We start from the raw sequence: 72,089 nt of genomic DNA on the forward strand, positions 1-72,089 counted from the left end.
TTAGTGCTAGTGATGAGGACATGGAAACAAATATGGAGGAATTAGACACTGTTGGGAAGACGCGCTCCACAAAAATATCGAGGAAAAGAGGCAAGCCCAAGAAACCCTTGAAGAAAAAAAGGAGAGAGTCCTCCTCTAAGGATGAGGAAGAAGAAGAGATGGATATGGAAGTGGAGGAGGAGATTGTTGTTAAAAAAGACCCATAAACAAAAGGAGAAGTGACCCATTCAAGAGGAGGCAATTGGAATAGTGAAGGGTAGGGAGCAAAGCACAATCAATGAAATGGGTCTGGAAGACCAATAGGAGAATGAAAGCCCTATCAATCCCATGGATGATCTGATGAAAGACCAAACATAATCTATCACTACCTCTGCTCAAGGGAGGGTGACTACCTGGAAAAATATGAACACAAAGAGTATCCAGCTTGGAATAGCAAGAGAAAAAAATTAACATGCAAATTCATGAGGATTTAAAAGGGAAGGTTGATCTTCAGAATCTCATTGACCATGGAATGGTGATTATGAGTGACTTTAGTAAAGAAGACAACATTAATGTTCTCAACAATGCTAAGAACATCATGATGGACAATTTCAGGTCCATAAAATGGCTATTCCACCATATTGTTGGATTAAACAAAAGAATGAGCCTGCTAGAAGGAAATAAGGTAACATGAGAGGGGGAGAGTGTTGATTCCAACCAATATCTGAACCTGAATGTCTTCTATGGACTAGAAGCTAAGGTGCTAGACCTTACCAATAAAGTTGAAGCTACACAATCTACTCTAAGGAACATAGCTAATTAGAGCTACCAAATCCTAAAGGCATCCAACAAAAACCTCAAGGCTCTTATCAATAAACTAGAAGGTACCAGAATGGAAAAGGTGATGATCATTACAGAGGAAGGTGGTGTTGGGGTAGAGACTGAAGCCCCGAGGAAAAGGACAAGAGCCAACAAGATGAAGGAATTCGTAGAGTACAACAACAAGCTCACAAAGATCAAAGAGGTTGTTGGGAAGATGGACATGTTGGAGAAGGAGGTTGTGAATCTCCTTATGAATATGGATTAATGTTCTCTTTGCTCCATTAGTTTTTGTTTTGTTGTTTCTAGATGTCCTTCTGTTGATGACCTTTTTTGTTATACTTTTTGTTCCCTATCTTTTTGTTGAGTTGAAGTTTTATTGAATATCATTTCTGCTATGTATAGGGCTTTTCGGGCCCTTCAAAACCTTTTTTCCTTATAAAAACTATTTTTTTAGGCATCTAAAACATCCCTTGATGATTTTGAAACAACAATTCAATCTTCTCCTTATTCCCTCCATTCCTCTTATCAACTAAAACCCTAAAATTATTTCTAAGGGGAGGATTCCAGGAAGGATGTGTAATGCCCCACCAGGGAACCCAAAAGACGAGGCATAATAACAAGTCAGCTCTAAGATTACCCTGGTAGTCTTTTAATACTCTGGTTTCACCCATTAGAATTGCCTATTATTCTATTATTGCCTCAAGCTCCTTTCTTTCTAGAATCTATAATTGCCCTGGGCAGGCCCCTTTTCAATAATAGGGCCCGCTCTATTGGCCCATGAGAATAGTCAGGCCAATATAACCTCCCACCCCAAGTTGTTGAGTAGTTCTCTACTGGTTCAGCCTACTGACTTTCTGTGGTACCAATATCTTATTGATTCATTTTAAACCCATTTAATGAAATATTATCACTTATTAAAATAACCTACAATGGGTTACTTGCCAGCCTCTTTAGGGCCCTGACCTCCATTGCAAGCCACTTCCCAACATGACATATAGCTAACCTACCCTAAGCTCAACAAAACCAAAATATCTCAAATGACCATAAACCACACACCAGTTCTTAAACAAGCAACTGGAAAGATATTGAAAACATCACTGATCCAAATCATAGATTTCGCCAATACGATCATCCTAAAAGGACTGATCCAAAATCAAGTAAACATAAACCAAACCATGTCATAACATGAAATCACAAAGATAAATAATTTAATCACCTCAGTCCTATACAAGCAACTAGGAAGCAATCAAGGATAACTGATCAAAGATTCAAAGGTTATATCAGGAAAGACACATCATCCACCTCAGTTCTGCAGAAGAACTAGAAAGCATATCAAAACATCTCATCAAACTCATCATAGCACACACACGACACATCACCATGGTTGGGTATAAAATATTGTATAAAAAACATCATCATGACATCACAGGACAAAACCCTCAAGACTCTAGTAAACATCCTGACTCGTCAAAGCTAAGTCAACCTCGAAACCCCAACACTAGTAAATCACACATCACATACAGAGTACAAAAATCATTTTCATGATTTATTAGGTTTTGAAAACACAAAGGTTTAATTTTCACTAAAGGTTTCCAAGTTTCCATTTTCGTTTTCAATTTCCAAGTATTATTGTTTATAGAGTTTTCAATTCCAAATACGGTTTAAATTTTCGTTTTCATTTCCAAATATTATAGTTGATAATGTTTTCAATTTCAATTAGGGTTTTAGTTCCCATTTCTATAGTTGCCAGATTCACTAAGGTTTCTGAGTTCACTAGAATATCAGACGATTCAATAATTCATATAAAGTTGTTTAAACATAGTTTCATAGTTCAATTCATTATCAAAACATAAGTGTTCAATAAACATACATATTACAATTTTTGTCTTTTTAAAGTATGTTAATTACTAAGGTTTCAAGTTTTCATTTTCTAAAGAAAACACAAGATTCGATATACAATTAGGTTTTCAATTCTCATCTTTTCAAAGTATTATACTTGTTAAGGTTTTTTGAATAATCAAAAGATATAATCAATCTCCCAAGGTAATAGAAATCATTTCCATAAAGACATCATCAAGTAAAAATCCTAGTTTACTTTAAAATAACTATTTCCTAAATTTCAATTATCAATTTACTTTTCAAAATTGTTTTAATACTCATAAATCATTTTCATATCTAAATTAAACCGTCAAATAAAATCTGAGTTCATTAAAGATAACCATTTTTCCCAATTTACATTTCGCAATAAACTTGCACACATACATTTTAATAATAAATTAATTTAAACCTTTAATTAAATATTATTAAAAATTAAATCAATAATCATAACATTATTAATAGATAATAATTATTTATTTATCAATAAAATAACTTATATTAATTTATTAATAAAATAATTATTAATCTAATAATAAAATAATTAATATTATTATTATTCTTATTAAATAACATTTAATATTTAATAATTAATATTATTATTATTCTTATTAAATAACATTTAATATTTAATAATTAATGAAATTTAATAACATAAATTAAAATTAATAATAAAATAAAAATGAAAAAATACAACATAAACTAAATCACAATATGCTAAATACGAAATGAAAATCCCATACAGGGGAAAGTCGCTTGCAACTTAGCTGTCAATGGTAGTCACTGCCTTGGCAGCTGCTGCTATGGCTTTCACCTTTTTAATATTTAAAAAAAAAATACAACACCAATAAAACAACGACCCCCCTATACACAGAATGGATTCCCATTTTTAATTCATAAATTGTTACTGTTAAATAAATATAAAATTATCACAGTATTTATTGTAGCAGTTTTATATGTTATATAAATATTTATTATTATTATTTTTAAAACAAAATTCTATCATAGATCTAATAGAGCAATGAAGTAGAAATAATTAAATTTAATAATTATATTTCTGGTATTCATTCTCAACCCCATCCTGAATCCCAAGAAATCAATTGCAAATCTATTAAACCTACCAAACAAGGGTTTCAATTCCTCCATTCACATACAGAGGTTTTTGAAAATGAAGAACAACCAAATTCATACGCAAGGGTTTCAAATCATCAAATTGCTTATAGAGGTTTCCAAAAATGAAGAACAACCAAATTCATACACAAGGGTTTCAAATCATCAAATAGCATTCTAAAACTAGAATACGCAACAGACACGGAGAAGACGGGAGTTCAAAGATCAAAAAACTATTGTACAAATAAACCACGAGATCCTACCTGGATCTTATGCTAAAATGACAATCATATGGAGCATGCAAATAATCCCCTTTTTCTAAAAACCTTCCTCTTCCAAAATTGCTCCTCCAAAACCCCGGATATTGCAAAATGAGCTCTAGATCTTTGATAAATAGTTCTCCCCAAAATTTAAGGCTTTGATTGTGTAATCACGCGAGAAGACTCATTGATCTTTATCTTTTATTATTTTAGTATATTTTAGGCATCTAAAACATCCCTTGATGGTTTTGAGACAACAATTCAATCTTCTCCTTATTCGCTCCATTCCTCTTATCAACTAAAGCCCTAAAATTATTTCTAAGGGGAGGATTCCAAGAAGGATACCCTGATACCCTTGCATTAGTGTTAAAATTTGACATCCACTGTTTATTGAAAGACCATTGCTCATTTCATGTTGGAACCCTAACATATCTACCTCTATTGCCCTTATCCTTCTAGAAGAAACATTAATTTCTAGGATTTGGCATAGAATAAACACCACTAGACCTTAAACTCCTTTGCATATTTGTACCCTGATTGTTGAAAATTATCTTTGCAGTAGTGGATGCCATTGGCACTGCCAAGTACCATAGTCATTACCGATGTCACTCGCTAGTTCATTATTAGGATATTAAAACTATTTAAAGTAACATACATCTCAAATTTTAAATAAATGAGCTAAGGCAAAAGTAATTTATGCATTCTCATCCATGTGAAAATAAGTTAATTTTAAGATTGATGTGACTGTATGTTAATTCCACACCTTTGATAGTTAAAAGAAAAATTGTAGTTTTGTTTAATTGGTGCAATTCAAACTTTTTGTTATGATCTTAAACTTGTGATTCTCACAACTTTTTTGTATGTAATAAATATTCCTTTGTGATCTACTAGATGAATTTTAATAGTGTTAATGATCATTATTTAAATTTGATATGCTATTATGCATTCAATAATTTCAATAAAAACTTAGAAGATGACAAACAATTAACATAATAAACAAAAATACTATTATAATTATCTAAATATCTAAAATTTTCTACTTAAAATAAAATATGTGAAATAGCTTAATACATTTTTCTTTTGCTCGATAATAATAATATTTTTATTGATAATCTAAAAGTCTATAATTGCCTTACAATGAGCATTAAAGTTCTTTTCAAAACATCACGAAAAAGAACTAAGTTCATGTCCTAGACCCCTAACCCACAGTGCCACCATTAGAGTTTACATTACATTAAAATGATAATCATCTCAAAAACTACCACATGACACCATTTAATATTACATTTAAAAAAGGTAAAAAATCATCAAGATTCTAGACACAACAAATACTATATAAACAAGAGATGCAATGTGTCCAAGTTCTTGCCCTAGTGTTTGGACTTGTTGTAGATGGACGAAACATTTGGTTTAAGAACTATTAAAATGATTGATATTATACTTAGCAAATTGTTAAAGAAATGTAGGTATCCTAAAGATGTGGGACTGCTAGTAGGACATGTAAGTTCCAAAAGTCACTACATAACAATTAGTTTACCCAAGCTTAAAAAAATTCAATGCTAGATAAATGTGAAAGAATCTTGGCCCATAGTTAGTCAATAATATCCCATCAAAAGGAACTTATTAAGTAAGGATTTTCCATCTAAATACCCCCTAGAATAGCATGCATGAGTTTGTGCAAGGGACACAGGGATCTCAATTTTGTTAAGATATCAAAGGAGAAGACCATTATATCCTATTGTATAAAGAACATTAAAAATAATGATATATTTAGTGGAGACTTTTTGTATTCAAGCTCTAGTATTTCTTGTAGTGAATAGTTTGAAAAATATATTAACAATCAATAATGTCATTTCTTTGTTTTAAAATCAATGTCAAGAGGTTCCTATTCATTTGCATATTCAACTCTCTTAAAATTTAAAGACTTTTCTTCAACCAAGTTATAGACAAGAAATTGAATTGTGAGGAATATAGAGAAATAAGATATAACATTTGGATCCTAAAGTGACCTCATCGAGTGTGGAGATGACCGGAGCGGAGCGTGGAAGCAAATTTTTGAATAAGGGTTTGAGCAAGAATCCTCCAGAGAAGGGTCAAGATGGGCAAAATGCAAGGCTGGATTAGGGAAAAGAAGAAGAAAAGGAGAATGTGACAAAAGATGGGGATGCACGGGCTTTGCAGCCAAATCCAGGAGAAAAAGAGGGTAATGCTCCAAAATCAAGAGCATCTAGAGGAGCCCAAGGACCTCAAGGATGATGGACTAATTTGTTTGGAGTCAAACCATCAAGTAAGTCCTATTTTCCCCAAGATTGTAGATATTGAAAACAAAGAGAAGGGGACTTTTGCCTTAGAAGTGCCTACAGAGCTTATTGACTATAATATTCTAACTATGGATGCAACTCTTGTTGGCAAGTTCATAGGCCCTAGACCAAACCTAGATCTAGTTCATATCTTCGCTAGAAACAAGTGGGATTTGAAAGGACAAGTTGATGTTAGGGATATGTCCAAAGGTTTTATGTCCTTTGAGTTTTCCTACCCTAAGGATTACTCAAGGATTCTTTATGTGAGAAACTGGTCGATGGGGAAATCCACTCTCATTCTTTAGAAATGGACTTCCAACCTTGACCTCAATAATGATTTCTTGACCTAGGCCCCGGTATGGATAAGGTTGTCAGAACTTCCCCTAGTATTCTAGCATGAAGATGTGTTTGATGTCATTAACTCTTTTGGGGAGTTGATATCTATTGATCCAGTCACTGCTGCCAAGAAAAGATTCACCTATGCTAGAATATGTGTAGGGGTGACTAAAGGTCAGGATATGCCTCAAGTGATTGATTTTCAATCAATATTGGGGAGGTGAGTGCAATAGATAGATTATGAAAATATGCCTTTCACCTACTTTCGCTACAAAAAGGTAGGACACAAGGCCAAATTGTGTCCCATTTTCCTAGAGAAGGAAAAAGCCCACAAGGCTCATAGCAAACAAGGAAAAGAAAAGAAACCCAAAATTAGCCAAAAGTCTTGAATCATGATCTAGGGCTTCTAAGAAGGTGTGGAAGGATAAAGCTCCCATTGGAAAGAATTTTGAGGGGGAATCTCTAGGGGAGAAAGATAAAATGGTAAACCTTCCTGATCACCAAAGCTCAGAGGGTGAGAAAGTAAATGTGGAATTGGAGCAACAAAAGGCCCAAATGGATAAAGGCAATAGTAATAAGTGAGACTCTAAGACCAATCCTAATATTAGTGCTCCTAAAGTTGGGGAGGGAGACAAAGGAGGTAGGATTTTTGTTGAGGATGGAGAGATCATAGTGGAGGAAATCATTGAGGACTCCTTCGTTCTAGACTCCTAGGATTTTGGGGGAACTTTGGAGGGGAAGGTTTATTCTTAATCACAAGAAATTGAACCCAAGCGAATGACCTTGGGTGTCTCCTATGAAAATAAACAAGATTATAGAAATAGTTTATGCCTCTACTCCTAGTCAACTTTCAAGAATAGAGGCACTCTTTGATAGTTGTAAAGAAAAAAATATGGGTCCTTGGATAATAATTAAGAATAAGAAAAAGAAAAATAGTAGGGACCCATCACCTACCTCGCCTGCTACTACGAGGAGCAGAGTTAAAGATAACATAGGAAGTCAATCCAACACTTTGTTAGGATAAACCACGAAGAGAAATAAAAACTACATGCAAATATAACCAATAACAGAAAATAATAGAACACACAGAAATGAACACAAGGCACCAAGATTTAACGTGGTTCACCCAATCCCTGGGCTACGTCCACCAAACAGCAAGTCCGATCTTATTACAATCCAGTGATTACAACCTGATTACAATCCGTAATCCCTTACAGCTCAATACCGCCGCAAGAACTAATTTTGTATCACAACGTTATGAAAAATACCCAACCCTAAGCCCTTTTATACAAGTATTAAACCACTTTAGGGTTATAACATGTCGGCCATATGTCGGCCATAATATGTCGGCTACCATGTCGGCTACTACCCAAAAAAAAAAATCATATTTATGAAGTATGTACAGTACTTTCCTGATCAGTCACCACAATCTAACAATCTCCCACTTGGGGACTGATCAGGCTCCACACTAAACAACAATCTCCCACTTGGAGACTGATCCTGTAGCAATACCACAACCACATGGGGCTCCCACTGGATCAAACCATCCTGGACTCTACTATTCTTTTATTCATGTTCAGTCTAAAAGACCAACCGAAGCTGAAAAGGAGTTCAGCTTCTCCCTTGTTACAACCTTTGTCAACATATCTGCTGGATTATCATTGGTATGTATCTTCTCCAGCTTTAACTGTCCATCCTCCAAAACTGACCGAATGAAATGGTACCGCAACTGTATGTGTTTGGTCTTAGAATGTAGAGCTGAATTCTTAGCAAGATGAATGGCACTCTAACTATCTATGAACAAATAATTATCCTTCTGAGGATGTCCCAATTCTGCCAAGAAGAACTGAAGCCATATCATCTCTTTGGCTACCTCTGTAGCAGCAACATACTCTACCTCTGTAGTGGAGAGAGCATTAATCTTCTGTAACCTAGAAACCCAGCTCACGACTGCCCCACCAACAGTAAAGACATAACCTGTAGTACTCCGCCTGGTATCAATATCCTCAGCCAAATATGAGTCAACATAGCCCTGTAAATCAGTAGTAGAGCCCCCAAAGTGTAAACACTTATTGGATGTTCCTCTCAAATATCTGAGAATCCACTTGACAGCATTCCAATGCTCAAATCCTAGATGACTCATGTACCTACTAACGACTCCCACTGCATGTGCAATATCTGGCCTAGTGCATACCATAGCATACATCAAACTTCCTACAGCTGAAGCATAGGGTACCTTGGACATCTTATCCTCCTCTTCCTGTGTCTTGGGACACATCTCCTTAGTCAATTTCAAATGACCAGGTAAAGGTGTGATGACAGCTTTAGCATTCTTCATAGAGAAATGTTGCAACACCTTCTCAACATAATCAGCTTGAGATAGCATCAATGTTCTGTTCTTCCTATCTCTGTAAATCTTCATACCAAGGATTTGTTTTGCTGCCCCCAAATCCTTCATAGCAAATTCATGTGCTAATTGGCATTTCAGCCCCTTAATATGATCCATGTTAGACCCAGCTACAAGCATATCATCAACATATAAACATAAAATAATGTAGCTATCATCATCCAACCTCTTAAAATAAACACAGTAATCTGAATGACACCTATTATATCCATGCTCATGCATAAAACTGTCAAATTTCATATACCATTGCCGAGGTGCTTGCTTCAAGCCATATAAACTTTTCTTCAATTTGCACACTAAGTTCTCCTTACCTTTGACCTCAAAACCCTGTGGTTGAGCCATATATATTTCTTCATCCAAATCACCATGAAGAAAGGTTGTTTTAACATCCATCTGCTCTAAATGCAAATCTTCAGTAGCCACATGACTTAAAATAGTATGAATAGAAGTCATTTTAACAACAGGAGAAAATATCTCATCAAAATCAATTCCCTTTTTTAGTGCAAATCCTTTTACAACTAACCTGGCCTTAAATCTTTTCTTACCTCCTTCCTCTTCTTTCAACCTATAAACCCATTTATTCTGTAAAGCCTTTTTACCCTCAGGCAACTTGCACAAATCCCATGTCTTATTTTTCAGCAAAGAGTCCATTTCATCTTTCATTGCAGACTCCCACTGAATCTTAGTATCCACCTGCACATCTTCATCATAACTTTCAGGTTCACCAGCATCAGTAAGTAAAATAGAATACAAAGAGGGAGAAAACCTTTGTGGAGGTCTAATTTGCCTTGTTGACCGTCTAACATTCACTGTTGTGTGTGGTATTTTTTTTTGCAGTTGTTGCACATCATGAGGAATGGCTGGAACATCAGCTTTTGGAGTATCATCCAGCACTACATAATCATCTTCTTTCTTCTCATGTTGCTACAACAGATCTTTGTACAACACTTTCTCATTGAATATGACATCTCGACTTCTAATAATTTTAAGATTTTCAAAATCCCAAAGCCTATAACCAAATTCATTAATACCATATCCAACAAAGACACATTTCTTTGATTTAGCTTCTAGCTTGGTTCTATTTTCAGAGTCTATATGAGCAAAAGCTTCACAACAGAAGGTCTTGAGAAAAGAATAACTCACCTTCTTACTAGTCCATGCTTCCTCTGGAATACCACAGCCCAAAGGAGTAGAGGGACCTCTATTAATCAAATATACTGCAGTATTGACAACCTCTGCCCACATGTGTAAGGGCAACCCAGCATGCAACCTCATGCTCCTTGCACGCTCCATTATAGTCCTGTTCATGCGTTCAGCCACTCCATTTTCCTGTGGAGTCCTTGGAACAGTTTTTTGTCTACGAATACCATTAGTGGAGCAATAATCTTCAAATTTATGACTGCAATACTCACCACCACTATCAGATCTAAGACATTTTAATTTCTTACCAGTCTCATTTTCAACCAAGCATTTCCATTTCTTAAAAGTTTGAAATACATCAGATTTCTGTCTAAGGAAATAAACCCATACTTTTCTAGTTGTGTCATCAATAAATGTAACATAATAATAAGAGCCACCAAGGGAAGATACCTGGGCTGGTCCCCATACATCTGTATGCACAAGCTCTAATTTCTCCTTTTTGTTTTCCTTCCCTGTCTTTACAAAACTCACTCTCTTTTGTTTTCCATACACACAACTTTCACAGAAATCCATATTCACACATTTTAGACCTGGTAAAACTTTCCTTGAATGAAGTACTTTCATACCTTTCTCACTCATGTGCCCAAGTCTATTGTGCCACAGCGATGTATCATAATCTACAGCAGCTAGTTGTTCTCCCTACTCAACTGCAGTAATTGTTCCTGAATATTCATTTTTCTCTGAAACAATCAAAGTAGAAGGAACAATATGACCTGTACAAAGATATAAGGTGCCTACTTTCACACCTTTTGCTACTACAAGGGAACCTTTTGAAACCTTCCAATTTTTATCATTAAAAGTAACTACACAACCCTCATCACCGAGTTGCCCTGCTGAAATTAAATTTCTACTTAGTTTTGGAACATGTCTTACCTCATGTAGTAGCCAATGATTCCCATTCTGCAACTTAATCTTAATTTTTCCCTTTCCAACAATCTGATAGGGTTCATTATCCCCCAAATAAACAAGCCCAAAATCCCCTTGGACATAATCAATGAAATAACCTCTATGAGGTGTAGCATGAAATGAAGCACCAGAATCTAAAACCCATGAATCATCAACACTCTCTAAAGACAGAAGCAAAGCATCCTCTTCGGATTTGTTACTTACCACATTTGCCTCCTTGTCTCCATCTGATTTATCTCCTTCATTTTTCTTTCGATTCCAACAATCTTTCTTTTTGTGCCTTGGTTTCCCACAGTACCAGCAATCATTTGGTCCTCTCGATTGAGACCTCCTCCCCTTTGACTTTCCTCTTGATTTCCCACGATTTCCAGAGTTACTTCCTCTTTCAATCGTTTTGCCCCTACTTTGTGCATTTAAAGCACTTCCTGATGTAGATCCACCTGAGGATTTTCTACGAGTTTCCTCACTTAAAATAACATTGATCACATCATCATATTTTAGGGTACTAGATCCAGGAACAGAATTACTCACCGCCATTACCAAGCCATTCCAGCTTTCAAGCAAAGAACACAAAATCAAGAGAGCCCTAATTTCTTCATCAAAATTGATACCCATAGAAGATAATTGACTAGTAATAGTATTAAACTCATTTAAATGACCTGCAATAGATCCACCTTCTGCCATTTTCATATTAAATAAACGCTTAATGAGAAATACCTTATTTGAAGCGGAGGACTTTTCATACAGTGTCGCTAGGGTTTTCATCAAATCTTCTGTCATCTTTGCTTTTGTAATATTAAATGCCACCGATGGTGCCAAGCATAACCAAATGCTTCTGAGTGCCTTTCTGTCCAAAAGATCCCATTCAGCCTCTGACATAGTTCCCTGATTCTTGGCTTTTCCTTCCAACGGCTTCCATAAATCCTTCTGATATAAATAGTCTTCCATTTGCATCTTACATAACTGTAAGTTCTGCCCATTAAACCTGTCAACCCTCAACTTACCCTCATCTGCCATCGCTCCCACTCAACTGTGAGACTCCCACTTAACCGTGAGACTTTCCTGCAGAGAATAACTAAAAGACAACCTTGCTCTGATACCACTTGTTAGGATAAACCATGGACAGAAATAAAAACTACATGCAAATATAACCAATAACAGAAAATAATAGAACACACAGAAATGAACACAAGGCACCAAGATTTAACGTGGTTCACCCAATCCCTGGGCTACGTCCACCAAACAGCAAGTCCGGTCTTATTACAATCTAGTGATTACAACCTGATTACAATCTGTAATCCCTTACAGCTCAATATCGCCGCAAGAACCAATTTCGTATCACAACATTATGAAAAATACCCAACCCTAAGCCCTTTTTTACAAGTATTAAACCACTTTAGGGTTATAACATGTCGGCCATAATATGTCGGCTACCATGTCGACTACTGCCCAAAAAAAATTTCGGCGAACCCCACTATTTATGAAGTATGTACAGTACTTTCCTGATCAGTCACCACAATCTAACACACTTGAGGAAAGAAGAACAAGAATAAAAATAGAAAGGAAGAAACAAGGAGAAATATAGCGAATGGAACCCAGAGAACCATCTAGGAAACATGTTCCCAAAATAAATTATGAAGACCATATCTTGGAACATTTGTGAACTCAATGGAATCCACAAACATGAAATTGTTGGGAATATGACAAGGGATCATAGGCCTGAAATTTTTTTGAATCAGGAAACAAAAATGAAGGAGGAAGTTGAATGCATTATATTCAATAAAGGAATGAAGACTACAACTACTAATTCTGAGGGGGCTTTAGGAGGTCTATTAGTGATATGGAAGGACAACTTAAAAGTGGACATCATTTTTTATGAAGGTAACATTTTTCTTATTCGGTTCCAAAATCTCAAGGATTAGGAAAGCTGGTATATTATGAATATCTATGCCCCTAACTCTAAAAATGGTAGAAGGATTTATTGGAACAAAATTTATAATTTGATGAACAAGTTAGGTGACCCAAAGGACATTATCATCAGAGATTTCAATACCCCCCTTTTGGTTATGGATAAATTAGGTGAGCTCCCACCGGACTTGGAAAATAGACAACATTTGGCTGATTGATTAGTGATCTGGCTCTTCTAGATGCCGAGTTAGGAGGTGGCAATTTTACGTGGTCTAATAGGGGAGTTGATATGGATTGCATTTAGGTTAGGCTGGATAGAGACCTAATTACTTTGGATTGGATGAACTATTTTCAATGAAAACTCTCTTCTTTGGCGAGACTAGGCTCGGATCACACCCCTATTGCTCTCACCTTATAAACTATCACTAGGAGAAAGGCTTTCCCTTTTAGATTTGAGAAGATGTATTTTTCTCACCCTAGTCTTTATGAAAAAATCAAGGTTTGGTGGAGTATTAGTGTGGATGGCACAACTATGTATAAGGTAGCTTAAAAACTCAGAAACATTAAAATGGAGATCAAAAAGTGGAACAAAATGGACTTTGGGAACATTTATCAATCAAAGGAAAGGATTTTGGAGGATCTAGCAGAGGTGCGGGAAGAGATACAAACTATGGGTTATGATGAAAGTAGGTTGAATGCAAAAAAGACTATTTTGGATAACCCTCACAACATTATGGGAAAAGAGGAAATGTTTTGGAGGTAGAGGTCAAGATTGGCATGGTTAAAGGAAGGGGATAAAAAATCTAGATTCTTTCACCTTCTACTATGAAACACAAAGTTGCCAATAGAATTAGTGGTATCAAAAAATGTTGTTGATACATTAGGAGAAGATAAAGAGATTGCAGAGGAAGCAATTACATATTTCTCTTCTATCTTATCCAAAGAGTTAAACTTGGGGGAGGACGACCAAAAGGAAATTCTTAACACCATCCCTATTGTGATAACTACTACATAGAATAAGGAACTGGTAGCTATTCCAGCTTTGGAGTAAATTAAGGAGGCAGTTTTCTCTCTGCCTACTGAAAAATCTCCTAGCCCAGATGGGTTCCCTACTTTTTAAGTCATCAAAGATGACCTTGTTAAAGCGGTCCAAGAATTTTTTGGAGCTAGGAATCTGCTTAAAGAGATTAATGCTACCTTTCTACTTTTAATTCCTAAAGTCTTAGGTGTGAATTATTTTGATAATTTTAGGCCTATCAATGTCTGTAATTCTTTTTATAAGAGCTTTTCAAAGGTTTTCACTAATAGAATTATCAAATTACTACCAAAGATTATTGCACCTTGGCAATTAGGATTTGTCCCTAGTTGACAAATCCTTGATTCCATCATTGTTGTGCATGAGGTGATCCATTCCTTAGACAAAGGCAAAAAGGAAGGCTTTCCACTTAAACTTGATCTTTCAAAGGCTTATGATAGGGTGGACTGGATGTTACTAGATAAAGTGTTGGAAGCTTTTGGCTTTAATATTAAAACTAGAAAGATTATCTCTTAACTGATCTCCACCCCCTCTTTTGCAGTGATGCTTAATGGGACCCCCTCTGATTTCTTTAAACCTTCTAGGGCTCTTAGGCAAGGTGACCCTCTTTCACCAATCCTTTTAATCATTCTAGCAGAATGCATGGGAAGACTAATTCATGACAAAGGAGCAAAGGGGAAATTGTGGGTTTAAAACCATCTTTAGGTCCACTGATTTTCTCCCGTCAACAATTCGTGGATGACACCATTTTAGGGGGAGAGGCTTCAATGAAAGAAGATAGAAATGTGAAGATAATTCCCAATACTTATTCTAAAGCCATTGGCCAACTCATAAACTGGAGCAAGAGCTTGATCTTCTTTATTAACACTCATATGTACAAACAAAGAAAAATTGTTGGCATTTTGGGTTGTGACATTGGTTCTCTTCCTTCTACTTACTTGGGGCTTCCGTTGGGGACTAAACCTCCTAACCTCTTTTGGAATAACCTCATTGATAAGTTTAATAGAAAGCTAGTGGGATGGAAAGGCATCACTCTAAGTCAGGTGGGGAAAGTGCTTCTAATCAAATCTACCCTGTAGAATTTGCCAACATATGCTTTAAGTCTTTTCTCTATTCCCACAAAAGTGGTTGATTCTTTGGAATCCATTCAGAGGAATTTCTTGTGGGCTAGTGCTAAATGTAATAAGAAGTACTCGTTAGTGGCTTGGGAGAATATTTGTAGACCCAAAAAGCAAGGAAGGTTTGGGATTAGGAATCTGAAATAGTTCAATAGGGTGCTTCAAGCTAAACAGATTTGGAGGATTTTCAACTCCATAGAGGAATGGAGGGATATTTTGAAGGACAAGTATGCAACTAATATTAATTTCAAATAGTTCATTAGTAGGGACCTTGACCCAAGGGGATCTAACATCTGGAATGGCATTCTAAGGACAAAGGGCTTAGCCATTGAGAAAATTAAATGGAATTTGGGCAATGATGAAGATATAAACTTCTGGCATGATGACTAGCTAAGACAAGGGTCATTATGGAACATTGAGTCATTTAACAAATGGGAAAATTTATGTATGGAAAGATATGGCTATAAAGTGAGTGATTACAAGGATAACAATAATGGGTGAATCTGACTGAGTTGTCCCAGGAGCTAAAGCCACTGATGAACATGATAAGGCATATTCCTCTATCACCCAACAAGGCTGCCATTATTTGGGGGGTGACAAAGGATGACAACTACACTTTTGTGTCAGGATATGAAACTATGCAAAACAAGGATATTACCCATGTTTGGGCTAAAGCCTAGTATCTTGGCCTTATTCCCAAAATTAACATTTTTTTTAGATAATGCTACAAAACCATATCTTGATAGTGCAAAACCTCACCAAGAGGGAGAATATGATGCCTAATAGATGCATTCTTTATAAAAACCATAGTGAAAGTATGGATCATATCATTATACACTGTCACTTCACCAGAGATATATGGTCCTATTTCTTGTCTTTCTTCAAGATGACCTAGTGTTTTCCTAATAACACTTCAGATCTCTTTAAACAATGGCACCTTGGGGCTTTTGGGGATGTGAATAAGGGCTTGTGGGAATGGACTCTACCTCATGTCTATTGGGGAGTGTGGAAGGAGTAGAACAACATAATCTTTAGGGAGAAAGAAACTAATGCTAAATTTGCCTTCCACAAAACATTTAACGCTTTGTTAGAAAACTAAACCATCAATAAAGGTCATAACCCTCTTCTAAGTATAAAGGAAATTGACAAAAATAAGAGGGAGGATTGTAGATGGACTCTCCCGCTTGAGGGTTGGTGTAAAGCTAACTTTGATGGGGTTTCCAAAGGCAACCTTGGCAAGACTGGGTGGGTGGAATCATCAGAAACACCCATGGAAAAGGTATTGTTCCTATCTCAGCTCCTTTGGGTATGCAAACTAACCATTGTGTGGAGGTGTCTACAGCTCATCAAACTCTCAAATTGGAGTAAAAAAACTGTGGCTTGAAGGAGACTCCAAGAATATTATAGATTGTCTTATTGAGAAGAATGAGCCTATGTGGATGATTGTGAATATTATTAAAGAGTGCATTCATATCCTTAAGTCTTTTGATAATACTTACATGGCTCATGAGTATAGGGAAGCCAATCAAGTGGCTAGTAGGTGGGCCAACTGGGCAATCAAGAATGATGAATTGAAAATGTGGAAGAACAAGCACAATATACTGCCGAAAATCTATGAGTTGATAGAAAGGGAGAGGATCTTGGGCAGATCAAGAATCATTAAAGGTTATTTATGAAAGGTTACATGCTATGGCAATTGTGCCAAAATTTTACGTGTAAGTACAATAGCCAAAGCAGTAAACACATTTTTTTTCCATCATTGCACTTTGAGGCTCATTTTTGGGTATCAAGTACACAAAGCGAAAAGGTGTTTATGAAAACAAATAATATTAATAGGAAACATCCTTCAAAACACATCACTACCAAAACCAAAGCTTGCAGAGATAATGAAATCATGGTGGGGGAAATACGTGGAAGGGAACCTGAGGATGAAGTAGAGAAGTGGCACCGACGTTCTAAGGTGTAGAGCATTTTGAAAAAAAGTGGCATTGCCACTTTCATTGAGTGACTTCATGAGTGGAAACCCTCTGTTACATGCAGTATGGTCAAAAGCTAGAATGAGGAGAGTGTTAAGATTGATGGATTGGATTTCATGGTGACGAAGGAGGTTATATCGACAGTGACTAGAATACCCATTATTGGGAAGAAATTCTATAGAGATACACAATTTTTTTTGCAAGCGGTGATTGAATTTACAAAGAATGTGAAGGAAAAGAAGGCTTTAGTGAAGAGAAGAACCTACTATCTGTCGAGCTCTATCAAGCTGCTATGGAGGTTTGTGATGAGGGTCATCATCAAGTACATTTCCCTTGACACAAGATTTGACCACCTCTACACTCACCATTTTGTGCTTCTTAACCACTTTAGGTATTGGATGAAGATTTCTATTCATTTTTTCCTATATTCCTCTATTAATGAGAATATTAACGACTATAGAGAGAATCACATAGGTGATCCTGCCTTCCATGAGGTGATTTTGTTGTTAATTTATGAAATTTTTAAGGCTAGGACTATAGGGAAAGAAATTAAGAATAGGTAGATGGGGAAGGAGGGTAAAGTTGACTCAGATGATTTGGGAGAGGATTATACCCCATCTAATATCGAGGACAACCAAGAAATGCATTTGGATATAGAGGAGGATGCCACCCCACAGCACAAAAAGGGGAAAAAGAGAATCAAAGCGGAGAAAGAAGGGAAAAAGGATAATGATGAAAGTAAATAGGGCTTTAAGATTTTGTCTAATACATACTACAATGAGAGGGCAGAGGGCATGGACATGGAGGGAGACAACGCTGATGGGGAGGAAGATAATCTCAAAGGGAGGAATCTAAGAAGATGATGGGTGGAAAAAGAAACATCACAATTAAGATACCTACCAACAAAGATGAGGATTTTGAGGGCAAGCCTAACAGGAGTTCGAAAAGAGGGAGAGATATTGACTCTAAGGAGGACAAGTAGGATGAGGGGAAGGATAGCAATGAGGTAGATGAGAAACAAGGGAGTGGGAAAAAGAATGAGCAGAAATTTGAGGAATTTGGGTCCAGCTAGTACACTTGTATGATTTTGGGCAAAGATAAGAAAGTGGTTTGGAGAAATTTTGATAATTTTTCTACGAGGATGGGGCTCAAGAGAGAGATGATCAAAACTCAAGTTAAGGAGAATAAGGAGGGCAAAATTCAAATGGAGGAGCTGATTGACCCTATCGTTGTTATTTTGAGTGACATCACTAAGGAAAACCCTCAGATAGATGTGCTTAATAATGCTAAAAATAATGCTATTGATAGTTATCGAACAACTAATGGACTTTCCATGAAATCTAGGAGCTCAAATATAGAGTGGGTAGACTGGAAAGGGATAATTGCAACATGCAGAATAGGAAAATAGAGGAGGAAAAGGAAATAGATAACAGAGTGGAGGAAGTGAAGAGTAGAGTTCATACTATGGAGGGCACTCTGCAAAGAATTGTTGAGCAAAGCTATAACATTCTAAAAGAATCAAATGACAACATAAATGTGTTCATAAAAAACTTGAAGAACACATGGAAATTAAGGAGGATGACCAATCTCCCAAGAGTGGGAAGGATAATACTCTGGAGGATGGTTTGAGAAAGAGAACCAGATCCAACATAAAGAAAAAGGACATCCAGGAACTTGAGAAAGATTTTTTAGACTTGAAAGAGGCAGCTAGAAGAATGACTGAGCTGGAGATTCAGGCTGCAGATTTCCTCAGAGAAATTGCTTAAGTCTTTCTCCTGGCTTTTTGGGCATGTCTTGGATTTTTTGCTTTGCTTCCCTATTTATTTATGTTTTTTTTTTCTTGTTCTGCTAGGGGAGGTTGTTGTTTCTGTCTATGGCTTTTATGTTGATGATACTTTAAGTGCTTTATCTATGTTTATCTTTTATTATTGTAGGGTTTCAGGGCCCCATTAAAACCTATTTTCCTTAATAAAAAACATTTGGATCCTAAAGTTAGATGGTGCATAGCCACCAATCAAACTACCAGATAACATATGTTGTTGTGCTTAAAGACAATCTATCTTAGTTTACAATCAATGTAGAACAAGGAGCATACTATTTAAATAAAACATTGATGTTGGCCTTTCTTGCCTCACAACTTTTGCTACCATTGCATATAAGTGTAATACTTTTAGAATTAAGATCAAGTGAAACAATAAAAATACTTGCAAGAATTAATTTAAAGGTTAAAAGTTTTTAGATTATAATTAAAAAATAATAATGAATTGAAAAAATAAATAATGAATTGATTTTTTTTGCACTAGTCACCTTAAATTTTTGCATTAGTAGTATTAAGAATTTATGTCAAAATAATTTAGAGATTTTGAAAATTTAGAAAAAATAGTTGAAAGATTTGTAAATAATTTGAGGATAAAAATTAAAGTAAATAAAGATTTGATAATTATTATTTGAAATTATAAAAATAATATGACGAATATTTCAATTTTAATTTTTAAAAAATGATATAAAATACAACATAAAATGGATCAAGATTGATAGAAAATAGAACATAAAATAGGTAAAGATGGATAGTAAAATAAACTTTTAATTTATTTAGACATTATTATTTGGGCAAGGAGTTCAAAGAAGATTTAATAACATTTTGTAGTTTTATTATGACACTTGGATTGATGCCTATAATATTTTCAAGTTTGATCCCAAATTTATTTGTTAGCAAAACACCAAATTCAAATGCAACACTTGTTAATTTTACTATTATATTTATCTTCTTTACATGTTACTTGTAGATAATTGCCACATCTCATCCCTAATTGTTGCAAACTCATCAAATGATTTACCCTCATTAGAGGACACATTATAAAGAAAATAAGCATATAATTTGGAACAATTTGCAAGCAAATGCAATTGGCAGGTGTAAGGCCAGATACTTGGCATAGATTCTTCCCGGTGTCTATATACAACTTAACATGTGAAGGTTGTCGAGAAACGTGAAGGTCGTAAGGATGAACAACATGCAGGCTCTGTACCATCATTCATTGGCATGTTGGCTTTGTAGTCTTTTGAGTGTTCTAGAATTAGTGTGTTGAAGCAGATGGTGAAAACAAAGTGGCCCAAGAATAGTTATTGGTAGAACTGATTTGGGGATTTATCCACAACATGCATGCCTCCCTTTGGACATATGGAAAATGTGTAGCTTTTAGAGATTTTTCTCTTCTCATGACAATCTATTTGTCCCAAATCTATCTCATAATAGATTTTGGGGACATAAATACGAAATTTTGTTTTCCATGGACTTGTAAATTGACATTATAATTATTTTATTTTTATGTTAAGTTCATTCTATATAAACATATTATATATTTTTTTGCCAATCCAATATTTGACATATTATTTTGTTTATACATTTGTCACTTAGATCTTTAATTATTGTAATGGTTTCTTTCTTTATTGTTACCGTATTGCATGATTCTGGTAATTTTTGCTCCTGAACTATTAGACTAAATGCCTCAAAGAAATTTAGTCCCATGAATTTCATTATTGAAGGATGAGCACATAATAGAATCTATTTAAAACACTTTCTAAACTTTCCTGAGGCAAAATGTGGAAGCATACAAAAGGCACATGAACACACTTCTTTGAAATGTGTTCTCGTGAAAAGTCCTTATTGGAGAAAATTTACAAATTGAAATTGTGAAAAGGATTTATAAAGTTTGAAGAAAAGAAAATTTGACTTTCACATATGATTTGGATAATATCAAAGAGTGAAATTCATTTGCAATGGTTAAAACGAGTATATTGGTATCATAAGGCTCAAATTGTGAACTTGAATTTGTTAGGTTAGAGGAGAATATGTGTCCATATTGATTGTTGTGGTTAGCAAGAGATTGAATTACAACCTTAGTGCTTCCTATAACACACAAAATAATACAAAAGTTGATTCCATGTATCAAAAACCCCTAGAAAACAGCAATGGCTACATTCTCCATTGCCATTTGCATTAGGTGCATCATACTTTGAAGGAAAAATATAAATGATATCTAGAAAACCAACTAGAAAATTTGTGCTAGTCAAGACTCATTTTAAGGATCCTACCTGAGGTAGCAATACAGGGTTGTTGGTAGATGTGTTCAACACAGGTTCTATCTCTTTCATTTAATTATACAATCATCACATTCTCATTGTAATTTGTATTCATCTTAGTAGAAGTTAGAGTAGAAAATTAGATCAGCCTTGACCAATGATTCCTTATTGGCATCGAATTATTTGTTTGTGTGTATTTGCAGAGGACTCTACACACCTAAGGTTTATGTGAATTGAGGGAGTTCAAGAGTGATGCAGAGGATGAGTCTACTAACTGATAATAATAATGGTTTGAATAGAATGGTGTTTATATTGAATGGGAGTTTTTGATTTTGTAGAAAAACCCAACAAGCCTCCTCTACTAGTGTTGCGTGGGCATTAGTTGAAATTTTCTTTTTTGGTAATAGTGATTTTTTCTCAACTCTATAAATATATGAAAGTTATGAGGGGAGATCTTTCTGGAAGTGATGAAAGAAGTACATAGCATGTTGGAACTGAACTATTTGTTGGTGACTACCATAAGCTTCTCAAAATGAAAAGATTTTATAGATTTCATGGTGTAAATGTTTAAAGGTTACAAAAATTATTAATTCTTATAGAATAAAAGTAAATAATTCTAATTTTTCTACCTACCTTTATCCCTCTTAACCAATGAAAAGATAAATAATTTTTTTTAGTTAAATCAAATAAATATATATAAATTTGAGAACCATACAAAGTATTGATAGTTGAATAAAAAACTCCATTTTAATTGGACCGATAGTTGAAAAAAAAATTCTCCATTTTAATTGGAGAGTTGAAAAAGATTAATGACATCGAACTGATGCATAAGTATCCTTCCCATGGGAATTAACTAATTAAACCATTTCTAACTATGCCTAAAAACAACAACTATTATTCACATTACAAAACATCATAGAAAGAAGCAATGAGACAATGTCATCCAAATCCTAGAGGGTGCTTGAAGTTGTTTCAATGTTGGTCAATCTTCCACTACCCATTCTTAGGATTTAGGTCCCCATAGTCTACCAATCCTATGATACATCCTTAGTGACCCTCAACACCTACACTTCTGCTACCCTTCCCCTGACTTTTATCTCCTCCAATTTTGCTTCCACTTGCATCGAGTTCAAGAATATTTTTAATGTCTCCCATACTCGCTTGGCTTCATTAACTCATTGTGATATAATTTTTTCATTTAGCCTCAATTAAAAGGAATACATCTATCATCCCCCAAATCATCCTCATTTTCTTTTTCCTCACTATAATCCATTCCCTTTCTTGGCACTGCCCACTTGAGAATGGACTCAATTTGTGTACCAAAAACTCTTCATGGAAAATTTCTTCCATAATTCTCCTCACATTTGTTGTTGATTCTTCAAACTACAACCCCCGTGTGATAACCATGGAGTACACATACATGTGTTATTTTAATGTTTGTTCCTCAATTAATTGAAAATTGATCCCAGGATCCATTACATAGATTTAGTCATCCTTTCATCCTCGTCTAAAAATATTCCTTCAAATGATTCTTTGTCCCAAGGTTAAATAAGAGGTTTTGTTGTTTGGAAGCTCTAATTGGAAATGCAATATTTATTACTTCCCTATCAGATTGCAAAGATAGTGTGACAAATTTATTGCTGCGAGTTAGCTAATAAGAGAGGTCATTGATATCCATTTTAGATGGATAACAAGATACTAATATTTTAGTGCATATTTGTGTGAAATGATGTATTGACGTGTTTTCCATTGATTGGTGAAGGTGAGAAACAATTCAATATTAAGTCATTCAGTGGTTGGTAATATTTTTTTTCTTAAAAAATAGTTGTTTGCAAGGTGGGGATTTATGAAATGCAAACAATATATCTATGGTGATATTTGTAGCTAATTTTATGCATGGGAAATAGAGCCTCCCTTTGTGTTAAAATCTTATATTTTATTGTATGATTAAGAAGTGAGTGCTTCTATAAGTTGTTATGTGAGATAAAACTTTTGCTAGCGAAGCAATTTGGCTATGTGAGGTTGTGTATGCAATGTGAGGCATTAGCTCGAGTAATGAGGTCCTAATCTATGCTATGTGAGACATAATAAAAAGGGCTCTTAAAGTGGTTTTTAACCCTTAGGGGGTTTCCACTAAAAAACATTGTGTCAAGTGCTTAAATGTGTGCATATGCTTTGTTGTTTACGTTATCTTATATACAATGCACTTCAATATAATGTTGATGATATTATCATATGATTTGCTACATATGGTAATTGTTTAACATTAAAGTTTAAAATGGTAAATGATCTTCTAATTTTATAGACCATTGATTCACCCCCTAGTGATCCCAGTATTATGAATGGTATCATTGCTACAAAATATTAAATATCAAATGTCAAATAATCAATAAAAAAATCATGGTAATGCTTTCCTTTTTTGTGAACAAGATAAATAAGAGCGAAACTAATAACCTAAGCTTTATTTTTTTATAACTAGAGCCCTCTAATTACTTTCCAGATGGCATATTAGGTACAAGATAACCATTGGACCTCTCTCTCTCTCTCTCTCTCTCTCTCTCTCTCTCTCTCTCTCTCTCTCTCTCTCTCTCTCTCTCTCTCTCTCTCTCTCTCTCTCTCTCTCTCTCTCTCTCTCTCACACACACACACACACACACACACACACACACACACACACACACACACACACACACACACACACACACACACACACACTCACTCACTCACTCACTCACTCACGCATGCATGCACACAAACCAACTACATCAACTTTTTTAACAAAGATAATCTTCTCTTATACATGTTATAATAAATAAATCATTTATTTTTTATCATATCTTCACTCTCACTCTCCATCCAACATATTATATTAACTATTAAAGTAATCATTATAATATTTTTTTCTTTAAAAGTTAATCCAACAAATTATAGTTTAATAAAAATCATGTAATTTTTGGATATCAATGAATGTTATGGCAGAGAGGCGGTGGAAACTAGGGTTCCAAGATTTTGACAGAAGTCACTGATTGCAATAGGGTAGAGATTAGAGAAATGGGTTTAGGTTTCCATGGAGAACACCCAGGTTTCAATCCAAAAATGTGAAGGGTGTAGGGAGATCTAGAGAGATGATCAATGGCACACAAATGAGGGTCCCATCCATCAAAGGGAAGGTTTTCCCCCAAGGCCAAGATGGCAAGAGACATAGGGAGATGGATTAGAAGGGATGTCAACAAGTAGCCGAAAGTAGTTTATTTAACAAAGGACACCCCAGAGATAATAAATTATAAGGTGATCAACATTTGAATTGATTTTGAGGAAAGGAAAACCATAGTATCTCTTTTGAAAGAAAGGGCTTTCTTTGTGAAGTGGAGGCAGGATGGCCACCCCTCGCTAAGATGAAACAATGGATCGCAGATCTGTTAGGAATAAAACACAGACATAAATAAAAATTAGATGCAAATATAACCAATATCAAAAAATAATAGATCACATAGAAAAGAACACAAGACACCAAGATTTAATGTGTTTCACCCTATTAGGAATAAGGTGTCTCAACCTTGTATAATTCCCATTCTTATTATTATTTGTTTTGTAAAATGTATTTTTGCAAATAATATGTAAATGTGAGTGTACATGTCTAGTTGGCATGTTGATCACTTACATGTGTCGGCATCTTGAAGTGTGTGAAGGAGATCATGGCTGAAATGGTTATGACGAATTCCTATGATGCGTAAGAGCTATTTAAGGAATAAGCTATGACAGGTGTAAGAGCATCTTATGACATGAGGCCTATTTGGGCACCCAAGAATGAGTGGTTGGTGTGTGTAAGAGAATATGCCAAAAATAGGTTGGTATGACGGATTCCCTTACACTTCTCTTGTGACCGCTATTTTTGGCAAATTCTGTGACAAGCTGTCATTGCCTATTCAAGGGATGGACGCCCGTTTCTTGGTATTGGATGTACATGTGGCATTGTGCATGTTTCTTGGTGGTTGAGCCATGAAAAACACCCAACTCCTTTGTGGGCATTTTGTTGGGTCTTAAGATGTTCATAAAATGAGTATTGCATGTTGTAATGCAATGGTGTGATAGATGAAAGTTTGCAGGTACTGAGGTGCTGCTGGAGTCTTCTATTGTTGATGTTGAACTTGCATTGCAAGTGTATTGTAATCTTGTGTTGAAGGTAATACATTGTGCAGGTTCTGGAGGGGTGGGGTTGTTTTATCGAAAGGTTTTTCCCCACCGGCAAATCTTTGTGTTATGTGTTTCTTTCTCTGTCTATTTGTTGTATGCATGGTTGGCTGCTATATTGGTGTTTACATGATATTGAATCTGTAAGTGTAGAATATTTTAAAAGGATTTGCACCATACTTTCCTTCTAAGATTAGTGTAGGAAGCTGTTTCCGCACCTGAGTTTCCTTACAAGTGGTATCAGAGCTTGATCAACTTTTGATCCTAGTTGTTGGGTAGGGTTTTTTGAGCTAATCTCAAGTTGAGTGGGAGTCTTGTGCAGAGCATCTTGAATCTTATTTGCAAATTGAGATGGCGAGTTCATCATATGGAAGAATGGAGGTGGAGAAATTTAATGGCACTAGTTTTGAGTTGTGGAAACTCAAGATGGAAGACATGTTGGAAGATCGTGACCTATGGGAAGCAACTACAAGCGCTACAAGACCAACAACTATAACTCAAGCAGATTGGGATATCAAAGTTCGTAAAGCTAAGGGTCTCATAAGACTCTGTTTAACCGATGCAGTCCTTCTGAATGTTCTAGATGAGAAAACTGCATATAGTTTGTGGGAAAGACTTGGGGCTGTGTATCAGGCCAAATATCTGGTGAACAAGTTGTTCCTGAGGAAGAAGTTGTATTCTCTGCGAATGGAGGAAGGTGGATCCTTAACGGATCATTTAAATGCATTTAATCTGCTGGCTGCACAGTTGACATCAGCTGGTGTCAAGTTAGAGGAGGAGGATCGTTGCTACACACTTTTGTGTTCTTTACTGGATTCATGGGACCATCTTGTGATGGCTCTCGAAAGCACATTAGTCACCTTCAAAATGGATGATGTGGTGTCTTCGCTGCTATCAGAGGAGATGCAGAGAAAGGCTTCCGTTTCGGAAAAAGAAGCCCTTGTTGTTCGTGGGAGATCCACGGAAAGAGGAAAGAAAAATGACAATAAGTCTGACAATAAGGGTAGATCCAAATCCCATGGGAAGTCAAAGACTTCCAATAAGTCCAAGGCAAAATGTTGGAACTGTGATAAGCCTGGGCATTTCCGTAAAGACTGTAAAGAGCCTAAGAAGAAGAAGAAAGCCTCAGATTCTGGTTCTGAAAAATCTCAAGAAGATGGCGATGCATTCATCGTAGCTTTGGCAGCCCATGCATCTGATGATGTGTGGTTGGTTGACTCGGGTGCATCTTTTCACATGACCTCTCATCGAAACTGGTTCTCAAGATATGAAGAGTTCGATGGTGGAAAGGTGTACTTGGGTGATGATTCTCACCTAAAGATAGTTGGACGCAGAAGGGTCACTATCAAATTTCCTGATGGACGAGTAAAGGGAATCAATGGAGTTATGTACATTCCAGGTCTAGCACGAAACCTATTATCTGTAAGTATGCTAAACGATGTAGGTGTGCAAGTTGTTTTTTCGAAAGAAGGATGTAAGATGATTAGAGGATCGATGGTGCTTGCTAAGGGTACTAGGAGAGGTACTCTGTTTCAGCTAGATGCATGTATTCCTCTATGTAATAGTTCTTCATCCTCACCATCTGAACGAGCAGTGAAGAATTCTGTGGTTATTAGTTCTGATGGCAATGCAAACACTTTGGAAGGAAAGCTTCCTACAGAAAAGACAATGTTGTGGCATATGAGATTTGGCCACATTGGTGAGAAGGGTTTCAGAACCCTGAAAAACAAAAATCTCGTCGAGGGGTTAAATGATTGTAATCTCGAGTTCGACTTCTGTGAACATTGTGTATATGGTAAACAAAATCGTGTTAAGTTTTACTCTAGTTCTCACAAATCTTCTGATGTTTTGGATCTTATTCATTCTGATGTATTTGGTCCTGTAAAAGTTCCTTCGATCTCCAAGTCTGTATTTTTTGTATCTTTCATAGATGATTACAGTAGAAGGACATGGATTTATTTCCTTAAAAGTAAGACACAAGTCTTTAGTCGATTCAAGGAATTTAAAGCCCTTGTAGAGAATTAGACTAGTAAGAAGATTAAGTGTGTGAGAACTGACAATGGTGGTGAGTTTTGCTCAGTAGAGTTTGAACAGTTCTGTAAAGAACAAGGTATCGAGAGGCATAAGACGACTCCTTATACCCCAGAGCAAAATGGAGTTGTAGAGAGAATGAACAGGACACTGATGGAGAAGGTTAAGAGTGTGCTTAGTGGAGCTGGTTTAGAACAAAGGTTTTGGGCCGAAGCTGTGGCCACTGCTTGCTATCTGGTTAACAGATCTCCTACATTAGTCCTTGTTGGTAAGACACCCATGGAGGTGTGGTCTGGTACCTGAAGCCTTCAATTAGACATCTTCATGTTTTTGGTTGTGAAGCTTATGCATATGTTCCAAAGGATAAAAGATCTAAGTTGGAAAACAAAGTTGTTAAATGTATTTTTATTGGGTACAGTGCTGGTGTAAAAGGATACAAGCTTTGGAATCCTGTGACTAGTAAGGTGTTGTATAGCATAAATGTTATTTTTAGAGAGCTAACATCTTCTCCTATTACGCTACAACTAGATGAAAAAGAAAAGGAAAAAGATGTTGTTCAGTTGCCTCCTACCCCTGAGAAGACTGAACAAAGAGACCATGTTGGGTCTAATGATGAGGAGAGCTCTAGCAACTCTGATAGTTCAGAAGAAGAGGAAGAACAACCTCAACCTTAGCTCTTGAGGAGATCCATGAGAGAAAGAAAGCAACCAGAAAGGTTTGGTTATTCTATTAGATTCCAGTTGTGCTTTTGCTTTGATTACTAACACTTATGAGCCTAGATTTGTGAAAGAGGCTTTGGGCATGGAAGATACAGGTTCTTGGATTGAGGCTATGGATGATGAGATGGCTTCATTAGAGAAAAAAAAACTTGGGACCTTGTACCTTTTCCTAAAGGGAGAAAATCTATTGGCTGTAAATGGGCGTTCAAGAAGAAATTCTGTGCAGATGGCAGTGTTGAAAGGTACAAAGCTAGATTGGTTGCAAAGGGGTATTCATAGGTAGAGGGAATAGATTATGGTGAAATATTCTCTCCTATTGCAAATTTGACATCCATTAGATTTTTGTTATCTCTTGCTGCATCATATGATTTAGAGATAGAACAGATGGATGTGAAGACAACTTTCCTTCATGGTGATTTGAAGGAAGAGATTTATATGTCATAGCCTGAGCACTACATTGTTAAAGGTAAAGAATCCTTTGTTTGCAAATTGAAGAAATCTCTATATGGTTTGAAGCAATCTCCTAGGATGTGGTACCTTAAGTTTGATGCCTTTGTGTTGTCAATTGGATTTGTAAGATCGAAATTAGATCATTGTGTTTATTTCAGAGTTGAAAATGATCGCCTTGTTATTGTTGCATTATATGTTGATGATATGTTGCTGTTTGGGAAGGATATGGGTATGATTTTTATTTTAAATCTCAGTTGTCAGCACAGTTTGAGATGAAAGATCTTGGGGCAGCTAGGTACATCTTGGGTATGGAAATCAGTAGAGATAGGTCTAATAGAAAACTTTGGTTGAGTCAGAGTAAGTATGTGAAGTCTGTGTTGGAGGTTCAGCATGGCAGATTGTAGACCACTATGTGTTCCTATTTCTGTGGGAACAAAGTTATCTATAGATGATTGTCCAAAATCCCCTAGTGAGGTGGAGGACATGAGTATAGTACCTTATGCTAGTGCAGTTGGAAGTCTTATGTATGCTATGGTCTGTACTAGACCAGACATTGCCCAAGTAGTGGGAGTCCTGAGTCGATTTATGGCTAATCCTGGATGGATACATTGGGATGCAGTTAAGCGAGTATTCAGATATTTGAGAGGTACATCAGATTACTCCATATGTTATCATGGTAACTCTTCTGGATCTCCGCATTTAGTTTGTATTCATGGGTTTGTGGATTCAGATTGGGCAGGTGATATTGATCGCAAGAGATCCACCAGTGGTTATGTGTTCACTATGTTTGGTGGTGCCATTAGTTGGATGAGTAAGCGACAACCTGTGGTTGCTTTGTCCACTACAGAAGCTGAGTACATGGCTGCTACTCATGCTTGTAAGGAAGCCATTTGGCTTAAGAGATTGTGTTCTGATGTTGGTGTTGATGCAAAACAGATTACTATTTGGTGTGACAGTCAGAGTGCTATTTGCGTTGCGAAGAATCCAACTTTCCATGCCAGAACGAAGCACATTGATGTGCAGTTTCACTTTGTGAGAGATATGGTAGAAGATGGAAAGGTAAATTTGGAGAAGGTAGATAATGTGAAGAATGTTGCAGATGCATTAGTGAAACCAGTGGGCACTGAGAAGTTCAGATGGTGTTCGGAGTCTATGGGCCTTTCGGCCTATAGCGGTTAGTTCCTATTATGTTCATGTTGCTCTTACAAGGTGTTCGACAAGTGGGAGAATGTTAGGAATAAGGTGTCTCAACCTTGTATAATTCCTATTCTTATTATTATTTGTTTTGTAAAATGTATTTTTGCAAATAATATGTAAATGTGAGTGTACATGTTTAGTTGGCATGTTGATCACTTACATGTGTCGGCATCTTGAAGTGTGTGAAGGAGATCATGGCTGAAATGGTTATGATGGATTCCTATGACGCGTAAGAGCTATTTAAGGAATAAGCTATGATAGGTGTAAGAGCATCTTATGACATGAGGCCTATTTGGGCGCCCAAGAATGAGTGGTTGGTGTGTGTAAGAGAATATGCCAAAAATAGGTTGGTATGACAGATTCCCTTACACTTCTCTTGTGACCACTATTTTTGGTGGATTCTATGACAAGATGTCATTGCGTATTCAAGGGATGGACGCCCTTTTCTTGGTATTGGATGTACATGTGGCATTGTGCATGTTTCTTGGTGGTTGAGCCATGAAAAACACCCAACTCCTTTGTGGGCATTTTGTTGGGTCTTAAGATGTTCATAAAATGAGTATTGCATGTTGTAATGCAATGGTGTGATAGATGAAAGTTTGCAGGTACTGAGGTGCTGCTGGAGTCTTCTATTGTTGATGTTGAACTTGCATTGCAAGTGTATTGTAATCTTGTGTTGAAGATAATACATTGTGCAGGTTCTGGAGGGGCGGGGTTGTTTTACCGAAAGGTTTTTCCCCACCGGAAAATCTTTGTGTTATGTGTTTCTTTCTCTGTCTATTTTCTGTATGCATGGTTGGCTGCTATATTGGTGTTTACATGATATTGAATCTGTAAGTGTAGAAGATTTTAAAAGGATTTGCACCATACTTTCCTTATGAGATTAGTGTAGGAAGCTATTTCCGCACCTGAGTTTCCTTACACACCCAATCCTTGGGTTACGTCCACCAAACATCAAGTCTAATATTATTACGATCCAGTAATTACAACCTTATTATATTCTATAATCCCTTACAACTTAATACTGCCGCAAGAACCAATTTTCGCATCACAACTATGAAACAATCCCTAACCCTAAGCCTTTTTATACAAGTATTTTTACTACTTTAGGGTTATAATTAATAATTACATGTCAGCCCAAAATCCAGATAAAATAGGGCCCAATTTTTTTTTCCCAAAGAATATATGAAGTATGTACAATACTTCCTTGATCAGTCACCACAAACTAAGAAGATCTACTTGGGGACCACAAACGATGATCAAGACCTTGACTAACAAATTCTTTTTAATCATTATGGAATCCAAGCTGGAGAAAACTAGGGTTATGTTTAACAGACCCTTTTTGATGGAAGAAGTGGGTTTCTTCATTAAAGATAAGGTTCTTAACTTCAATCCTAAACAAGCTAAGGTGGAGGAAGTGTCGATCTGGATCAAGTTATACAATCTCCCTCGTGAATGTTGGAATAAGGATATTTTCAAATTGATAGGGGATGGATTGGTATCTTTCAGTAAAGCGGATGAAGCCATTGAACATAAAGACTTTAGCTAGTATGTTGGGATTTGTATCATGTGGAAACCTCATCCTCTACTCCCTCATGCTATTGAGATCAGAATGACCGAGGGTTACTGGTGGCAAGAGATAGAGATCGAGGAAGCCATTAGCCGATGTAAATACTACAAGATTTGGAGACACTCAGAGGAAGAATGTAAAACCAATAAGAGAGGCAAGGCATGGGTGGAGAGAGGGCCTATGGAGCTAAACATGGACCCTGGCCCTTCAGGAACAACAAGAGAGGAACCTATCTAGGCTAGAGTGTCAACAGAGACTTGCTCGACCCCTGACATGGATCTCAAATTGGTTTGCCCAATGGTAGAGGAAGGTGTTGTCATCGAGGACATGGTGGAACCTAATTGTCCATGAATAGACAACACCATTTTGGAATGGTAGGGTGTCAATAGGGAGTCCATTTTAAAGGCTTCTCAAGAGGATTTTACAAAGGTAATGGAGAAGAGGATGGAAGAACAGGTGGATTTGGGTGATCAGGAAGGGGGGGAGGGGCTTGCCCTTACTTCTTTGCATAATATCTTTGAGCAGCTAAAGGTTAACAAGGTCGATGATGGGAATAAGACTCTCTCCTCACCCACTAAAATGGCGATTTCCTATCTTGGGGGAATCCCTGAGATTGAGGAATGGCTGGGAAATGGTGATTCGATGGAAGAGGAAGGCTTGGGGAATTTAGAGTTGCACACCATCTCGTAGACTAAATCAATTAAGGATTAAAAATTGTTAGGAGGATCGCAAAAGAAAAAGGTAGGAAAAAAAATTGGAATTATTAACAGATGTAGGAAATATCCAAGGTCAAACTCGCTTGAGATCTGGAAGGGACATTGTCTTTCCAAGGTGACCATGAAATTCCTTACTTGGAATGTCAAGGGATGTAATGCTCTTGACAAAAGATGCTTGATCAAGCAATCCCTTGATCAAGCAAAAGAAGATATTGTATGCATATAGGAAACAAAGATGGAAGTAGAGGAGGCAATGAAGGTTTTTAGGGTTAGATAGAGACGGTCAACTTTCTTTGTTGAGGTGACTAATACTTCTGGTGGATTGGGTATACTCTAGAATCTAAGACTCCTTAAGGAAGATCTCGTGGTGAAGGAAATATATTAGCAACCTTTTAGGTATTCTTCACTAGCTATTAACTTCTTAGGGGTTTTGATCAATATGTATGGGCCCACCAAATTGGATGAGAAAAAGACTGTTTGGGGGGAGATTTATGCTTTCTGTGCTTCTCTGGGCAATGAGCCTAGGGTGATAGAAAGTGATTTCAATGCCACTTTGACTTTGGTGGATAAAATGGGAAGAGTTCGATCCCTGGATTTTTTACAGGAAGACTTTCATCTTTTCATATAAAACAATATGCTCTGGGAAGTACCTAAAAAAGATTGTCATTTTACATGGACAAACAAAAGGAAGGGATTCTCTCATATTGTAAAAAGATTAGACATAATCTTCCTATCAGGAGAATGGCAGACGTTGCCTGTTGTCTTTGAAGGAAGAATTCTGGAATTGTCAGGCTCTGACCATTATCCAGTCTCAATGGTGGTACAGAATGATGGCATACCAATCAGGTGTCCATTCAAATTCAAATTGATGTGGTTTAGAGAGGAAGGTTTCTTTGATAAAGTGCTTAATTGGTTGGCTAGTGCCTCGCTTGTTGAAGGTAATGCGACCTTTTAGTTTTTCTCCAAGCTTAGACATCTTAAGGCCATGCTTAAGGAATGGAATAAGACACATTTCAGAAATATTTTTCAGGTGAGGGCAGGTATTGAGGTTGACCTTGTAGCTTTAAATAGAAAAGTTTTGAGTGCAAGGATGGATGATGTTGACTTCAAAATAGAGCAAGATTTATTGGTTAATTACTAGGAAGTGTTAAAAAGGGAGGAAATCTTCTTCAAGCAGAAGTTAAGGGAGAATTGGCTTAAAGCTGGGGATAGAAACACTAATTATTTTCATAGTATGTTGTGTCAACCATATCATGTCCATAGAAAATCAACAGGGAGTTCTTATGGAGGATATAGACAACATCAACAAGGAGGTTGTTGTCTGTTTTGAGGATCTATGGAAGGAGGATCAGGTGGATAGGAGTAGGGCACATGAGAGGATTTTGGGTGTAATCCCACACATTATTTCAGAAGAAGACAATAAGATTCTTTTGGAACCAATCAAGATGAATGAATTGAAAGTTGCAGTGTTTAGGCTTGGTGGCGAGAAGGCTCCTAGACTGGATGGTTTCTAGGCCTTCTTCTACCAAAAATTTTGGGAGCTTCTGAAGGAAAAATTGCTGGAAGTTGTGGAAGAGTCAAGAAGTGCAAGTTTTGATTTGAAAGATTTTTAACAATACGTTGATCGCTCTCATCCCAAAGAAAGCTCATCCATCTAGGTATGAGGAATTCTGACCCATTTCTCTTTGTAACATAGTTTATACATTTTTTACAAAAATTGTTGCAAATAGGTTGAAGTTGTTAGATTTTGTCTTTCCTCGGAGCAAAGTGGCTTCACCCTGAATAAAAGTATTGTGGACGATATCATTGTTGCCCATGAGGCAATTCATTATGCTAGGAAGAGTAAGGAAAGGAAAATGATGCTCAAACTGGATGTTCAGAAAACTTATGATAGGGTTGATAGGGGCTTTTGTATTGAAGTCTTAAGGAGGTTCAATTTTAATGAAGGTTGGTTGAAATGGATCAAGGGCATGATCTCAAATTTTAGAGCTTCAGTGTTAGTGAATGGTAGCCCTAAGGGCTTCTTTAGTACCAGCAGAGGAATTTTTTAGGGAGATCTGCTATCTCCATTCTTGTTTATTATCTTGGCAGAAGCCCTGGTTAGATCTATTTCTAGAAAGAGGGCCCAAGGATCATAGAAAGGCATTTTGATTACTCAGGGAATTAAGGCCTCCGCCCACTCTCAGTTTGTGAATGGCACTTTTTTTTGGGGATGCCTCGATGGCGGAGGCAAAATGTATGCAATATGTCTTGACCAAATATAGTAAGGCCTTAGGGCAATTTGTCAACTGGGAGAAATCATAAATTTATTTTTTCAATATTGAAGTTGGGTCCCAGAGAGCAATAGCAGAGTTTTTTGGAGTAAGAATTGGCACACTTCTAGGAGATTTTTAGGCACACCTCTCTTTGGTGGGGTAGGTAAAGGGCACATATGAGACAAGTTGATTGAATATTGCAAGAAAAGAATGGAGAGCTAGAAGGGACAATGGTTAACTTTGGCAGGAAGAATTATGATGCTAAGAGTAGTCATATCGACCTTGCCAATTTATTCTATGGCTTGCTTTAAAATCCCAAAGAAAATCATTCATTCAATTGCATAAAGTATGAGAAAATTCCTATAATATGGGGCTAAGTAAGGTGAGAAGGTCCATCTCATGGCTTGGTCAAAAGTTTGTAGACCAAGAGGGGGGGTGTGCAGAGATTAGGGACTGGTCTTTCCTCAACATTGCTCTTGGAGCCAAATTAGTCTGATAGATCTTTAGTGTAGGTAACCAAAGATGGGTAAAGATTCTTCGAGCAAAATATCTTGACAACATGGAGGATGATCACATTTTGACAGTGGCAGATCCACCCTGGGGCTCGGTTGTGTGGATCTTCCTTCTAGAGTGCAGATATATAATCACAGACCACCTGACATGGAAAATTGGGGACGGGAAGCAAGCAGATTTTTGGAGTGACCCCATAGGATGGGGGCCTCCAATTAGACAAGTCAGGAGTCTCAGAGTAGCTGGTTGAAACTACTAGGCAGCATTAGGGGCACAAAGTTAAAGACTTCATTGAGATTTTGATTAATGACAAAGTAGCACGGGGACAATGGAAAGAGTCACCTAAGTTAAACCTGAATCTAGTAGAAAAACTAAGTTTGCAACAGATTTTTAAGGAAAGAATATTAATTTATTCTGAAAGTAGAGACCAACTGATTTGGAGCAGCTCCAAGAATGGTAATTATACAGTCAAATTAGGATATCAGATCCTCGAAGGCATTCATAACCAAATTCAATGGGAACAAAATTTGTGTTGGGATAGCACATGCCTTCCCAAGGCAGGAGTCCTCACATAGTTGGCAAGCAATGGAAAAATTCTCTCTAGAGAGAGATTGCAAAAACTGGGTTTCCAAGGTCCTTTTAGATGACCCCTGTGTAAAAATGAGGAAGAAAGTGTAGATCATCTTCTACTCCATTGTAGTTTTGTGCAAAAGGCATGGGATATGACAAAATCTAAACTTGGATGGGCAAGTCCATTAACCTCCACTTTACAAGGTTGGCTGGAAGCTTGGCCAACAAAGAAGAATAAGGAAATGTTTAGATCAACATGGAGGATCATTCTGTCTACAATCCTATGGGAGCTTTGGAAAAGAGGAATAGAAGGATTTTCTAGGATAAGGAAGAATATTGGCCGAGGTTTGGACAGAGGCTTGAGAGGGCGATTGCAAAATTAATATCCTCAACATCATCAGCACACAGTGCCTAACACTCAATTTATACTAGGCATGATGCTTATATACAATATGGTTTCCCATCTATTAAGTACCAGCCCATTCATGGGCTTGTTGGGGTTAATCCAACTTTGAAGAGGGCAAAGGCATTATGGACACCTCCAGAGGATGGTTGGATTATAAATTAACTTTGACAGGTGGCCAGGGGAAACTTAGTTGTTTTAGGGCGTGGGTGTGTGGCAAGAGACCACGAGGGAAACATTCTCGCATTTGCAACCAAATGCTTGCAGGATGGAACAAATAATATTGCAAAATGTTCTACAACCAGGGAGGCTTTGGGCTTAGGAGCAAAAATTGGCTATAAATGAATCCATCTAGAAGGTGACTCAGAGATCATCATAAATGACATCAAGAGAGGAAAGATGGAGGCATGACACCTAGATCAAAGTATACAACAAATCAAAGAATTATTTTTGGATTTCGATGATTTTAAAGTTTCACATTCATTTTGGAAAGCGAACAGAGTGGTGGATTTGCTAGCCAATTTAGGTTCCAATTCAACATTGGGTCCACAATATGAAATCTTTGAGGACTTTCGTCACCTTGGATTTGAATAAAGAGAGCACTATTGTTCGGCCACTTGACACAATAATTCACTCATGATAATTAAAACTAGAGGTTTTAAGGGAAAGGCATCATGAGTCTGACTTCCGATGACATTAAATCATTCCACGGTAAGCAAAGATTTCCAATCTATCGATGTATCCCTTGCGTGTGTCAAATAGAGTATTGGTTTGCTTTGGTACTTCGTTTTAGAGAGTTCCAAGGCATATATATATATATGTGTATGTATGTATGTATGTATATATATATAGATATGTATATACATATAGATATGTATATACATATAGATATGTATATACATATAGATATATAGATATATATATATATATATATACATATAGATATATATGTGTATATACATATAGATATATATACATATGTATGTATATATATATATATGTATATACATATAGATATATCTGTATATACATATATATATATACATACATATGTATATATATCTATATGTATATACACATATATATCTATATGTATATATATATCTATATATGTATATACATATATATATCTATATGTATATACATATATATATCTATATGTATATATATATCTATATGTATATACATATATATATATATATGTATATACATATAGATATATATGTGTATATACATATATATATATGTATATATATCCACACACACATATATATATGTATATATATATCTATACATATATATCCACACACACATATATATCTGTATATATATATCTATACATATATATATATATGTATATGTATATATATCTATATATATGTATAGATATATATATATATACATATATATATATATGTATATATATATATATCTATACATATATATAGATATATATACATATACATATATATATATATTAGATATATATACATATACATATATATATATATATATATATATGTATAGATATATATATATATATATATGTATTTATATATATGTATATATATGTATATATATACATATATATATCTATACACATATACATATAGATATGTGTATAGATATACATATACATATATACATACACATACACACACACACACATATATATACATATATGTATGTGTATAGATATATATATATGTATATATATACATATATATATACACATACATGTATATATATTATATATATGTATATATGTATATATATTTACACACACATATATATGTATATATATATCTATACATATATATGTATAGATATATATACATATATATACATATATATGTATATATATATCTATACATATATATATATGTATAGATATATATACATATATATATGTATATATATATACATATATATATGTATATATATATACATATATATATACATATATATATGTATATATATATACATATATATATATACATATATATATATGTATATTTATATATATATATATCTATATATATACATATATATACATATATATACATACATACATATATATGTATATGTACATATATATACATATATACATATATATGTACATATACATATATATGTATATATGTATATATATATATGTACATATACATATATACATATATATACATATATATGTATGTATGTATATGTATATATGTATATGTACATATATATATACATATACATATATATACATACATACATATATATATATATATATATATAGTTTGAAGGTAGGTCAAGTTCATTTATTTTTCACTATGACAAAAATGGAGGCAAACTTTGCTCTTGGCTCGGATTCTCAAATACAAACCTACGAAGGCCAGATTTCTATGTAGTGTTTTAAACATATTTTTGTTTTTAACGACCTGGCATTCTGGAGGGCGTACAATAGATGCTAGGGCTAGAATATCTGAACTCATTCTGGAAGAGGAGATCAAATATGGATGTGGCATCATTGTTTGTTGCGCTCATGTTGATGGTGGGGGAATCAAAAGAAGAGGTCTGCCAGGTTGTTGCTGCATGTGTGGATAGGTAGTGGTTTCTAGGGTTGGAGGACATAATTGAGAGAGTTGTTCTGGGTGTTGGAATTAAGATGGGTACTAAGCCTTGGAGGCTAATTGGTGGAGGGGACTCTTCTATTCAACCACTGGTGGTGTGGCTATCCTCAAATCCACAAGGCATTCATATCCCCATAGCAGAATAGGGGTGGAAAATGATAGTGGAGTTCCTAATTGAGCACATTTGGGTGCCAAAGGAGCATGAACGAGGCTTTATGAAGGCCACACCAAGGAAGGACATGCTCGCTCCTGGACAAAAAATTCACCACCAAAATGCGAAGAAATGCCACCTTAAGGAGGGTGTGTCCACCTCATAAGGAGTTTGGATTGATGCCTTGTTGCTAGTTATAGAGGGGGAGGGCAGTGGAAAGCGCCGCTGGGGGAGACAAGGGAATTCAGTGCTGGATGACCACTCAACTCCAACTTTCACTCATGAGGAAGTGACACAATGGTTCAAGGAGTAGCAGACAACGAAGATGGCGGTGGCTCTGTTTTGTTTGTTTTGATCAGTTTAGTGTTTGGGATGGGTCGATTTGTCTTCGTCAAAGTGTTCATACTCTTGAAATTTTGTTGTCTAATGGCATATGTATGGTCAAGGAAGGGGTAATATAGGCTGGAAGGCTTGTAGCGATACCATAACAATATATCTTATTTTATCAATATAATACAAATATTACCTATTAAAAAAAAAAAAAATCATGTATTTTTCTTAGCCCATTATGTTAGTATCGATTGTTTCTTGGATTAAACTATATGTAATTTTTTACCATCAACGTTTCATATCATACTACATGATCCATTGTAATGCCTCGCTTCAAAACCCAAAAGAAATAAACCTAATATGTTACAAAGTTTACTAAAGCAATATACACATACACATCATTTACACATAAGCAATATAAATACAGATCCCATTCCTCAAGGGTTCCTTCACATTGAGTCACGTTTAAGAAGTTTTTATTTATTAGTTTAAATCACAAGTATAATGTCCACAATCTCATTTACACATACATAAAAACAATTGATATGATAAAGTGCATTCAGATAACATCATTCACTGCACATGTTGCATGGTATACAACAATAAATACAAATGCATCAATATACAATACAACATCCCATAGGATCTCCAATACAAGATATGTGACACACATATACAACATCTGAATAGAAGTCTCCAAGATAAGAATAAGAATGATAAAAGAACAACCGCATCAACAAACATCCAATAACTGCTAATCTGAGGGGGACCCAAATGGTAAGAAGTCACTAACTTAATTAAATAATAATAACTTAATCCTTTCATGCGCACTTAAAGAACTTTCTAATTAAAATATTCTTTTATTTTCTTTTCCTCCACTTTATTAATTAGTGCAAGCACTATTTAAAGTGTAGTTTATTATTTAAATTAATAAGAAAAATAATAATTAAAGTTCACTATTTAAATGTAACTTTAATTTAATTATTATTAATTAAATAATTATAATAAAATATTATTAAATCTTTAATCTTTAATATTTTAATTCTCTTTTTATCCAACTTCTTAATTAGAATTTTTAATTAAATCGTTTAAACTGAAGCACATATTTAATTAATTTGTAATTAATTAAATATCATCATATTTTAATTTCTCTTTAACCAATTTTCCAAATTAGACTTCCAAATTAAGTCTTTTTAATTAAAACACATTAATTATATTTTAATTAATTAAATATTCTCAAATTTTAATATTTTATTTTTAATAATTCTCACTATCCCAAACATTAATTAAATAATTTACCTAATAAATCATATAGTCAAAACCATATAAAAACAACATTACCAAAACTAACCAAAATTCAAAATTAAACAATATAGGCAAAAATAAGTTCATGGGTTTAAAAAGGGTGGAAATTTAGATACTTGTCCTCCTTCTCAAGACAAGTAATTAGGCTATGGCTAGGATTGGACCTGAAAATTATCTCCTCATTCTTGTGATTGAATTATTGCGATAAGGCACACTCATCCTGGTAATTCAGGGAAGTCGATGCCTGATACTTGCAAATCTGTATAAAAGACAAGCATGTACATGTGCATATATATCTAAGCTAAACATGAATGACGGGGAGTGGTACATCATGTAGATCTCAACTAGCAGGTGACTACGACTCCCTCCCTCAACCATATCAGATACGTCAAATATAAATGTAAAACAGATACACAGACCATACGCAATCAAGTTTTGGGTACGTGTAATAGTAATATCTTAAATAACATCATATTCTAACATGAACATTTCATCATCATGAGGACATACTAAATATCTTTCTAAAATACACTATATGACAACATCATAAAACTAATTTCATTAACTAACTAAGAGCAATTAAAGCATTATCACTGGAAGTAGGAAATTGTTAGAACCGGACATAATCAATTACTCAACATATCAAAGTATTGAATATCAAATAAGGGCTAACACATCTATAGAAGAGTCATATAGAACTTTAACAAGAAGTCTATAATGATACCAAGAGATGGGTGTTACATCCATCATAAGAATGAAACAATAGCTAAAGAGCTAAGACAAACTCTTCAATAATCTCTAGAAATACAAATAAAATCCAATCAAATAAACCCTTCAATAATTCAAAATAATTCTAAACAACACAATCATTGAATAACTCAAAGAACCAATTCTAAAAACTACATTTCAAAATCCTTAACCAATCACATTATCTTTACAATAAATAAATATTCTTTCACATATATATTATAAACATACAATTAACTTCTTTCTAAATAGTTTATTTGAATGCAAACTTTTGTCATATCCTCATCCCCACCATCCACCCAACATGCTAGAGGATTTGAAATCAAGTGGGGATCCAAAGAGTGAATAAGTTTAGTTTTTCTTTTGGAGATGCAACATGCTTATTGGCTAGTTTTGCTTTTGGGCATGCAAGTAACACTTAACAAGGTATAAAGAGGGATTGAAAGGGAATCAATTGAGCAGAAGTAAGTCCCACAAGCCCATAAAATTTGACTCATCATTCCCCATGTTGACTTGCACAGGCCGAACAAGGGAAAACCCTAATAATTAGGTACTTATTAGCCAGCACAGAGAGTCTAACAATGTTTTATTTACAATTTAAGAAGATAAAACTGTCAAAATCAGTGGTCTCATGACGCATGCATTACCACGTTTTCAACACCCATTGGAAACCTCGCAACAAAAGACCACTGCAATTATGACAGATTTAAGCCTCAGTTATTCAATTTGGGGGAATTATAAAACCCTAACTCGGGAATTTACTGCGGTTGTCTTAAGCCAACGATCTTTGTAAACGGCCAGGACCGTTGGATTTCGTTGAGGACATGTTGGTTTAAGGGAGATTCTTGTTTAGGGGTTTAAGACCATCCATGGGGGATAAGGAGGGGGGAATTCATATGTAAAAGTTGAATTGGATTTGAAATAAAAAGTCTGTAAAGTATACGCGGATCCGGGGAATTGCAGGAATTAGTGGACGAAAAGTTTTGGAATAATTTCTTTCGACCCTCGTTCTCATTGCAGGAGGTGGCCTGAGAATAAGTACGCAACTACCTTTTGCAAAAAAAGCTAGATTTGGTCGGTTCTGATATAAGTCCATGGCAGACAACAACACCAATAATGGAGCTTCTTCTGTTGCCTTGGATCTGCCCATAAAAAGACCAAGGTCCCAGGAAGAAATCGACAACCATTCAGCAGTGCCATCTTCACAAGAGACGGCCATGGAGGATGGAGCAGCGGAGAGCTATCCTTCTGTTATTCCTGGCTGGTTTGCTGAAATGAGTCCAATGTGGCCTGGTTAGTGGCCTCTTGCCTAAAGTTCGTCTTTTAACGGGGAAATGTATGCACGGATTAGGTGGAAGGCTGAATTGAAATGTTAATCAGACTAAGCTTTCAACACAGATTTTGATCATTTACATAGGAATTTCTTTATGTGGATTGACATCACTTGGTTTTTTGGTTTACAGCAATCTGGAAATACATTTGTGATGTTTAGTTCGGCTGTTTTGATGCTGCCAATGAGGATTTTTATTTTGTGCTTTTCGACCCAATTGGTCTGATAGCTTTTTTCTCTGAAACCCAATAGGCAACCTAACTATCCTTGAGCAAGGCTCTCCGCTCCTTGCTTTTATTATCTGATTTCACATTTAAAGCAATCTCGAACAATGTTTGTCTCTACTGTTTTTTCTTTTCAGTTTCGGTGCCGAATAGTTAGTTTAGTTGTTTCATTATTGTGTCCAACTGTCCGTGTCTCTCTTTCTCTACAATGTGAATGTGTGTGCATACTTTGTAGATTTCCTTTATTAAAACAATATGCAAATTGGATGTTTTACTTATGTTATTGTGTTTGGCTGGCTTTATACATCCACATAGGTTTACCAAGTTAGGACTTTGCCCTATACAAGCTGATATTTGTCTTCGTAAATTCTTAATGGCTGAACCCATTTCTTGAAGGCTTGAATTGTGTTCTTTTCCTTTCATTTGGGTTGTTTTGACAGAACGTACAAGCCTTTTTCTGGATACTTTTGTAGACTTAGTTGTGCAGTTTTCGTATATAAAAGTTTGATCCCTGCGTCTATATCATGTATAGACTTCAGAATTTATTTTGTATTTCGGTAGATAGCTATCAAATTTTTGCGTTCATTCTAGTTTGGTTGTTTTGAGTTTTGACACATCGTTGAGATTTTCTGGATAGAGTTGATTGTTTTTTGGGTTGGAACCCACTGTAAGATATCTTAAATGTTAATGCACGCAACTAAATCTGATCAAATATATTGGACTAATTGTTATATTATAATCATGGAGGTTTTTTTGATATACCTGTATGGTCTATTGGCCTGATGGTATTTATAATTGTTCATTGGATAATATTGTATACTCAAATGGGATGATATTTTCACTATTTAATCTTAAATGGTCTTTAACTCTTGTTTATGCATTGTAGTTTATTTGTTTAAATGTATGCCTTTTGATATTTGTTTTGTAAATATCACTTTGTTAGTGCAAATCTAATTGGTTTCCTTTTTAGTTTTGATGGCTGTCAGAAATTCATGAATCATTATGTGTAATGTTTCTATACGGGATGGCAGTGTGGTTCTTTAAAACTGAAAGATTCAGAGGCTGCAGAGCAGTATAACAGTGGAGTAGTTAAGCAGAATCTGAATCAGCAACTCTATTGTGAAAGTTGTATGTCAATATATTTTCTTTGATGTTTGAATTTAGTTTTCTTATACCCTTTCATTTCTAATCAGCTTTGTAACTAACCTTGGACTAGCCTACTAACTACTCTTAAAAATGATTCAGCTAAATGCACACAACTGTTGTCGTCTAGATTTTACTGTGTTCTGAAACCCTAGAGGGAGTTTAGCCTAATTGATGTGACTTGTTCCTATCTTTAAATTGACTTCTATGAAATTTGAGCTTCCATAAACAATTGAGACTATCAGTAACTTCCAATTTCCCTGGAGAATGAGCCCCAATTCATTGCTCATATAGATTATAAGCAGTGTAGCATCTTTAAACAGTTCAAGTAAGCAAAATCTGAATAAGAATATATCACTCATTCAGATTCAGCCACATTGATTTCTTGACCTAGGTTTTCTCCTCAGATCCATATCCGACAAAGGACCTTGCTGATGGGAAAAAAGATATAAGATTCCCAGATAAATTGGTTTTCTGGGTATGATCAGAATGACTGAACACCACTTGCTCATAAGTCTGTTTGGCTAAGAGCCAATGGTTACTATTATAATATCCCGTCTTCTCTTAATTGACAGGTGTATCTGGCTACACGCATTCTCGGTCTATGAGCTAAGATGCATAAGGCTAAAGGAGCACAACCCATCTGTCCCTTATCTTAGGTCTGTTGAGATGGAGAAGGAGGTGGATTACATTTTCTTGCCTGTTGTGACACATACCTTAAAGTTGCTCATCAGGACTTGTACAATTCATTTGTCTTCCTTACCCTAAGGTCACCGAAGACACGTTAATGGAACCTACTGTTATCTTGCTCGTTACAGTATATCCTCGTGGGACTGTTATAAACTATTCAAGTAGGATATAAGCGATCAATTTGACACAGGTTAAATCTCTTCATTTAGACTGAGTGGAAACAGGCGTGTAAAGAATTGTGTATGGCTTCTCCAAGCTTTGCAATTCATTTTTGCAACAAGCAGATGGAAGTCCAAAAATAGAAATTTCTGCTTAGAACATCTATGGATGACCATGAAACAATTATCCAGCATAGCAAGTTCACAGGTCTTATGTGATAGTCACACTAATGCATCAAGTTTGATGCTTTTGCTAGTCACTACAAAATACTGAATCTATCCAATCATTCAAAGAGCCAGTTAAAACAAACAAAAGGATTGAGCATTATGCTGGTATCTTCCTAATCAGCTAGCATGTGTTTGTAACAGGGTTTGCTTGTCCTCAAATAGACATTCCTATTAACAGAATTTGGGTTGCCACTTTGACAAGTTTCAGCAGTTACCAAGTGTGAATGTTAAGATACAAACATTTACTCTTCCTTTCATTACGGTGCCAAAAAAGAAAATAAAAGTCATATACTTAACAAGTTGTAATATCTACAACAGTTTTATCTGGAAGTTTACATGACTTAAAATGATCTATTTGCTTTTTAAGATGGAAACTATCAACATGCCAAGCCATGTTATTAGTCACTTATGCAAATTCTTCTTAGTTGAATACACGATTTTTACCTCTAATCCAAATTTTTATGGAGCTTAATAATGTGTTTTTAATTCTTATAGGAATGCGTCAGAACACATAGCATATTTTGCTGGCATAGTTCTTAATTTGTATCAGTATTTTTAAAAAATCGTACCATGGATGAACATCATTTCTTTAAGGCTTTTTAACAATTTCTAATTTTCAGGAGAGGCGCATTCCCTTAAAGTTGACAAGGTTTTGTTCCATGAGAAATCAGATTTTCAAGATGTCATGGTGTTTGAGGTGTGTTTTTTTTGGTTCATTGATTGATGTAACCAAATAGTTTAATTTTTTCATTCATTGTCTTTATGATTATATATTGACATTTACTTGTGAAGTTTCATATCTTCTCACTTTTGGTGTGCTCTGTGCAGTCTGCAACCTATGGGAAGGTTTTGGTGCTAGATGGTGTGATTCAGCTGACAGAAAGAGATGAATGTGCTTATCAAGAGATGATAACGCATCTTCCCCTTTGCTCGATCCCAAATCCAAAAAAGGTTCTTGTTTTACTAAAGCATTTTGTTTTAAAGGATTGACTGTCACTAAAGTCCAAAACAACCTATATTACTAGTCATCCAATGAATTTTTTATCTTGATTAAGTTTCAAATTTGAGAGATTTGATGCCCCATAATCAGTGTCTAGCTCTATTTTTAAGTAGAGCATTAACTTGAGCTTTTGTGAGTACAATCTTTTGCTTAGCCGATCTGCCTCTTGAGCGTACATTTTAGATTTTCAAAAACTTTTGTGTAATGTCTTGTTCTTTTAGCTGCTGTTTATGGATGAAATTTAATAAAACTCTACACATTATCACATGTACGTATGTGTGCGTGTCTATGCATGTCTATGCTTACATACGTACCATACACACGTGTGTGTAAGTGCATGCATATACACACAATAAAACTCAACACATCCACACCCATACGCATACAGATACATAAACCCATATGCCTACACACATAACCATGCATGTGTGTGTTGATGGATGGGTGTACATATGTGTATTGATGGATGGATGTACATACATACATACATACATACATACATACATAGTGTGTGCCTATGCATGTGTATACATACACATGCATACATTATATACACACATACAACACATTGTGTGCCTATGCATGTGTATACATACACATGCATACATTATATACACACATACAACACATTGTGTGCCTATGCATTGACACGCATACATTATGATTATATACACATACAACACATTGTGTGCCTATGCATTGACACGCATACATTATGATTATACACACATACAAACATATTGTGTTTATGTATGTACATGCATAGGCACACACCATGTATGTGTGCATATACATGTATATACATACATATATGTGCACATACACAATATACGTATCAGTCTTTTGGTTTTCCATATTAATGTGTATATGCATAAACAGACACGTGTATCTATACGTACACATGCAACGTATGCTATTATATATAACCGATGTAGTGATGCATGATCTGGCATATAAAGGGTATCAATTTGATTGGGAAACAAGGGACATAGTCATTAGTTTAGCACCCTTTGCAGACTGTACTCTATCCCCAATTAAGGGGGCACATGGCATCTCCTCTGATGCATGGGTTGCAGTTTAGCTCACAAAAAAGTTACTTGAACTCATTCAAGGTGTTTTTTTGGCCCAAGGTCTTATATCTCTTATATTGTTATACTGCTTAGTGGTTTTCCGTGGTGATGTGCCTAGAAATTTGTAAATTATCATACATGGTTTAGGGTTAAGCACAAGATAGAAATATCTCTTTGTATTGTGAATGGTTAAGTTAATAAAGTAAATTCTGTTATATTTTGAGAATGGCATTGTTTTCTTTCTAATACTTTTCAAGATTCTACTAGCATTGCTTTTCATGTATTGGTTTATTAAATTATTTATATTCTATCGTTTCAAGAGGAACTATGTTAAATTGTTAACTTTTCTTAAGTTATTTCAAATCAATATCATATTTCTGCTGACTTTATAAAATGTTGTGGGATTTTTTTCTTTTTATAGCTGATTAATACATATCAATAGTTTTGCATATATTTCCAGTTTTTATAGATATTTGTTACATGTATACTTTCTGATTGAGTTTCTTTCTCCAAATCTAATCTACTTTTACTCTCTATGCCTTGTATTTTGCATTTAGTTAATGCTTTCTCTGCAAGTCTTGATTAAAGTGTCGAACTTGAATATACATGTCCGGATGTCCCTATATCATGCAGCATGATGATTTTCTATGTACCGAGTCAAAGATATTGTCTACAGATAATGCATTTCTATTTTATGATGTTAGTTTGGTGGTTATTCTTTAATTTTGTTCAGTTGAATAATATAGAAAATATGGGTCATAGTTTTAATCTAACTGTGTTTTGTCATGTTTATCCTGCTTTAGGTATTGGTCATTGGAGGAGGTGATGGTGGGGTTCTTCGTGAGGTCTCTCGACATAATTCAGTAGAGCAAATTGATATATGTGAAATTGATGGGATGGTTGTAAATGTAAGTACTCGTGACACAATCTTCATGTAGTGGTTGTTTCCCTGAAGTAACTCCCATATTGAGACTGTTAGAAGATTGCTACATTTTAAGTTTTTATTGTTCACATGAACTTAAAATGGAAACACAGTGTTCCTGGAAAACAACTGAAGTGTCTTGCTTTTCTACCTGTCTGCTGTATCTTATAAATTAGTAGGAGTTCTTAGAATTATTCATAAACATCTACCTGCAGGGGTTCCATAAATGTTGTACAATTATTTGTAATTGTTCTTAATTTTGCATGTGGTACTTGAACATGATGACTGCACCCGTACTCTAACATCAGTTGATGATCAGTCCTAAATTAGAAAGGCTGGCTGAAACCACATCTTAGTTATTTGTTCCCTTGCATGGAATTGTTCTCTGTGGCAAATTCTTCACAGCAACATGCATTTGCTACATTGAAGGCCAACCTTTAAAGAGATCCGTACTTGTTAATTGTAATAAGAAAAAGTTAAGTATAATGAGTGCACCCACTATTACCATTCATATTGTTTGAAGAAGATGGAACTTAATGACTTCAAATTAGTTGACGAGAAGTCAGTTGTCTGCATGGGTATAAGCATCTAGAGCAAGCATATAAATAGCACAGATTCATCTGAATGCTGAAATGGTATGTTCCATGAGCGCACACTCACCATCGTCAGTATAATGAGTGCAACCACTATTACCATTCATATTGTTTCAAGAAGAGAGCACTTTCATGTCTTCAAATTAGTTGAAGAGAAGTTAGTTGTCTGCATGGGTATAAGCATCTAGGACAATCATATAAATAGCACAGATTCATCTGAATGCTGAAATGGTATGTTCCATGAGCGCACGCTCACTATTGTCACTCAAAATTTTTTAATGGTGGCACTTGCAAGTCTTCATATAAGTGACTCGAATCCAGTTGTCTCTTTGGGCATCAGCAGCTGGGACAAGCATATAATTACCAAATATTCATCTGAATGATGAAATTGTATGTGCCATGAATATACTTGCCATTATCATTCAAATTGTCTCAAGGTGGCACTTTCAAGATTTCAGATTCGGTGACTACTTGTCAGTTCGCTCCTTGGGCATCAGCAGCTAGGACAAGCATATGCTTAGTACAAATTCATTTTAATGCTGATATTTTATGTGCCAAGGGCCCAATAGTCACACCCAGCAGACAAGGGCTCAATTCCCATTTTCTACTCTCATGTCATGGTGCATTAGGCCTGTGATTCTTTTGGTTACCTCCCAAGTTTTCAACACATATCAGATCCATGTTGACATGGATTGCTGTTGTGATAGACTAGTATCTTTTTATGCATCATGATTCATGTTGAACCCTTTCTTTATTACCTTATGTATTTAGTATCCTCCAATGAGTTATAGAAGAATTACATTAGTGATCAAAAACAAGTATATTTACTTTTAAATGTCTTGAAGATTTTGTTAAAAAGAAAAAAGAGGAAATATGGAAGATAACAGAAACAAAGAAGCCATAAGGCATATTTGATATTCTTTTATATATTATAAACTATTAGTTTTGTTGCTATTTGAGAAACAATTTTTTTGCAAAATTTGTATAGAATTTTTTTAAATATGCAATTTTGGTTCAGGCTTCGATTTTCATCCATCATTATGGTGAAATGGTCTGTTGTCTTCAAATGTTTTTGGAACTGTTCTAGGAGTAACATTCTCTGATCTGTTTATGCAGGTATCTAAAGAGTTCTTTCCTAACATTGCAGTCGGCTTTCAAGACCCTCGTGTCAAGCTCTGCATTGGTGATGGTACGATATTTCTTTTGTTTAAGCATCCAGATACTCCAATATTTTCTACAAGTTTCCTTGATGAGCATTTCACATGTTTGTGTAGATTGTGAGAATATTTGTGTATATCATAATTGCAATTTTGATGTTTATTCTTAGAGACTACCATAAGCAATTTTGATGTAGCTGTGGGTGGTAACTTCACATGTGATGAAGATTTCATATTGTCTATAATACTCCTTTTGCAGGTGTTGCCTTTTTAAGAGAATGCTCAGAAGGGACTTATGATGCAGTTATTGTAGATTCTTCTGATCCAATAGGTATGACGTTTTGTATGTAAATTAAACTTTGTGTTCTGAGTTATCGGAGGGTTAACAAAAGTGTAGCATTATAACTTGTCAGTGATTGTGAGTCACCACATTTGCCATGCAGTTTCTGAGTTTAAAAAAAGTGGGTTCTGAATGTATTTAGTATCATTATTTTAAACTCATTTTTGTCCTTAGAGGGCAGAAAACATTGAGCATACACAGACTAAGTTATTTTTATACTTAGAGGGCAGAAAACATAGAGCATACACAGACTAATTTATTTTAAGGTTATGGTTACATCTATTTTAACTTCAATTGTTATTGTTAAATACCTAACCTTAGTCAAGGTTTCTTCAATATAGAATATTCAGTCATGGTTTGGATGAAAACATAGAGGTTCACTCGATTTGCTGCATTCTGTCCAAAAAGTTGAAATACAGTAAATATAAATATAAATCCTTTAAAAATGTGTTCATTTGCCTTGAAATTCGTCTCTACCAACTTTCTAAAGAAAACACTTTGAAAATTGCCAAGTTACGAATCGTCAAAATAAAAGTCCGATTCTGGGTATGGGACATATCCAAATCCAGAACTGATTGGATTTGCCTACAAATCAGGCAGGGTTCAGGTTTTTTCCAGGTGATGATTTCAACTTGAGTCTACGTCAGTTTTTAATAAAATTTGTGCTCTAAAAATCCTAGTGGCCTTAGCCTCATTTACAGATTAGAAGCCGCTTAATAAACTCTAAACACTTTGAAAGCTAAAGCAATATTGTCTTCTAAACACTTGTTTAGTATTTGCAAATCTTTAATACAATAATAAATTTAAATACCACTTTAAAAAAAAATATACCTATACAATAATATTTTGTAATAACTTGTAAGTTTTAATTTACTATGCTATGATTAAATAAGTTAAAAATTACACCATGACATTAAAACTCAAAAAAAATTGTATTTAGTTAAACATTTATATATCCTCTAAAATGTTAACCACTCTAACTTCATGTATGAGACCCTCTTGAGTTTTAATTATTTTCGAGTCAATAACTGTAAACTTAAAATTTATGTTTTAGGTTTTAAAATTATCACAAAATTTTGTTTTGATATTTCAGTTTATGTATGTGTTGAATTTTTATAAATATTTATCAATATTCAATCACTAAATTTTTAATAATTTAGTGAGTGTTTAATAATTAATATCATAATAAATAATGTAAAAAAAAAAAAAAAACATTTTTTAGTTCAGCTAGTTCAAATTTGTATTTTATGTTGAAAAGGAAAATTATATTCTTTGAATTTAATCAAAAATGTTTTCTTAAATTTTATCTCGATCCAAACTTTTTGCTTGTTGAATTTGAAGTGAATACAATCCTTGTAACACGGGTTAGGGGAGTTAATGAGGTTTTGTTTTGAACAGATTGATTTTGATTGCCGAATTTCAATTAGATGCATGAAATTTCCTGTCCATAATGATGTTTCTCAGTAGCTTCTGGCTTTTAATTAACTGTGCAAGCAATTTCAACCATCAAAATTTCAGATCATGCACCATGTTCCATCATCAGGATGAGCGAGCATGAAAAGAGTAGAAAAAATGTAGCAGATCAAGGAGATGAGATTTTAATCAATTTTTGACTCCGAAATGAGTGGGAAAACATACAGCCTACTATTCTAGAATTGGTTATATGTTTTTCACATCTTGGAATTAATATAGTTTACATGAAATTAGTACATGTTTAATTATTCTGTACAAATTCATCTGAAAATAACAAGAAATTTTCTGTACTTAAATGAATATCATATTGTTTTAAGAGTCCCAAGTTCTGTGAGTCTGTGCCAGTTTATCTTGGTAATTGTATTTATACTTCTGCCATGCCTTGGAATGGAATGCAGCCAGGGCATAAAATGAGGTGTCTGTGTTATATTGACTGCATATGTAAATCGAATGGGATGTGATTTTTATTGTGGAATCAGGTCCTGCAGAGGAACTGTTCAAAAAGCCATTTTTTGAATCAGTTGCAAGAGCTTTGCGTCCAGGAGGTGTGGTATGTACCCAAGCAGAAAGTATGTGGCTGCATATGCCTATCATTGAAGATATTGTTAATGTTTGCCGTCAAACATTCAAGGGCTCAGTTAATTATGCATGGACAACTGTTCCTACATATCCAAGGTATTACTATTACTCTTGATCCATTTCGGTTTGGTTTATGATACAGAAAAGATCATTCTGAGTCTTCAGAATGTGACAGTTCCTGAAAATAATAGCATTTACATATTTAATTTTTATGGACATGTAAGACATGTATATTGGAACATGTTTCTTGGTCAAGAAATTTAATATTTTGGTGAGGATCTTGAATATTTGGTGTAGTGTATGTTAAGGTTTAATTTGATTTGAACTGTTTCTTATGTCTTTAGGGTTAATGTTAATAAATGCAAATGTTTCTTACAGTGGAATGATTGGATTTATGCTTTGTTCAACTGAGGGGCCACCAGTAGACTTTCAGCATCCTATTAATGCCATTGACAAACAGGAATGTAATCTAAAATCCCTTGGTCCATTAAGGTTCTATAACTCAGAGGTTTGTTTGTACTCTGATGAATTTGATACTTTCTTTTTGAATGCACCTATTGCAAGTGGTCTCATTTAGGATGTTTGTTAATTTAATCTCTGTTTCTTATAATCAACCTTATTAGATAGCAGCTAACAGGATTAGATTGTCTCATTCTTTCTCACATTATGTCTTAACATCTTCTGGTCTGGGTTCACAGATGCACACTGCTTCTTTTTGTTTGCCAGCTTTTGCCAGGAGGGCAATAGGGTCCAAAGTGCAACCATCATCTTCTTAGATTCTGAGCAGTTTTGAGTCTACTAGGAGCAAATGATTTACATTATTGTTTAGGTGGTCTTGTTTTATGTGCAAAATATCAGAGTATTTTGTATTTAAACTTGATTAACATCTGGGGATATTAACTTATATTCAAGTATCTATTGAATGTCGTCTACCTTCTTGAGTGATTTTGATGTAACTCAATGAAGGAATACGTCCTTTCAATTTGAGATGCAACCTGTGAAGAATATATGCAGCAGGTTAAGCAGAATGTGTCAAAATCTGGTCTGAAGGCTGAGAAATGTCCGTCATTATTTTAATGAAATGAAATTCATTATTTCAGTGTAATGCTCTTGCTTCAAATTTGTAGTTAATTGAACGATTAAAGAGAAATTTTTTGGAAGATTCATGGGGAATATGTTTGAATCATGAAATGGGATATATGAAATTGCGCAAAGATAAGTATTGAATTGATTTGAAAGACTTGGTCGGGTTGATTCTACTTTTTGAGTTTGGGAGCCTTATGATCATCCACATGAGGAAGCTGGAATTTTGGTACAATCACATTTCAATGTGTTCTATGTTGAAAACAAACATAAAAATGTTAACTGAGGTCTGCAGTTCTGAAGGTTCTATGTTGATTTGACATGCTCATTAAATATTTATTTCATATTTTTTTGTATATGAATAGCAATGAAGTGGATCATTGTCTTATTGTAATGGATTCAATTTGAAATTAATTAATGTGCCAAAATCAAGTGTTTCAACTATGTTTTGAATAATTGGCATTTAGGTGAAATTGGAGTTAACCAGTGAGAAGGTGATGGAGATATCTTTTCAGCTTTTCAAACTGTTTTTCTTCCAATTGGTTGCAACGTATTACCCTTGAAAAATTATTCATGATCCTGGGCCCTCTCCACTCTGATACCAGGAAACTTTAAAATATGTTATACATCGTATTGACAATAACTGAATATATAGAGTTTACCGATGCTATAAAAAGGAATTCACAAAGTTGTCTAAATAAAGATGTCTAAAATAGAATAGATTTAGATAACTAAAAAAAAGCATAAATGACCATTAATCAAGGTTCTATAATAACTTGCTAAATATAGCAAGAACCTAGGATACAATATTTTAATAGCCCACATCTCTGGAGGCATATTTCATCGAACCAGAAAGAAACTGAAATGATGAGATTATAGTTGGAGATGTCAGTGTTGTCATTATGAGAATAAGAATGTGAGTGCAAACACATGTTAGTAAACTATTACTTTTGATTTTTTGCCAGTGGCTTTGTTTTAGAAGTATTACTGGAGATAATATTTACTGTATTGATGTTGAAATAATTTGTTCAGAGATCTACTGCTGGCACATAAGGCAAAGGAAAAAATAGTGTGCCCTGTGATTGACGGTACAGGGACACCATACAGAGAATTTGTTGAATGATGCCGGGTCTCAGTCTTACTATGAGTTAAACAATGCCCAAATAGATCCCTCTTTTGAGAGTAGGTCAGTGATGAAAAGAAAATTACATTTTTGACAGGTTGCATGTCCTCGTGCAGATTCTTAGAGCAGTGATGAAAAGAAATAACTTCTTTGATAGGTTGCATGTCCTTGTTCAGATTCTGTCACAAGAGCCATGCATTGAACCCTCAAGACTGGCATCTTAGCTGAAGAATTTATGGTTGCGAGTGCAGTGAGAAAAGTTTGTGGGCCTGTTTTCCACTTCTGACCCAAATTAACCAAGTATGAATAAAACCTGTTTATCTTACAGTAGTTTTTTGAAGATAAGAATTCAGTGAAACGTGTATGAAGAATGCAACATTGCTTGTGGTGTGTAACAATTGTGAATGGAAAGTATCACTATTATTTAAAATTTCTCATCTATATCTACATTTGTTTCATCGAGTGGTCACAATGGTATACTTCCAGTCAGAGATGGCCAATTTTGTGAATGGTATGCATAAATATTTGTTCAAAGAATTGAACTGTATTTAACTACCCAAACACTGTTTCTTTACTGTAATTACAAAAAGTTTGCAATTGCAATGATGGTGACACATTATATTTGTGATAGCAAGAATTGAGGACAGCATCATTCGCTCAAGTTGATGTTGATGCCATCAAAGTTCTGGATTGTGGCATTACTGTTGATGTCAACTGTTTTGGTGCTGAGAACCCCTCAGGATTGTGTGGACATGGTTTGCTGTCATCATGTCACATAAATTCTTCTAGTTAGAATTCACCAAAATCTTTTCTTCAATTTTAATAATTTTCTAGCTATTGTTTATTCCGATTTGGAAGTAGATTCTTCCCAGTGGTTGACCTGTGCTTTGCACAAAGTGGATTAATGCTACTTGCCTCTATACATTGAATATGTTTGCCATTTTTAATTACCTTGAACCGACTTGCTTTCCTAACAGGTATGAATTACAGACTACTCAAATTTGATGTTGATAAGCTAGGCTATATGATGCAGGCACATTTATTTGTTATTATGGTTTTGTCTTGATTGGTAAATAGGGGGTTGTAAAACCTCTGAATAAAGTTTGTTTAACAGTAATATAGGAGGTTGAACTATTTTCTAAATAATGAGATTCTAGTTGAATCCATTAGAAGCTTTATTTAGTCTAATTTCATGTATAAAAGGAGGCAATATTTTAGCCTGAAGGGCTGGAGAGATACCAGTGTGCTGTTTCTAATTTTCTGATGAATAGTTATATATTTGGTCTTTTTTAACTGTTCTCACCATTTTGGTATCAGAGTCGAATAGAGATCCAAAGAGACCACATTTTAGTGAAGCTCTCACTATATTATTTCATCTGCAATCTACCAGGTCATGCATGAGTACGGGTGGTGGAGTCTGATTGTCATTACCATTCCTATCACCGGCTCAAACTGTGTCAAGAACCATTGTTGTTGAATAGCGTCGGTCAGAGACTACAGATTGTACATGCATGTGCATGTATGTTTTACATACACTCACATACATATATAATCTCAGTCTGATTATATATATCTAAATCTGATCAAGCACTTCATATCAAACTAAGATGAAACCTGTACATATATATTTACATTCGATGCCAAAAATATGATGGTCTTGATCGATCCAATATGTCTCTTTATGAATAACATATCAGTCACAAATTAGTTAGTACTAACTACTAACTAACTAATCTGATCCTGTAGAAGATCAGATTAATTAGTTAATACTAACTAATCAAATTAGACACTTGTGACTATTGATAGTGAAGGATTGTGACCTATCTTGCTGATGATTGTTGTATTGATATTGAAATTAATAAATGCTCAATACCTTCAACAACAGATCAACATTATCATATTGCTCATAATCATTCTATATTGCATTCTCAGTCTCCAGAGATTAATATATATTGCAGATCGAGATTCAGAGATTAATATATATCGTAGATAGAGATTCAGAGATTAACATATTGCAGATTGAGAACCAGAGATTAACATACAGGAAGAATCACATATACTGAAGTTATTAAAGATTGAACATATTACTCTGCATTTATAAGGTACATCTGCTCTTATACCTGCAAGTAAAAGTGCAAACTTGTTAGTAACCTGTGATTAAAATTAAATGAAATATACAGTTGATAGAAGCTTAATTCATTTACAACCATGTTCTGCAAAAGGGAACTATTTAGGTTGTATGGAACCCACAACCTCATATTGGTGTCATCCATACGAAGTAATCTGCATTCAGAGTGAAGGTAGTCTGAATGCAGATTAGTATTCGTATCCTCCATCTGATTTTTGCATATGTTGAAGTTGTTGTCTATGCCTACTTCCGATTTGGAAACATGCAGATTGACGAAGGGAGAGATTTTTGAGGGGCTCGTGGCTCTTATATTTTAGCAGCCACATCATACCCTCAGGCAAATAAAAAAGAACATAGCTGCACCCCCAAATGTGACTTCATGGGCGACTTACTTCTGGTCTGTGGCTGGGCTTGCATCTGCATAAGCGCTTGCATCAGTGTTGGTACAGGTTGCCATCTATGTTCTGCATCTGCATTGTTTCGTGTATATGCGTGGGTACAGGTTGGGCCTGTGTTTGATTCCTTGATGGGAGAATACACTGCTTTGAGATTTTGTGAAACTGTGTAGCCATCATTTGGTCTTAGAGCAGCTATAGGTGAAACTCTCTGGAATATAATTATTAGTTGGTGACTTCATTTTCAGAGCTCTCACTAATAGGCTAACTGTTTTTACATTTTAATTTAATTTAAAGAGAGTTGATAATTGCTTGATAGAGCTATTGGAGAGAGAGAACTCTAATGTCCTGTGAGGTTTACACTAATGTTCTTTAAGGTTTACAAAAAAACATTTTCTACTTTGGCAGGAAGGTAGAAGTATGATTTTAAAAGTTGAACAATAATCGAGGGTTGCAGCCAACAGAGAAATTGGAAAAACTACAGTAGTGCAGTGCATGTTTCATTGAGAGAACAGGTAATTGGTCTTTTGTTTTCAACTAATTGAGATGGAATTTGTTCAATACAAGCAGCAGCAGTGGAAAATAGTGTGGCACTGATTACAGTTAGGGAAGCTATAATAGAGAAGAATTGAAGTTCACAAGAGGTGGGCGTAGTGACTCTAGAAGCCCAGAGGAGCAAAGGAAGCTCAAAGGTTCTAGACAAGAGAACCAGTGTTACCAAAAGGCCACGTTCAGAGGAGAGAAGCTTGGTGAGGTACTGATAGCAAGTGAAACAGACTTGCTATTGTATAGGCTTGACACCGTTCATAAGTGGGAAAGGAAAGAGGAAGAGTGAAGATGACTGCTCTTAGTCATGATGGGTTCAAGTGAAAGCCACAGCAAAATGGAGGAGAATGCCAAAGCAAATGGCATAGAGATGAAGAGAATGAGTCGAGGAATTTGACTGAGAAATGGCTGAACTGAAAGAACTCGGTTTAATGATGATGCTAATATGAGAAAGCAAAGAAGACAAGATAATGGATGCAGAACGAAAAAGTGGGTTAAATGGCCTATTAGGAAAGTGTCCTCAAGAATGTTGAGGAAGAAGTTGAGAGGTGTGTTTAGTGCTTGGTTGCAAGAACTCAAAGCAGTTGGGTTTGATGATTTAGTTCACTATTATGAACTAGAGCAAGGATTATTCCTTGGAGACGATAATGCTGATGAAAGACTTAATGAAGATCTCATGGATTATTAAGGGAGTTCAGATTAACATGATGATCTGACAGCAAAGGTACTGAACGAGACCAAAGATTCTTATGATTTTTAATCTAATAACATGTGTATGCTTGCAGGTCACATGAATGATGAAAATGAACAACTATCTACAACTTTTATAAAGACAGAAAAGGTAGAATTGAAATTCATAATAAGTGAGAAAGATGAAGGATTGTTTTTACAAACCATCTAAGAGGGATATTGCCAGAATCCTATGACGAAGGAAGCTGAGGGTATAATGGGAACCCATACAATGTTTTTTAATAGAATTACTAAAGGACAATTATAGGAACCTATTGGTGTAGAGAACAAGATAAAGTTGGCTCATGAAGATAGACAAAAAATAACAAAGAGCAACATATAGATGCATTGCTCAAGAAGTATGATGAAGAGATAAGTTTGCTAGAAAATACCAAGAGAATCTGAGTCAAGAAAGGAGATCATAGCCAGAGATGAAGCATGTTCACAAGTGCCAAGCAATGAAAGAATGTTTAGAGCATCTAAACAGAGGTAAATTTCAATTTTCAAATTGATTTTGAGGTTGCAACAAGTGTTGAACACCAAAAAAATGATAAAAGAATTAGAATATAAACTGTTGCAAACTAAGCCTCAAGTACAACATTTAAAGCAAATGTTTAAAGATTTTGAGGAAGAAACAAGATATGTAGAGGGTCAACTAGACAAAGTGATTGACGAGATGAGAATAATAATTCAAGTGCACAAGAAGAGGCACACTGAAGTAAGTGGAGCAGTCAGCAACATAGTGCAAGCAACTAATCAGTTTGCATTAAGTTTTCTACCTTGAAGTTTGATGCAGGCGCATTTAATTGTTAATATGGTTGTGTCTTAATTGGTAAATAGGCGGGCCGTAAAACCTCTGAATAAAGATTGGTTTAATATCAATATAGGTGTGTTTTAATATCAATATACGAGGTTGAACTATGTTCTAAATAATGAGATCCTAATTGGATCCATTAGAAGCTTACTTCAGTTTAATTTCATGTATAAAAGAAGAATATTTCAGCTTTCTTATAGGAAAATACAATTAACTTTGCATGACATCATGGATGATGTGGGTCAACACAAGGTTAAAGTAGAGAAGACAAATGAATTTGTATAAAGAGCATCCGTTAGACTGAAAAATTAATGCTCTTGTTCTCAACTATTTTGATGTTGTGATCATGGCCATTTAGTATTATTCTTAATTAGTTTATTGTGGACTTCTGATTTTGGCATTTTTTTGTTCCATTTATATTAAGACAACAGTTAGACTGAGAAATTAATGCTGTTGTCTCACCTATTTTGATGCTGTAATCATGGATATTTAGTATTATTCCTAATTAGTTCATTGCAAACTTTTGATTTAGGCATATATTTTTGTTTCATTCATATTAATGTTTCATTGCTTTAGCTATACATTTCATGATGAAAAATCAACACATTAAATTGTGTACCTTTTTTAAAACCAATTGAATGCGGGAAATAATATTGATTATTACGCTATTGGGAATCACTCTTTAGATTAAGTTTTCAATTTGTAGAAATATAACTTGTAATGTGTGAATCATTTTTGCAATGTGCAAATTCACCATCTTGGTTGAGAATTGTTTGGTGGTGTAAATATATCTTGAGTGTTGTATATGGAGTCTATGGAGGTGCAAATGTTTTAAGTGTAAACCTCAATTCTCTATTTCGTTATTGTGAAATACAATGTTAGTTTCGTTTCATTTGATTTTGACATGAAAATTTATGGGAGATAGCAAGTGTGTAGAAGTATTTTTTGTATATAGTGGGAATGTCTCCTCATATAAATGACCATCCTACTCCGATATGAGGTTATTAGATAAGATTTCTCCTTGGAGTCTTTTGTTTAACACTTCATTACTATTGATATTTTGTGCCCCCCTTTTAACCCATCAGTAATACTTGATATGAGAGATATATGCGGGCCATCCTACATGATGTTATTCCTTTGGATCTTTCTTTAGCCCTCTTTGATGTGTATAAAACCCAAATTTCAAAATTCCAAAATTGATTGGGTTCCACTTACCCTCGTGCTATCATTCGTTTTTCTGGAGGAGCAATTACTCATTAGATTATTGAGCATACCAAACTATGTATGGAAGTCCAAGAAGTCATATTCACTCAATGCACTTTATCCTTGTGCTATCATTCCTTTTCTAGAGGAGCAATCACTCATTAGAGTATCGAGCATACCAAACTATGTATGGAAGCCCAAAAAGTCATATTCACTCAATGCACTTCGTGTAATAATAAGAATGATCATCTATTAGTCATTACAAACACATTAGGAAATAAACATAAAACTAAACTGGGGATAACATTAAGAAACCCCCTCCCAAGAAAATGTGTAAAGCCTTGTCGATTTCATTGTTTTTGGTAGAACGAAATTAATTATCTTGACATTTTTTTTCAAAGTAGGAGGAAAATTATTTGAATTAGGGAATTTTTTCATACCATAGGAAAATGTGATAAATTGAGGTGATTAATGAATTAATTGGGGGATATACATAATGTATAAGTCGATTTTTTTCTTGTTGATGGAAAATATATATTATGTATGAGGTTATTTTGTTCCTTTTGATGGAAAATATATAATGTATGCCTATAAATGGAAAAAAAATAAATACTAGAAAACAATACTTGTTACTTAACATGTGGGTGAACGTTGAATGACAACTGATGAGAGATCACACCATATGATGTTGTTGATCAGTGCGATGTGAACCAAATATACCTCTACCATTCGATGCTTATATGAAAATGGTTGAAGTTTTATCTTGGGCTGAATATCTCAAACAAAACCTCAATCTTCTACAAGTCTCTAGAATGGTGACATGTCTCTCTTCACCCAATTCTACTTGTAGTGGACATTAAATAAATGTCTTGTCACAATGAGTGACATTCTCTCTTCCATTCACTCGGTACACACCACTTCCAATTTAGTACTGACAATATTACAATCTAGCATTTATGGGAAATATTTTGATAGATTTGATCAATTCAATCAATTGGACCCGGAAGGACATAAGAATGTAATAAAGGTTTAGGGAAGAAATTGTTAGGCAACTAAAGTTATTTATAGACAATCAAGCTTCTTTCTTCCTCATTTCTTAATTTGCTTTGGTAATCATTAGTCTGGTAGATAAATTCTAGTAGTTGGCTTTAGTTCAATCCGTTAGTTTGCAATCAATTAGTCACGTTTTGGTCATTTGAATGTAGGTAATTTGATTTTCCTGTTTGAGTAATTTAGAAATTGGATGGACACTCCAATTCAACTTACATGCACATCTAAGGAGGCCTAGAAGGCCTTTTGGGCACTTTCTAAGATGAAATCCTCGAGTCAATTTGTAAGGATGGTGGTACATTCATAATTGAGGTTGTGAAAATGGTGTTAGTCAGAGATTTTTATCGAAATGGCTATGTCAACACAGGGATTACATTTTGAATTTTGGCCTCTCTCTCGACCTCAGAGGAAAAAAGGTGGACATTTTGATGCTGCTAAAGAAGAATTTCAAAGTAGAGTACTTGGATAATGACATTGATGTCATTGTATTTGCAAGAATAGTGGCGAGGATCCCTTGGGAAAGTGAAATCCCCAAGCTTCTTCCGCTAGGCCAAAATGTGCTCATGCAACCTTTTCTATTGGGTTTGAATATTGGGCAATTGAAGCCCCATATGAAATGGGCACTGATTGCGAGGGTTTTTCTTAACAAAGATTTATCTTTTAATTAAAACTAGTGTAATTGAAATTATGTATAATATGATGAATAATATCAAGATTTTAATTAAGTTTAGTGTAATAATAAAATAAATTAACTTTTACAATTTACATATATAAATATAAAAAAGATGCCTTCATCCATTGGATCAAAAAAGATAAATGGTTCAAGGTGAATTTCATGCCAAAGTTGGGAACAATAACCTTATTTTTGTACTCCTCAAAAAACATGACAGGTGACATGTATTCATATTTAATTTAGTCTTTTAAGTTTAATACAATTTATTTGTAATTGTGTGGTCCATTGTCAATTTACCAAGTCCCGACACTCATCAGATCACCATAGATCAACGATGTACAATGCATTTTAGACCGTAGGGGAAATTAAAATTATTTTTTGCAAAACACTTTCGAAATCTTGCTATGTGTCTAGTGTCCACTCAGTTCAATGCCCTTTGATAATGAGGTGTAACTAATGACATGGAGAAAGTCAATGGGATACAAATATAAAAGCAATTGTTAATAAAAATACTTAGGAGGTAATTTTGTCGATAATAAAGAGTGAATTACTAGTCTGTTGGACCTAAGATTTGAAGCACAAAACTCAAACATGCACATTAACCTGAGAGAGTTGGCAGAGAAATATGAGAACTTAAAACAAATCAAAAAGTATCATAGATCTAAGGAATAACATTTGGTTATAGACTGGATTGTGATCATAAACCTTCTTATAATTATGATTAAAATTACAATTAGGATGAAAAAATAATGAGGTAAAAAAGGGGTCACTTGGGAGGGAGAACGAGGAAGAAGGGATAAGAAGGGGTCCTATAAAAGGGTCAAGGGGGCTAGAAAGGAACTCATTTGTATTCATTTGTGCTACGAAACTCTTTTAACTTAGAGTTTTGAGTGAGGCATGGGAGATGGTAGGACGAGGGCATTTGAGACATTGAGTGAATGTAATGATGCAAATTCAACAACGACGAGGGGAGGACAAGATGGTAGAACCAAAATCTCATTTTTATTTTACTTTTCGGTTTTAGGTTTCAAGAATGCATTCTTGTAGACTTGAGTTTGGCAGGAGTAGGATCGAAATCAGTGAGATCACTATCCCACAAAAAATTGCTCGAGATGGGAGGGGTTGAAGGTCTGTGTAGGGATATTTTGTGTACAAAAGTTGAGGGAAAAATGTTAAATTAGTCATAGGAATGCATTCCCACCTTGAATTGTTTATAGGACCACTTTCTCGCCTCAAAGGTTACGTGAGATCATTTTCTCACCTTGAATTTTAGGGGAGATCACAATCTTGCAAGGGTCAACGAGTAGGATTATAGGTCAATGACATGAATGAATTCCCATGATAAGGGTGAGGTAGGGTCAGGTCTAGTTTTCCCATAATGGTGAGAACAAAGGGACTGTGATGGTCTATGAGAATCCCATACCTGGTCGACAAGATTACACAAGAGGGAACTAAACTAAGGGTTAAACTAGACTTAACGAGATTGAGACTAGGGCGAGGGTTGGGTGATTGTTAGTAAATTACTCTAAGGCTAACACAATTTGGTTTTTGTGGATACAATGACCTATTAACAAGCTTACTTCTTGGGAGAGATGTACCGCAATTTTACATGTGGTAGATTAGTTCACAACCATAGATTGGCAAGGGTGTTGGCGATTGGCTTGGGATACTTAGCAAGGATGCCCCATAGGAATACCTACATGGTGATGGTGATTGCACTTTGTGAGTGATAACACTTATTCTATCTCTCGATAGGGAAGATGATAGTTACCCTAGAGGATGTCTACATGACCTTTAGATTTCTTGTTTGGGGGATTGAGGTGATTGCAAGAGACACTACTACATTTGGACCCGAATTGCGACGAAAAGATGTCACAATTGTGACAGCCACCTGTTGCCCAAGTGACAAAACCACGAATTGGCTCCCGTCGGATGAGCGTCAGAATTTTGCTATCGCGAATTGCGATGATAAGGGCATCCATCACAAGTGCGATAGAAAAAATTATCGTAACTTGTAAGAAGAGGCAAGAGATCATGCTGACGCTATCGTAATTGTGACATCCATGCGACAACTATGTTGTGGAAGCAACATTGAACCATCATAATTGGCCGTTGTAATTGTGACAACTATGCCATCCAAGTGATGGCTAGTTGTCAGAATGTGCTATAACAATTGCGACTGATGGCTTAATTATTTTTAAAAAAACCATAAATTCATGTTTTACCCCTCAATTTGATTACTAGATGTGACCAAGAAGTTAAACAACAAGAAGTTAAATTTACGTTAAACAATAAGAAGTTATAGAAGTGACCAATTATATCAAGGAACTGATGAATGGAATGCATAGTTGTGATGAGATGGCTACATGTTCAAGCCCTCTATTGTCCTCTTGCTACCAAAGATACACGTGTCTGTCAACCATCTTATGCCCATGTATTTCCTTTTCCTTTTCCTTGGAAACTAACCACACATCCAAAACACTTCTTGATGTAATTTGATTCAAACCATTAAAAGGAACACCATTATCTCAAATCAAAAGCATAGATTGAAATGTTTATTCAAAGACAGTGTGCCGCATTGTGTCTATTTTTAAGGGGGTTGTGAAGCGTGTGGAAAATAATAGGGGAGAAACAAAATATGGGATTTTATCTGGGGTAGGTGCCATAGGCTAATCTTAACACACATTTCAACCATTATGACCTGCAATTTTACGAATGGGTATTACACTTGAAGTGTGCGTTATATTTTAAAACCACTTTTATTTTCTAGATTCACACAGTTAATTGTCATGCAATCATAGGTTAATGTTAAGCTTCACTTGGTTTCGAGAATAGTTTAATGTTCTTTACTAATCCAGGCCAACCACATGAAGATGGAAGCTCATTTGGCCCCACCCCCCAACATCTAAATTCCCCATTAACATCTAATTTTTTTAAGAAGGGATCAATCTTTAAAGTACAAAAAAAAGTTCTAGACCTGCAAAAGTGACATCATTTTTCCATCTTCTAGTGCATGTCATTTTTCCCTCACATCCAAAATAAGATTCTGCACGTGCAACTGTGTTCTATATGCATGGACAATAGGTGGAGCTAAAAAAATGCAACATGATTACATTTATTTAACAGGTCTATATAGACCATCATGAACATTAGAACTCTAGCTGTAATAGTCAAAGTTATAGTGTTTGTGATGGTCTATAACTTAAAGTACCTGATTGAAGACCTCTAACAAAAATAAAAACCTGTTACATTTTTCAGCTCCACCTGATGTCGTATGCATATGAATTGAGATTGCATATTAAACTATGGCCTCCTTTTGCATTGCCTAAAACCAAGAGATTCACATAGTTACTTGTCATGCAAACATAGGTTAATATTGAGCTTCACTTGGTTTCAAGAATAGTTTAATATTCTCTAATAATCAGGGCCAACCACGTGAAGGTGGAATCTCATTTGGCCCCACTGGCCCAAACATCTAAAATCTTTAAGAAAGATCGCAAGTTGGGCTACTCTTAGGGGAAGCCCATCTTCATTGCTCACGAGAAGTTCATCACAATTTTTTAGTGTTCCCATAAATCTAACACAGGTACATCCAAGAATGTCCTCATCGCCTCTTGCATAAAATGAATCCAATATTACAAAATGCCCCCTAAGAAATAATAGTTCAAGTGAAATAAACACATGAGAGGAATCTACTGACCAATAGGCATTGCCATCACATCTGTGGCCATGTTACATGTTGAGTGAGTTTTATTATTTTTCTATTGTGCCAAGATCTCTTTGTTCACACACACACACACACACACACACACACACACACACACACACACACACACACACACACACACACACACACACACACACACACACACACACACACACACACACACACACACACACACAGAGAGAAAGATCACAAGGGCACGACAACGAGATGCATAGATCACAAGTGCATGACAACGAAATGTAGCGATCACATGGGCACATAAACAAAATTCTAGATCTCTACCGATCTCCATCAACGCTTAGAGCTTTCCACCCTCTTTCATGCACGACTCTCAACAATTGATCAAAAAAAATGGGGAATGATTAATGTCATGTTCTTTTATGTTTATAATCCATAATCCACAATCCATAAGATCTCTTTGTATACATGCATACACACATAGAGTTCACAAGGGAATGACAACAAGATGTAGAAGTCACAAGGGCATGACAACTGTTAGGATTAACCTCAGAAAAAAATAACATTTACATGCAAATATAACCAATATCAGAAAATAATAGATTGCATAGAAGAGAACACAAGATACAAAGATTTAACATGGTTTACCCAATCCCTTAGGCTATGTCCACCAACAACTAGTCCAATATTATTATTATCTAGTGATTACAATTTGCAATCCCTTACAACTCAATACCAATGCAAGAAGCTACAATATCACCATTCATTATGAAATCCCTACCCCTAATCCCTTTTATACAAGATTTTTACAGCTTACAAAATTAGGGCTAGAATAAGTCATCCAATAGAAAAATAGCAGCTGACACCTATTACAATATAAGGTCATTTTTTTCTTCAGGGGTGCTGCCCCCAAAAACCCTTGCGGGGGCATTGCCCCTTGACCTCGTCTTGGGGGAGTTGCCCCCAAACCCTCATAGAAATAATCTGGGGAGAAAGCATGCTGAATAAACCTTTGAGTCTGATTAGGCTCCACATCACAACAACAATGAAATCCTACATCTCCATTGATCTCCACCAGTGTTTAGAGCTCTCCACCCTCTTTCGTGTGCAAGTTTCCACAATTGATCAAAAAAATGGGGAATGATTATTGTCATATTTTTGTATGTGTGTTTATAATCCACAATCCACAAGATCTCTCTGTATATATACATACATATATAGATACATAGATATGTGTGTGTATATATGTATATATGCATATACATATGCATACATATATACATACATATATACATGCATACATACATACATACATACATACATATATACATACATATACACATACACATATACATACATATGCATATATACATATACATACATACATACATACATATATACATACATACATACATACATACATGAAAACAAACTATGCTATGTTTTTTGGAGACATGGGAGGAGTTACTACCGGCTTCAATACTTGATAACATTTTGGATCATATAGTGATGCCCAATTTAACAACTATAGTAGATACTTGGGATCCTCACAGGGAGACTTTGCTAGTACATGCATGGTTACATCCTTAGATTCTATTGTTGGGCTAGTGTATGGAGCCTTTATATCCAACCATTCGTTATAAATTGGGGAATGCGCTTCATGCCTAGCATGCAAGTGATGCATTTGCATATGCAATTTTATCACCTTGGAAAACTATATTTGATCTTGCTAGCTGGGAACAACTGTTGTTCATTTTAATGTACGTAATTTGATGATAGTTCTACAGGAATTTGTAATCAACCTAGCTAAGTAGCAACTAGATGCATTTAATTGGGTTATGGCTTGTTTCTTTCTAAAAATATCTGCTATGATATGTTTTTGTAAAATTTATTGCGAACTCTAACCATTTTTCCTGGTCTGCATTATTTTTGTGTAGGATCTTGAGGTAAGTCACTTAGCATGGGTTGAGTGAGTTTTTTTGTTTTATTATTTGGATTTTGGAATATGTATGCAACTGGATGAAATTTTTTGTTGTGCCAAGATCTCTCTCTATATACATACATACATACATACATACATACACATACATAAATAATAGTAATATATGTATTGCATCAACATTTTCTTTGCCATTGCTTCTAAGAGTGTTTCAAGGTTGGGAACCACTTCAACATCCTTTTCAAGGTTTACAGGTAATGCCATTGTGGCAAAGGATGCTGCAAAGGAATGAGCTTCATGATTATGGCATTCACACAGAAGCATAACTTGCTTCTTCAACTCCATACACTCAACTCTTTATTGAAGTTATTCTTCTAGCAATGAGAATAATAGCTACAAATTCTTGGGAGCCAAGGGATCTCTTGAACCTATGCTACATTTTTTGGAGACATGGGAGAAGTTACTACCAAATTCAATACTTAATAACATTATGGATCATATAGAGATGCCCAAATTAACAACAATAGTAGATACTTGGGATCCTCTCAGGGAGACTATGCCAATACATGCATAGTTACATCCTTGGCTTCCATTGTTGGGCCAACGTATGTGATGCATGAGCATCAAGACATGTAAGGATCTCTAATTAAGACAAAAGAAGATGGATTAGAGGCAAGGAGGAGTTTAAACCAATCAATTGGCATGTGTTGAAGCCAATCATGGTCTTAGAAGGCTTTAAAGATGACCATTATCCATTTTGAGTGCTACATAAAACAAGGAGGAACAACATGAGAAAGAAAATGGATGTTGGAATTTTTAGAAGGATCAGTTGCAAGATATTGAGTGGAAGAAGTTGAGAGTGGAGGTGAAGAATAACACACTAGGCCTAGGACAAGAAAGTGGTTTGGAGTGGAATGTTTGGAGCGGAAGAAGTTGGAATGGAGTTGAAGAATGTAAAACCAGGCCAAGACAAGAAAGTGGTTTTTAGCCTCATTGATTATAGGGTCAATGAGCACCCAACTTTCCAAGTATACCATATGAATAAAACCTAAATAATGAACGTAGCTGTTACATCCCAAATTTGACCTAATTTAAAATATAGCCGTTGAGGTTCACATGAAGTTAGTTGATAGTTTAATTCATTATAATCTTGCGAAGTGGAAATACATCGAAGGGGTGGAAGCATTGTTAGAAAAGAATTAGGCACAAGAGCATCACCATCACTGGGAAAATGGGTTGAGGACCTAGCGACTTGAAAATAGGATACATCTATGGGACCCGCATGAGCTATATAAATAAATAATTTGAGAAACATAAAATAATTGAGTTAAGACATAAAAAATACCTCAAGGGATTTTAATTGATCTTTCATCATAATATTATAATAAATATTTATATACGTGCATATAAATATAAAAATGAAATGGCACCATTATATTATAATAATTTAATATAATGATGAGACCCCATTGATATACTTACATGAACCTATGCAAGTATATATTATAATAATATTATTTAAGATATAATAACATTGTAATTATAATAATATTCGAACTATAATCTTCCAACTCTATTCTTTCCATTTTAATATTCCTTGCTTTTAACCGATAAACACTTGGCATGATAAATCAATTATAATCTTTTATGTTTGGAAGCCAAGAAGTCACGACTTGCTCTTTAAATGGAAGTCGTGAGGGAGGTAGACATATATCTCTATTCTTTCAATCACCTGACTACCTTTTAGAAGATCAACTTCCTTTATCAATTCCGACTTCCCATTAATTTCGTCTCCTTTGTACATTGTTTCTGGCTTCATTCTCCTTTTGAAATCTCTGCAATTTATGGCAAATTCTCTCTTGTTTCAGTCTGTCGTATGTATCATTCTTACTGAGGATTGATATAAATATTGTGGTTATGCCTAAAGGAAAAGGAAAGAAGTGTAGATACAAAATTGTTTAGCAAGTTCCAAACACTCGACTTTTATATATTTCAAGCACCGAATTCCATATGTTTCAAGCACCCATATTTTCTATGATACCAACCACAAATTGAGAGCAACATTTATACTGGGAACCAATGTTTAAGGCAGGTTGTTGAACTTTCGACAAACACCATTCGTCTTATAGAACATATCAAGTTATGTGATTAACCCAAAACCAAACATTGCAATGTAACTTCTACTAATTTGCTACAACATTTCCAATTTATATAATATGCCACAATACTTATCATGATAATATCTTGTTTGATATCAGGTTGATTATACATAATTAATTCTCTTTAAAATAGATTAGATCATGGCAAGTGATAACCAAGTAACCATAGTATGGATCCATAAATCATCATGCCACTAGATATTAGAATTAAACAATCAATTCTAAAATCTTTAAAGAACATATTCATGTAATCACAGATTGTGAAATGTTGGATGTATGTAATCTTCCTGAATAATTGATAGAGCCTTTTTCTCTGAGATTTTGAACACCTGGGACTCACCCAGCTGTATAGCCAAGGAAAAGGGTGAAGAGGTCAGAGAAGAAATTGCAATAACATGAAACAATATCAATTATGACATAACAATGTTTATCACTTTTAAAAGGAAACATTTAATAGCTCATGCATGATCCTATTATTGTAACTCCTGCTGTCAAGTTGAGTGGTGTGTTTAGATACTAGGATGCTCAACAGATGACAAGATGATCCCTATCTATTCTGGGTAGGGAGGGCCTTTCTTGATAGATATTGTGTGGGGTTAAGTTATGGTCCGAGGTTGGGTGGTTAAGCCCCTGACAATGTTTCACCTCTTCCCAAGTTGTCAAATGTACAACAAAGATAAGCTATATATTCAATTGTTTGTTGGAAACAAATATTTTTACTTTTATGATGTATATGCAAGATGAAGGTAAGATTAATTGAGTTATATCATCGTTATAGTTATTTTACATTTAGTTGCAAGAGATAGATTTTATTTGTTGGATTGTTATATCAATCTTTCATTTATATGAATAATAAATATGAGCATATCTTCTAATCTTGAGTTATTGCCATAGTTAAAAAATTGGAAGGAAAGCAATGATACAGTGGTATCTAGAGCCCCGAATGATACAATAGTATCTAAAGCCCTAATTGATTATGTGGTATCTGAAGCCCTAATTAATTCTGTGGTATCTAAAGCCCTAATTGATACAGTGGTATCTAATGCCCTAAATGATTCAATGGTAATTGAAGCCCTAAGTGATACAGTGGTATCTGATGCCCTAAATGATCCAATGGTAATCGATGTCCTAGTTGATACAGTGGTATGTGATGCCCTAACTGACATAGTGGTGTTTAATGGTAATCATCATTTGATTTTGATATAGCAGTATTGGATGGTAGTTGTTATTTGATATTGTTATAGTGGTATTTGTGGACTAACTTGGGTGGTTATAGAAACATCCCTACAATGATTTATTCATTCAAATTCCATGGTATGTGGATTTTAATTTCTATAGTAATTCATTGATGGTGTTTTAAGTTCTTAGTTAAAAAATTTTGTTTAACTGATTTTAACCATCAATCTCTTTCATATGAATGAAACTGATTTAACTATCTTCTTATGAAAATAAAGTAATAACTATATTTCTTTGAGTATGTTAGTTGTTAATTAAGACCCAGGAAAATTGGTTGTTTCAGCAACTTTTGACAACACTATGAAAAAAACTTCTATTTGAATTAAAAAATGAAAAATAAAAATCAAGAGTAGAGATCAAAGACCTATGTAGGGGATTCAATAATAGTGCCAAAAAAATACAAAAAACTACTCTTCGAATAAATACTTATAAAATATTTAAGTCTTGTCTCAAAACTATAAAATACAAAGGAAAAAAGATGAATTGAAGTGAAGAAACATTACAGACCCTGTCTAAAATTAATCTTAAAATAAAAGTTTAGAAATGACGTGCATAATTGTACATTGAAAACTACTATTGTAAAAAATTAGGTAAGTGAAGGAATAATAAAGGCCCCTCTAAAAAAAATTCTTAAAATTAAAATATAACAAATTGAGAAGGAGAAATTATACAAGGCCTGCTGATCTTGAGTTGCTCGGTGAAGAGTTTATGTTTTTAAAGTCAAATATGGATTCATCATATTTTTCCATAGTCAGGCATGCGAAACATTAGTGTTAGACTTACAGGTTTGGTGAAAACACTTGTATTTTTATTCTAATGCCATATATTTCTTTTTTAGTGTTGGTGAGGAGATTTGGAGGTGGATGTGTATTGTAGGAGTGCACTTGAAATCATGCCATGAATCATGACACAGGAAAGTTTTTTACCTGGGTTTATATTTTGAAGAGGCTTAGAAACTTCAAATAGATACAATCAACAGGAATAGAGACCTTGTCAACATCTATCGTACCCTAATTGCTAGTAGTATAAATGCATTGAAGGTGTATTGTTAGATGATAGAGCTCCTACAAACATGTAGAATCATAGCCAAGGGAGTTGGATTATCTAGCAAAATGGTTGAAAGAAACACCACTTCAAAATTTGAACCGTTTCAATAGTTTTCTTAAAGTAATGAAAAATTGTACATGCATAGATCCTTGATGAGTTATGTTTGTACTTGATAAACCTAAAATGGCTTTGTTGCAAATAACTAATAACATGTGGAGGATAATGTCTAAAAACATTGGAAAAAGCCTCCCTGTGGTCGTTAGAATCTCTAAGCAACAAATGGGAATGTAAAAATG

The 72,089-nt window shown here is 35.0% G+C and overlaps 1 protein-coding gene across 1 annotated transcript; it reads left to right on the forward strand.

Annotated features, from left to right (window-relative positions):
• Positions 1-41,983: 41,983 nt before the first annotated feature.
• Positions 41,984-53,143, forward strand: LOC149541929 (spermidine synthase 1-like). The gene is made up of 9 exons (XM_089796990.1): positions 41,984-42,369; positions 45,470-45,546; positions 45,678-45,800; positions 47,723-47,827; positions 49,551-49,623; positions 49,851-49,922; positions 51,884-52,079; positions 52,362-52,491; positions 52,682-53,143. The coding sequence occupies exons 1-9, from the start codon at positions 42,171-42,173 to the stop codon at positions 52,757-52,759; spliced, it is 1,053 nt and encodes a 350-aa protein (XP_089653116.1). The 5' UTR covers positions 41,984-42,170; the 3' UTR covers positions 52,760-53,143.
• The last annotated feature ends 18,946 nt before the right edge of the window (positions 53,144-72,089 follow it).

The sequence above is a fragment of the Cupressus sempervirens genome, chromosome 8, assembly GCF_028749045.1.
Source record: "Cupressus sempervirens isolate cs-2001-9-10 chromosome 8, ASM2874904v1, whole genome shotgun sequence".
NCBI lineage: Eukaryota > Viridiplantae > Streptophyta > Pinopsida > Cupressales > Cupressaceae > Cupressus > Cupressus sempervirens.

Bases quoted from the DNA above. Each gene is read 5' to 3' on its own strand.
- LOC149541929 (XM_089796990.1), top strand. From the start codon at position 42,171: ATGGCAGACAACAACACCAATAATGGAGCTTCTTCTGTTGCCTTGGAT. The intron at 42,370-45,469 runs GTTAGTGGCCTC...TCTAATTTTCAG, and splicing joins AATGAGTCCAATGTGGCCTG to GAGAGGCGCATTCCCTTAAA. The intron at 45,801-47,722 runs GTTCTTGTTTTA...ATCCTGCTTTAG, and splicing joins CGATCCCAAATCCAAAAAAG to GTATTGGTCATTGGAGGAGG.